The 72,089-nt window shown below is 36.8% G+C and overlaps 3 protein-coding genes, 1 long non-coding RNA gene and 1 other non-coding gene across 5 annotated transcripts; all 5 read right to left on the bottom strand.

Annotated features, from left to right (window-relative positions):
- Positions 1-8,806: 8,806 nt before the first annotated feature.
- On the bottom strand, positions 8,807-9,826 carry LOC103965781 (actin cytoskeleton-regulatory complex protein PAN1-like). Its single transcript, XM_009378857.2, has one exon. It carries the CDS (start codon positions 9,682-9,684, stop codon positions 8,809-8,811), a length of 876 nt encoding a protein of 291 aa, XP_009377132.1. The 5' UTR covers positions 9,685-9,826; the 3' UTR covers positions 8,807-8,808.
- A 23,707-nt stretch (positions 9,827-33,533) lies between these two features.
- On the bottom strand, positions 33,534-35,235 carry LOC103965766. The gene is made up of 2 exons (XR_007253745.1): positions 34,659-35,235; positions 33,534-33,855 (listed from the first exon to the last, which is right to left on the bottom strand). It is a non-coding gene; the product is annotated as an uncharacterized LOC103965766 (long non-coding RNA).
- Positions 35,236-50,477: 15,242 nt separating this feature from the next.
- LOC103965767 (protein SODIUM POTASSIUM ROOT DEFECTIVE 1) lies at positions 50,478-52,741 on the bottom strand. The gene is given in 4 exon segments (XM_009378841.3): positions 50,478-50,930; positions 50,932-50,981; positions 51,320-51,395; positions 51,585-52,741. Coding segments are annotated over 4 exon segments (939 nt in total). The 5' UTR covers positions 52,257-52,741; the 3' UTR covers positions 50,478-50,789.
- Positions 52,742-56,706: 3,965 nt separating this feature from the next.
- LOC103965769 (UDP-glucuronic acid decarboxylase 1) lies at positions 56,707-60,324 on the bottom strand. Its single transcript, XM_009378842.3, has 7 exons — positions 59,361-60,324; positions 59,082-59,229; positions 58,904-58,983; positions 58,043-58,126; positions 57,845-57,919; positions 57,449-57,541; positions 56,707-57,212 (listed from the first exon to the last, which is right to left on the bottom strand). Exons 1-7 carry the CDS (start codon positions 59,970-59,972, stop codon positions 57,003-57,005), a joined length of 1,302 nt encoding a protein of 433 aa, XP_009377117.1. The 5' UTR covers positions 59,973-60,324; the 3' UTR covers positions 56,707-57,002.
- Positions 60,325-67,005: 6,681 nt separating this feature from the next.
- TRNAR-UCG lies at positions 67,006-67,079 on the bottom strand. Its single transcript has one exon. It is a non-coding gene; the product is annotated as a tRNA-Arg (tRNA).
- Positions 67,080-72,089: the final 5,010 nt, after the last annotated feature.

The following is a 72,089-nucleotide window of genomic DNA, read 5'->3' as shown; positions in this document are numbered from 1 at the left end:
AAACCAAAAGCAAAAAAGCAAAGCTTATAGTTTATAAAGATTGTTGGCCTCTTTGGCCCCTTCGTCCCCTTGATCTTGTTGATGCTTGTGGTTGCTCCCTTCTTGTTGGTACTTGTACTCTTCCCCTTGATGTTGATGGTTAAGCCTTTCCCCTTACAATGGGTGGTCATGGAGGTAGTGATTGATTTTGACGTTAAACTTCAACTTGAGGTGGTCGAGGAGGTGGAGGTGGCATTTCATTTTCTTGTGTTGTATTCTCCTCACCTCCCAAATTAGCCGTGCTTAAAACAATAAACCACAAATCATTTACATTGAATTATAGTCTAATTGATAATAAATACTAAGAAAATAAAAGAGGAAATTAAATTGTTTACTTACTTCTTTCTAAGCATTCAAGCTCCTTGTAGAAATGGAATTCATCAAGTGTAGGCTCCTTGTAGAAACAAAATTCCTTTCCTCTAAGCCAATCACTAGTACACACTAAAGCCTCAACCGTTTTAGGTGTTAAGGAAGTTAAGGCATTCTCACTAGCAATGATGCTACTAGGAAGGGCCAATACATCCTTATCAACTTTACTAAGAGTTGGATATTGAGCACAATTTCATTTCCACCAATCCAAAAGATCGAAACCCTCATATGTTAGGCTTTGATGTGGATCATTGAAGTACATATCGACTTCATTGGCTATCTCATTTTGTTGTGCCTCAGCTTTCTTTTGTTGGATCTTCTTTGTCATCCTTAAAGCAACATCAATATCTACGATCACACCCCCCACATCATCTAGTACAACACTTGATCTTAGCTCCACATTTGAGGTAGCACTATTACTAGTACTACTACTACTAAGGACCACTCCCTCCTTATATGCATTATACAACTCGGTTACATAGCCTTTAACCTTACTTTCTCCTCCCTTATTTCGTCCCATCCATAGCCGAGCTCTTCTAGATTTGTCTCCAACATATCAAATTTGTACCTAGGGTCAAGTGCTTGGGCTACAAAGAGAATATGATTCACTTTTTCAATGTGACCCCAATATTTGTCAAACTTGAGCTTCATTGAGGTAGCCACACTTTGCAAAGTGGCATTAGAGGCGTTTAAAGTTTGTTCTTGTATCTCCACTTGAAAGGCAATCACCGTGCTAAGTATTAAGTGTGATGTTGGAGTAAGGGTTGCACTCAATGTCAAGGTGGCATGATAAAACTTTTTAAGAAAGTGAGCAAAACTCATCGACCTTTCCCAATCATCCACCTTCGGAGGACCCATCTGCTTGGCCTTTGGCCTTTGTTGTCACCCTATCAACCTCTTTCGAGACCTCCTCTTTAAAGTAAGCAATAAAAGAGTCACACTCAAAGGCCATCTTAGAGAACACTTCTTTAAACTTGAAAGCACTATTAAGCATTTCATACGTGGCATTCCACCTTGTGACAACATCAAAAGGGATACTTGACATCCTATCAAATCTCAACAAGACACAATATTCCCTAAAAGACTCTAACCTTGCCGGGGATAAGTGTATAAACTTCACACAATTTCTTATGGCATCAATCTCACAACTAAGCTCCGTCATTCTGTCCTGAACCATCAAATTGAAGATGTGACAAGAGCACCTCATGTGCAAGTGAGCCCCGTCAAGTAAAAGAGTACCATTTGACTTGAGTCCTTTTTTCATGTATGCAATAGCGGTGTCATTTGCACTAACATTGTCAACGGTAATGCTAAACACCTTGTCTATGCCCCAATCATTCAAGCAAACCTCTAGACATCTTCTAATATCATCACCCTTATGAGAAGTAACTTGGACAAAGTTTAGGACCCTCTTATGTAACCTCCAATTAGTGTCCAAAAAATGGACCGTGATGACCATGTAGTTTATCATTTGAATCGAGGTCTAAGTGTCGGTTGTAATATTCACTCTCAACCCCTTGATCACACTTTTTATTTTAGCCTTCTCTTTAACATACAACTCCAAAACCGCTGCCGCCACCTTATGCCTATTAGGAAGTTTGTACTTTAGATTCAAGTCACGAATAAAATCTCGAAGGTCCTCTTGATCAACCACCCTAAAAGGCATCTCCGCTATTATAATCCACCTCACACATCTCCTATCAAGTCTTTTTTGATTGAAAGTGTGAGTGACAACCGGACCTCCCATCCTCTCTTGTGTCAATGTAGGTTGCTTCGGATCCACATTCTCAAAGAGACTAGAACCCAGGCATTTCCTCAAATGCTTAAGAATTCCCATCGTCCCATGAATTATAGGGTGTGCCAGTACTAAGAGTTTGCAATGCTTGCATTCAGCCATGAAAGATTTCTCCCCAGTTATTATCGATGATCATTACCCTCTTAGCATCATTCCACGCCGAACTTGGACCCTTTCTCCTATTGCCCTTTTTCCGAGGAGGACCCTCCCATTGTCTCACTACTTCTTCTACTTCCTCTTCGCCCTCTTCCCTATCTTTTTCTATTTGTTCTAATACAATATCCTCCTCCATATCTGGATCATCATCCCAACAATCTTCATAATAATCATTATGCAAATAATCTTGAGGTGAGGAGTGCTTAGTTGAAGGGTACCACTAGGTTGGGTTTGTTTTCGTTTTCCTAATACCGAGACCATAGGTGTACTAGATTGGCTACTAGACTCGTCCATCCTAACAAATAAAATAACAATGCACATTAATATATCACAACCACAGTTTAGCACATATCCAAATTCCAATCAATAAATAAAATAAATGGTTCAAAAATTTGAGCATTCAACATAGAAAATATATGGTTGTAAGAAAAATAACTCAAAATATATAACAGAAATCAAAATCGAAAATACTATTTCCAATTGCTGTCTAGTCCTACTTAGTTTATGGCATGGTCTCCGGCATAAAATATTAAAATGTGATACTTCAACACGCGATAAATTTAGAATTGTAATCAGCCATAAACAGAGATCAACTTCAACCAGATCAAAGCAAATTCAACATAGAATCAATATAAACATCAGCCCAGCATCATTACCAAACAATGAAACAGATATTCGGAAAACTTGCAATAAAAAATTAAACAATTTAAACACATAAGCAGAATATAACAGCTAATCAAAATTAAACAATTCTAAAAAATTTAGAATTGTAATCATCTACATAGTATGTATAATCGAGCAAACAAGTGAAAGTTGTTACCTCAATCCTCAAATCAATAACCCGGTATCGACCCGCCAACAGAACAACCAAAAGAAAGCAACAGTTACCTCAATCCTCAAATCAACAACCTGGTAAACCATGGTGTAATCAAGGCTGACCAAATAAAAAAAAATGATTAGATACTAGCATCAAACCAAAACATAAATGAATTTATGAACAAAATTTATAATCGAGCAAACAAGTGCAAGTTTCTCTAAGTGTAATTGTGTGGTTATGGAAGGAGCAAGTTAGCAACCGCGTCCAAGGCAGCAGGAAAAAACAAGCCTTGAGTTGACATTATTTAGAAAAATGAAAAAAAAAGGCAAGAGTGAGTGAGTGAGGGTGGGTCACTGATCTTTTCTAAGCACCGACATTCACGGATTATGGAGGCATGTTAAGTTATCAGTCCAAATTAATTACCTAATTTGGGATCGAGAGTTCTGCGACTTCTGTCTGTGAGAGAAATCATTCGAGAGAGATAGATTGAGAGAGAAAGCGGTGGTGTGGCAGTGGCTGTGTGGTGAAGGAAGGCTGGAGAGTCAGAGTCAGAGAGGCACGGTGAGGGAGGCTCAGAGACAAGGGCTGGAGAGGCACGGATTATGAAGGCTGGAGAGGCACGGTGAGGGAGGTGCGGGGGGTGTGGCGGTGGCTGCATGGTGTGGTGGTGGGCCAGTGGCTGACCGGAATTCGACACAGAGAGGCACGGTGAAGGAGGCTCAGGGACAAGGGCTGCGCTTCTTCGATTCGAGTTCGATGGAATGGATTATGGAAGAAGTGAAATGGGAGATCAGACCTAAAAACAAATGAACGGCATTGATTAAATCCAAAACAATGAACGGTTGAAATAATTTTCTTATAATTAAAAAACAATATATATATAATATTTATTTTCGGTTCGGTATGGGAATACCGAAAAAAATGGAGATGAAAAACCGAATCCCATACTGAAACTTTCGGGAATTTTGGTTTAGGATCGGGATTTTTTTGATTTGGTTTAGGATTTTTGGGATTTTTTCCAGCCCTAAGTTTAGGTGTCAAAACGTGGCTGCTCAGATTTTAGGCGAATTTTATCATTTGATTTAGGGTTATGTTTCCTATTTTATTTTAGTTATTTAGTTTCCTAGTTCGATTGGAAGACCTTTTATTAGGAGGATTGAATTTCTGCTAGGTTAAATAAGCTTGGCCGGCTTTATTCTTGGAACTTCTTCTCCGTGTGTTCTTGAAGAGAGAAAATTGGCCAAGTGTAGAGATTTTCAGACTTTTTTCATCCTAGGTGTTTCGATCTTTTATTATTTCAATAAAGAACTTTAGGATTTTTATTATGAATATGCGTAACTAATTCTCTTTTTCCTAGGGTGAGGCCACAAGCCTTAACAAGAATATGTAGTTTCTCTTCAATTTGCTTAGGATTATATGCATGCAGGTTTTCAAGAGTTATTAATCATTGGTTTAAACTATCTAATTGTCTTAATGCTTGATTACTACTATTAGGATGTTTAGAAAAGTAATTTGATGCAATTTTGGTCTGAGGTCGGTCCCTGAAATTGACGAAGGCTTCTTGTGATTAATATGTGCAGGTTCACTTAAGATGAATACCACGTCTTCAGGGTTGCATGGTTTTTCAAAATGTTTCACAGAACTTAATAAGCCATGCATGTTTAGATTTGATCTGAATACCACAGATGGATCACATGTTTGATATACGCTTTATGTTGGGGTTCCAAGTAGGCATATATTAGGAAAACCTAACTTCGAAATATGCATGTATAAGTCATAAGTAATTGAGAGAACTATATAGGATTGTTAAGGTAACGGTGGATCTCTAGTGCTTTCTTTAATTTGATTTCTACAAAACTGTTTCCTTTTTGTTAATTTTTAATATTGCATATTAGTTTACTTTTATTAATTAAATTCATTTTAATTTAAGTAGGTTATAAAATCAATCATCTCAATTTCTACTTTACAATAATTAATTGGAATTTGGTTTGCTTCGAATTATTTAATAATCCCTAGTGAAAACGAACTTGTGAGAACTATTTATACTACAATAATCTTGTCATTCTTGCAAGTAATATAGGAGTTTTTAAACCTTTTGCATGTGTGGTAAAATCCCTATCAATATTCAAACTCGCTATCATGATTAATAATATTGTGATGAGAAGTATCATCACTCGTACTTTGGAGTGTATGTATACGCGATATGAAGTGCAACGTCGTTTATGTTTGGTAGTAGTGTTGTTGACATATAACGTTGGTGCTTTTCCTAATTTTTGGCTTTGCCTCTTGCTCTTCAAATCCCACTAAACTTACTGCATTTGCTGCATATTCCCATATGCTATCAACAAGCAGTCCAACGGGCAATCTTCTTGAATATTCATCAAGAAATGAAACCTGATTGGTATTTCAGCAGAAGGTACTCCAACTCCACCGATAGTCCTGGGAAAGGTAGTGAGAATTCAAGAAAATGGTACTTTGGTATGTTGCCAACGTACGCTACAGTTACACCATCTAGTCCTGCAAAGGAGGCGATCTTCCACCATCAAGAACAAAATTTAGATTTTGCCGTGGCACCCGAATAATGCATGATGCTGTTGTGCAAGGGCATTGTTTTATTTATTTTGGTCGATTCTGGTTAGCTTTTGTGCAATATCATTTTTATTTGGTTTCTGCTGCAAATGAGATTGTGTTGTACATTCCTATTTGAATGCAAAAGGAATAGTATTCCATCCGCTTCATAAAACTATGAACAGTAGATATATAATACGTGTGAAAGAACTATATATCTATGTATGCAATATCCCTCTAATACACAATTGCGGTTTGGAATATGAATATCTTAGAAGTTTGGTCATGGACTCAACAACTTCTGCAGTGGAGCTACACAGACAGAGCAGTGATGCCACCATCATCATGTTCTAGAGTTGTTGGCGAAGTTTGATGACTTCGCTAAGATTGACCATGCATGTTTCGCAAGACACATAAACCTGACCAAATAAGAAATCAGTTAGTTTCCTGTATTTTTGAAATCCTTAAAATCTAAGAATTGGCATGCGTCGCAAGTAATCATACTCCTAAGAGGATGCAATAGATACTCCTATATATCCTTGAATTCTCCCAATTTAATACGGATTTCATGTCTTAAAAGTACTCTATATCGACTGGTATAAATACACTACTAGGGTTTATCTATGGTAATGCAATTATCACACACTTATTTTCCTGGCTAGTGCTTGAGTCTCATATATTTTATCACTAACTTGACTGTCAGAGAGCTTTGGTCGACACCCCCAGTCCTTGGTTAAGATTGTTTACTATGTTGTAGGTTAAATGAGTTTGTACATTTCCTCCACAGACAAAGATGGTGCGCGAAGCTAACGAGAAGCTAACGAAGTAGTAGACAGGTTGGCGCGCTTCGGAGTCTACTAGTGCACAACCAGTCTCTTGGTTTGAAGAATATTCCGATGTAATAGTTGATTTGTTTATCAAGGATAGTATTGATTGAGCCTTTTAGTGTGGTGTTAATATAATAAGCCAAAAGAAAAAAAATATATATATATATATATATATATCCATTGATTCATTGATATCACTTGAATTTATTGGTAAGTGTCAATTATGGACATCTTATAAGGAAACATGTCATAGGACACATCATTTGAAGTAGTAATTGTTGTTTCTGGTGTCGTTGCTACGAAATGCTCACAAATAACTGATCTTTTAAGAGCGCCAAGCAGGAGGAGGAGGTGCACAAAAATTGTTATTCTCATTACAAGATGTTCTGCGGCTAGGACCACTTGGTGGAATCAGTGTACCCTTTGGCAGAGTACCAAAATTGATTTTCCTTTCCAACAGAAGACCAGGAGGAGGAGGTTCACAAAAATTGTTATCCTCATTACAAGATGTTCTGTCGCTAGGACCACTTGGTGGAATTAGTGTGCCCTTTGGCAGAATACGAAAATCGATTTCTCTTGTTGGATAGTGACCTTCCTCTAACTTTCTAAAATTCAAGGGTTTGTAGGTAAATGTGGAACATGAGGTAAACCCCAGAAGGAGCAAAACCACAAAGGCTGCCAGTGAAAACTTTTGATATGCCATTGCCCCACTATTCATGCTTCTCTTCCTTTTCGGTTATGAATGAAAGACCAAGCCCTGCTATATGATATTTATATAAGGACTAGATGATGTTTCCTTAGGAAATTATTTAGAATCCGATTTTTTTCATTGATGTTTCCTAGAGCTACAGATTATTTAGAATCCAATCCGTGCCACCTTTTTGTTTTTGTTCAAATCCAATGTAACTTACCTTCTGATCAACGATTCCTTTCCGCCTATAGTTTATATTGATTTTGTATCCATATATAGTTGATTATAATTGTATAATTTGTAACATAAATCAGTCAGTAATGAAGGAAAATCATTCTTTACACAGCGAAACTACTTGAAACGTATAAATGTTGGTCGATTCTTGTTAGCTTTTCTGCAAAGTCATTTGTATCTGGTTTATATTCATGTAGAGCAAATAAGATAGTGTTCTGTATTCCTATTTGAATACAAAAGAAGTATTCTGGCCATCTGATAAAGTTATAAAATAGAATATTATACTATGTGAAATAAATATATGTTCCAAGTTTGTAACATAGACTAAATATGACAGAGACAATATTTACTAGGCTAGACGAGAGAACCTACGGCCGTCCTTGGAGCATAAATAGTTCATTTCATCATTTAAAACAATAGGAGTACAGCCACTTAGTACTACGGTCTAATAGTATACCTCTTCACTTATAAGTGAGAGGTCTTAGATTCGATTCTCACCAAAGACGAATTTGAACCACATTATTGCCAGTTCGTTGTGAGGCTAAGCCCCCTAGTGTAGATAATATCGTTTGTTCAATAAAAAAAAAAAAAAAAAGAAAAGGAGTACAAAGTATAGTGTATATACTCTCCCTATTTTTCTTTCATCTCTATGTTCAAGTGTAGCCCTCTTGCTCTCACATAGAGAAACTCATTTGTAATTGGTGTGTATAAATCGTTATAACATGTCATCTATTATTACAGTCTAATTTTCACTTGTAAATAAAAGATGTTAAGTTCGAATTCTGTAGATGTCGAGTTTAAAACTAATTTATTTCTCCACCCTATGGCAAATTTATTTTTGTATATACATATATGGACACACTACGTGGTAATATTGTGCTGAGAAATAAAGACCACTGTGTGCACATATGTGGAGTAATAATACTTGGATTTGCAACTTTCACAGCCTTCATCTTTCAGTGTTTGGGCTTCCACATGTATATCATAACACTCTTCGTTAGATGTCTACATATCTCATTGCAATTTTGTCGTGAGAAACCCAATTAATTGACAATATAGAAGTATTGCAATTATTTCCTATTCATGCTTCTCCTTTTTGACTTATGAATGAAAGGCTAGTTGAAACATAAAATCGAGCACGTTGTGAACACAAATAAGAGGTAAAAGTTAAAAACCAATACTTGAAGATATCAAACAAAAGCTTACAAGTCAAGCAACCCAAATCCCACCAATAACAGAGTTGCATAATCTTAAAAATTAAATAAAAACCATAAACTCAATTAAAAAGCTAATTAATTGCTGCCCACAAATCTTAAATCTCAAAGGGTCCATTGGGATCCAGCTGTTTGCAAAGTCCCAAATAAGTGAGATACAAGACTCGATCTTTAGCGCCGGTCCTGTGATTCTTCGTGTGCTTACAGAAATACTTCAACTCAGAAAGCTTGCAGCACCCAAGCATTTGCCCCAGCAGCAAAAACAACCAATTGATCGAACGCTTCTTCGAAATCACTGGCTTCATACAGTTGTTCTGATCACAAAACTTGCAATTGGGCAAGGTGGGATTCATCCAATCAGCTGGTGCCCTGTCATGCATGTTGCATTTGTTTTTCGATACGTAGCCCGCAATCTCCATGAATTTTTGGCGCAAATTGTAATGGATTTCGTAGCTTTGGTCGCATTTCTTGCATTGCATGTGGCCGTTGATCGTGTTCATGCCGTTGGAGAGGAGATAATCGAGGTTGTGGACTGTGGCACGTTTCGTTGTGGCCCAAGGGAATGGAGCTGGAATGTCTTCTGACTTGCCTTGCTTGAGGGTTTGGACAGGGGATCTTCTGGCACGGGTAGGGCGGGATGGGCCGGAGGTTTCGTGGTGGGGGGCGGAAGGAGGGTTGTGTGGGAGATGTGAGAGATGATATTGGATAAGTGGCGGCGGTGGCACTTGTGGGACAGCTTGTGCAAAGAGAGACAAGGGTTGTGATGGTGTTGTTACCAAGAGAGGAGGCTGGTAGAAGTTTGTAGGTGGAGGAGGCTGGTGGGGGTTTGTAGGCGTTGGTGGATTGTGGCCTGTTGAGAGTGAAAGTTTTAGGAAATCGTCGTGTTCTTCATCAACTTTAGGGGGTTTTGTGGGGGTTTTCTCTGAGGATTTCACTGTTTCTTTCGCAGCTGTTTTTGTCGGGGTTTTTGCCATGGCGGTTTATTCTGCAATTTTTGGTGGAGACAAAGAAGAAGTGTGGCGAAGAAACGTGGAGAGAATGCAATGCGGAGGAAAATTGAGGAAGACAAGAGAAGAAGGAAAACAAGGGTTTTGTTTTTTTAAACCTCTTTCTCAAGGAATATAACAGACTCAGAGATAGTAGGAAGTAGTGCTGAATGGTTTAGGAATAAAAATATTTCAAATTTTGAGAAGAGATAATTGTGTAAGATATTGTTGTAGAAATCTAGATTCTAACAACTTTGGATTAGTGAAACTCGGATTTGGGAACTAAGATGAGATTAGTTACTCAAAATCGAATTTTGCAAAATACTAAATTTATAGATAATTACTCCGGTACATATTTGTATCATCACTTTCTGTACATATTTGTTTCAAGTTTATCTTTATTTTCATTTTAACGTATTACATATCAAAAGGCACTTGTACCATGTAAAAATTGCAACTCTCATTAATATGATGGTAGTGTAAGGGTTTAGGGTTTTCTTGTGAAAAGGGTTACGGCTGCACGACGGTGCAGGGGTGTGCTAGGGTTTCAGAGGGGTTTGGCATGGGAAAGAGTGGTGATCCGCATAGTTTTCTGCACTGTTTTGACCAAAAGTAGTGGTATCGTGTGGGGAATTACGGTTGTGGCGCTACTGGAGTCACGTATCAGGTAGGCAGTTCGGGATTGGTGTGTTGCTGTGGGAATCACGGTGGGATATTGCTAGAGGGATCCACTGATACTAGGGAGCAATGGAGCCGGGAGCGGGATAGAATATGGAGTTGTTTGCAGGAAAGTTTCGGTACAGTTTATCATTGTCAGAGAAGGAGAGGGGTGGAATCAAAATTGAGAAGAAGGACACTGAGGGTGCTTTGCTGGGCTTCCATCACAATGTAGTGGCAGAGGTGCTCTCGACTAAGGCTGTCAATGAGAATGGTTTTATTGATCAATTTACTAGTCTATGGAGAGGGAAGGATGAAGTCTTGATTAGGGCTTTGGGTGGGGCTCTGCTTATGACTCACTTCGTTGGACGTCGGGATATGAGTAGGGTTCTAGAGGCGGATAAACCATGGTTATTTCGAGATGACTTGGTATTGGTTGTAGATGGTGCTCGCCATGCTAGGTGGGCGGAGCCTCTTGTCCTTGCAACAATGTAGGTGCAACTACATAATGTGCCTCCTTTGAATATGATGGAGGCTATAGCATCTGCAATTGGCGGTTTGATTGGTACAGTTATCAAGGTGGACAAAGATGATGGTCAAGACTACAGTGGAAGATTTCTACGGGTGAAGATTTCATTTGATGTTCAAGAGCCTCTTATGTGGGGAGCGAATTTGGAGTTCCCAGATGATGGAGAGATATGGATTGATTTCTGTTATGAGGGGCTGCCTAATTATTGTCTTATTTATGGTAAAATGGGGCATGTTACTCGGTGGTGTAAAAAGGAAACTCTTGGAGAGAGGGCATCAGTGGAGGATGTAAAGGCTATGTAAACGTTTAAGGGACTTGATGCGGAGTTTGATTTGTGAGGAGATTGGCCAGTAGGAAGAGGTCAGCACATGAAGTCGAGGTTGGGTAAGATGTATAGTAGTGCAAGAATGAGGAATGGGTCAGCTTCTTCCTTATCTTGGAGGCGACAGTTTGACGGTGCTGGAGTAGTTCAATGAGAACTTCGAGCTCGAGAGGCAGAGGAAAGGGAGCGCCAAAGGTTGACGCGTGAAAGGGCATTTGATGCTGGGCTTATTGGACTGGGGGGTGTCATAGCGCCTAAGGCAGGGCCGATAATGTTGGAGGATCATCCAGATGAGGGTGTGGTTAAGGGAGGAAGGAATAAGGTTGTTCAGCCTAGCCATGTCATACATTTGAACATTCTCATGGTGATGGAGCAAGAGGGTCGATCAGTTACATTGGCAGAGATGGATGTGGTGGGTACGAGTATAGGGGCAGGTATAAGGATGGATTGTTGTCTCAGGACTCTGACCCTTTTAACCTGTTACCCATAATTGAGGCCGTCACGAGAGGCAGAGCTACGAGGAGGATGATGAGCATGTGGTGATTGTTGAGGAAGGTTTGTCTTGTGTGAAGAATACTCCAAGGTTTGGGAAGGATTAACAGAGGCCACCTACGAGGGGTCTCTGCGATCGCAATGAATATCCTATGTTGGAACTGTCAAGGTATCGAGGCGGGGGACCTGACAGTTGACGATCTCCTGGAGCAAAATCGGCTCCACTCCCCCGAGGTAGTGGCTGTAATGGAAACTAAGAATCAAAGTAGAAGATACCATTACTTAAGGTGTAGGCTCAGAATGGCATGTAGGCATGCTATTGAGCCTAGGGGAATTGCAGGTGGTATGTATGTATTTTGGAAAGATGCACAAGATGTGGTGTTGGTTAAATATGGAGATTTTTTATATTGAAGATATGATTCGCCATTATAAGGTGGCAGCTTGTAGTTGTTTATGTAAGTACGGATGACAAAAAAAGGGCCCAACAATTGGTTGTATTATCTAAACGTTTAGCTAATTATCCATAACCATGTTTCTTGATAGGTGATTTTAATGATGTTTTATTGAATTCTGAAAAGGAAGGTGGTAACATGAGGACGGCTACAAGCATGAGGTCTTTTTGGAATTTTGTTACTAATTCACGTTTGTTGGATTTAGGTTTCGAAGGTTACCCATACATATGGCGAAACAGACATGATGAGGGTTTTATTCAGGAGAGAATTAACCAGGCACTAGCTACAAATGAATGGCTGAATTGTTATCTGAATGCTGGTGTAAAGCATGTGGCTCTAGAAGGTCTGACCATGTGATGCTAATTCTTTCGATGGAGGTGGTACAACCTAAGAGGAAAAGACAATTTATGTATGATCTGCGATGAAACCAGGATAAGCAGTGTGGTGAAATGGTGCAACAAAGGTGGGGGAGTGTTCATGGTGGGTCTCCTGCCCATATGCTGGTGACTAATTTGAGAAAGGTTAAACATGGTTTACTAATGTGGCGTAAAAAGTTTGGGCGAAATGAACAAAATGAAATTTGTCGTTTGAAGGAGGAACTTTGAATTGCTTATTAGCAACCCTTTTTTGATGGTCTACAAATTTGAGAGATGGAAGCAGAGCTTACAAAGGCAATTAAAAACGAAGAAACCTATTGGCAGACGAAGTCTAGAGTGCAATGGTTGAAGGAAGATGATAAAAGTACGAGATTTTTCATGCTCAGATTATGAAACAGAGGCAACGAAATACTATATAAGGGTTAGAGGAAGAGGAAGAAAATTGGTATACGGATCAGATGGGTAGTCAAGGTATTGCAGTTCAATACTTTCAATCTTTGTTCACTACAGATAGGGCATTTAATTTTATGGAAATTATACCATGTGTGCCAAGTAGAGTGGGAGGGTTGGAAAATAATCTATTGATTGCTCCGGTGATCGATGCGGAGATTAAGCATGCTATCTATCAAATGCACCCGACTAAATCACCAAGTCCTGATGGGTTTAATATTGGTTTTTCATCATCATTGGGAAATGGTAGTTGGTGTGGTGCTAGGCATGACTAAAAATTTCTTTCAAACTAGCCGAATGCTAAAGGAGTTAAATCATACAAATATTGTGCTTATTCCAAAGGTGGACAATCCAAGGAAAATGTCCCAATTTTGGCCAATATCCTTATGTAATGTGGTGTATAAGATTATTTCAAAAATGCTGAAGAATCGATTAAAGAAAGAGATCCCTAAGGTAATTAGCCTGAATAAGTCGGCATTTGTGGTCGGGAGACAAATTTCAGATAATATACTGGTGGTTCATGAATTGCTTCACTCTATGAAGTAAGGGAATGAGGACTGGATCAATTTCATGGCGTTGAAATTGGATATGGCTAAGCATTATGATCAGTGTTGAATAGCCGTTTTTGAATGCTATGTTGCATAAATTAGGATTTGATGGGATTTTTTGTCAGTGGGTGATGGAGTGTGTACAAACTGTTTCTTATAGTCTGGCTGTAAATGGGGAAGCTTCGGGGAATATCACACCATGTAGAGGACTTCGCTAAGGGGATCTTTTATCGTCGTTTTTGTTTTTAATTTGTGCCTAAGGTCTTTCTGTTCACCATGTTGCTGAGCCTCTTTCTCATGTATTCTTTGCGGATGACTCGATGCTATTTTGTCAAGCCACGGAAACGGAGGCGTTAAATGTTAATAGTGTACTCCAAAAATATGTTGAAGGGTCGGGCTAATTTGTGAATTTGGAGAAAAGCTCAGCATACTTTAGTTCTAGTTGTTCACAAGCATTAAGGATCTGGCTATCAGAGGTGTTGAGGATTAAATATCAAGAGAACTTCGGCAAGTATTTGGGTATCTAAGCGGATTTTGGGGTCACGAAAAAGAAGGTATTTGAAGATATACGGAATAGGCTGGAGGAGAGAATTAACGGATGGGCGAAACAGTTTATATCGGTTGCCATGGAAAGAGGTACTTCTTAAAAGTGTTACGACTCTTTGCCTAATTATGCTATGTCCTGCTTTCAATTACCCATTCAATTGGCAAAGGAAATTGAACAAGTAATTGCCTGTTTTTGGTGGAAGGACCAAAAAATACATAAGGGGGTTCATTGGTTGGCTTAGGAGTAAAGTGGCAAAAGGTAAGACATTTGGAAGGCTTGGGTTCAAGGAAATTATTTCTTTTAACTTAGCCATGCTAGCGAAGGTTGGGTGGCGTATTATTTGTAATCCAGACTCTTTGTTGGCAAAGGTTCTTCGAGGGAAATATTACCTTTCCTCTTCTTTTTTGGATGTACCAGTGGGAAGAGGAACTTCTTGGGGTTGGAAGGGTATTTTGCAAGGATGAAGAATTTTGAAAGGAGGCATACAATGGTGGGTTAGAGATAGCCGGAGTATTCGGATTTTGAAGGACCCCTGGTTACTTATTTCACGTACTTTTATTCCTATTTCAAGGTCTAAGGAGATGCCGCAAATGGTTGAGCAGCTAGTGGCACCTGATGGTAAATGGAAGATAGATGTGATTGAATGATGTTTCAATAATGAGGAAGCCTGCATTATCTTAAGTTAGCCGCTTAGTGCATTTGGATGTTCGGATCGAATTATTTGGCACTATACACGAAATAGGATGTACTCGATCAAATCGGGATATAAGGTGGCTTAGGAGATGGGGTGCAATGGTGAGCTGGGCTAAAAGGGTACAGGTCAGTAAAGTGAGGATCATATTAAAGATCCTATTTGGTTGGCTGTGTGGCAGTTGGCGGTTCCTCCGAAGCTCATACTCTTTATTTGGAAGGGTTACAAAAATATCCTTGCGGTTCGAACTAACCTACAACGCTGAGGTGTTCGTTTGGAGACTTATTGTCCACATTGTGGAGAGGAAATGTAGACACAGGTACTTCTTTTTTTCAAATGTTCGTTTGCTAGAATTTTTTGGTTTGGCTCATCATTACAACTGGATGTTGTATTGGTAAAGGGTGGGGATTTTTTTGAATGTTGGAAATGGTTGAGTAGGAAATGTAGTGACTAGGTGGAAGCGGACAAACTTATGCATGGGTGGTGTGTGGTTTGTGGCGTATTTGGAAATGTAGAAATAGTGTGGTATTTAAGAAGAGCATAGTGGAGCCTCGAGCTGCTTTGGAACTTCTACAACACCAATGGAGTAAGCTCGAGGAATGTGAAAGAAGCAAGTGCAGTTAAGTGGACAGCAGCATGGGAGATGGGGGACGGTACATGAGAGATGGGTGAAACCTCCATTTTGAACAATTAAGGTTAATTGTAATAGAGCTTGGTACACTCAAATGAGGAAGGGTTGATTTGGGTGGGTTGCTAGAGATTTTGCAAGGATTTTTCAAGGAGTTGGAGGTCTGGGAATGTTTTCTGTGTGTCTAGCTTGGTGGTAGAAGCGGAAGTGGTGATGAGGGCTTTGTTGGCTTGTATGGAGAGAGGTTATGGGATCGTTCAGATTGAAACTGATTTGAAGGTGCTCGTGGATATGTTCAATGGTCTTTTATTACCGGATGCTAGCATTGAAGTTATGTTATGGGACATTGGTCATCTCAGACAGCAATTGAGTTCTATTGAATTTCTCTTTATTCCTCGTGCTTTGTAATGGGGTTGCACATTTGGTGGCGAATTATGTCACGCGTATAGGGGGTTCTCACTTGTTGGATTGCTTTGAACCGAAGTGGTTGTTTAATGCTTTGGCTATTGATGTAAACATTTATATTGTATCTAATAATATTCTTCTCTTTGACAAAAAAAAAATGGTACTGTAAGAATAAGTTTACAATATATAGGACCAAATCAGATTAAGTTTAGTAAGTTTACACTTAGGGCTGTAAATCAGCTCGAACTAGTTTGAACTCGCACTAAATTTGGCTCGTCAAATCTCAACTAGTGAGAAAACCAAGCAAAGCCTAGTTTGGCTCAATTAAAAAAGAAGCATTGGTATGTTTGGCTCGTAAAGCTCCTTGAAACTTTTATAAGATAGGCTTGAACTCGGTTCGGTAATTCAAGCTTGACAAATAATAAAGTTTATAACATATATATATATATATATTTTAAACATGAAAATTCCGTAACGAATGAACACGTTACAAAGTAGATTTGTATTGATGAATTTATATAGTTATAGTCTCTGTTTACAATTTTCCTCTGATTCAGTCTTCAAATTTGATGTAAATTCGTAGCTTGTTGATCCAAGGGTCGTGATGACTTGATCTCAAACGAACGATTGAACGATTGCTTAAAGTTTTGAGCTTGAAACAACGCTTGGATGATCTTTACCTCAGGTTTAGGGCTGCGGCAAAGGTGATGTTGATGTAGGATTTCGTTGATTTAAGGGTCTTGGAGACTTGATCTTGAAACAAATGTCGTTACAAGTTTTGAGCTTGCAACAAAGTCTTGAAGGAATCAGCATGAGTGCTTGTTGATTCTTCAAGGGAATGCTTCGACTTTGGTTGAAAAAAAGCTTCGGCTTTGGTTGTACGCTCTTCAAATAGAGCTTTGGCAGCATATTAGTCTTCAAAGATTTGGCAAAGGTTCTCATTTTGTGAGAATTTCGGTCTTTTAAAGTAGAAATTGTTGACCTTTATACTTGTCTGAGGACCTTGTATTTATAGACTTCTCAAAGCTTGCATTTGGATAGATTTGGCTTTTATTTGTGTCTTGATTCATCCATAGGAGAATTTAGGCATGTTTTGTGTCTTAATTTCAGCCATTTTCCTTTGCTTGGTCGAAATCTATAGGGTTTTCTTGTCTATTTTGTGAGCAATCTTCAATTCTTGCTTGTTTTGTGAAGATGCTTTAGTTTTCTTTCCGGTTTTGGGAGTAATTTGGGTCCTTTTCGATTTTAAGGAGATTTCTTCCCATTTGCCACATTTTAGGAATGCTTTTGAGCTTTCTTTGCTTGATTTGTGCCACATGTCATTGATGACTCGTCCATTTGTGATGAGTCATATGCCAGTCTTAAAGGAGTCGGCACAAGTGCTTATTGATTCTTCAAGGGGAGTGTTTTGGCTTTTGTCGAAAGAAAGCTTCGGCTTTGGTTGTACATTCTTCGAAGAGAGTTTTGGCAGCGTATTAGTCTTCAAAGATTTGTGCAGAGCTTCTTCTCAATGTGTAATTTTTGACCCCTTTGTGTGTCTTGGATCCTTGTATATATAGACTTCCAAATCCATGCCTTTGGATTGATTTGGCCTTAATTTGTGTCTTGATTCGTCTATGGGAGAATTAGGCATATTTTGTGTCTTAATTTCAACCACCTTCCTCATATTAGCCGAAATTTATAGGCCTTATTGCCTATTTGTGAGCAATCTTCAATTCTTGCTTATTTTGTGAAGATGTTTTAGCTTTCTTTCCGGTTTTGAGATATTTTAGGCCCTTTGGAGATTTTAAGGGAGATTTTCTCATTTCTGCCAAATTTTGGGAATGTTTTAGACTTTCGTTGCTTGATTTGTGCCATATGTAGTTAATGACTTGTCCATTTGTGATGAGTCATATGCCATGTGGAGTTTTGTGATGCATCATTTGTATGCAATGAATTTTACATGTCTACATGGGCTTTTGAGTACAGCACGAAGTCATGTGAACTCCCTTCGTACTGCGCCTTTATAGTGCTTGTGATCATCTCTTGCAGTTGTTGGATAGAGAGAGATCCCATGAGCGTGGTAGCTCGATCCACCTCCAAATTCTATTCGGCTTTCTCCACCAGAGGCTCCTCCTTGTCGTCAGTTTCCTCCTTTGGTGGATCAACCTTCGGGTCAGCTTTCTCATTGTGCTGCGCCTCCAGACGGTTGACAAGTGTAAGAATTTGCAAGTCATTTTCCTCCACGGTCCTTGTCAACCTTGCGATTGCTTCGCTCATTTATGCCAGCTGCTCTTCGATTGAAGTCACACCAGTAATCATGACTTGCATGCCTACAAGATATAAGTTGCTGCTTGAGTCGGCATCGGAAGTCAATGACTCGGAGTACCTCATCGGGCTTTCTTCCCTTGGTACCCTTAGCGAGGCCAAGGTGATCACGGGCTTGTGCCTCAGGTGCTCTTGCTTCTTTGGCAAAGTTGATGTAAGGGTGGAAGTCATGGCAGAGAGAGCTTTTGCCTTGCTTCGAGTTGTGACACCCAAAGTGCCACCACTTGCGGCAATGATGTTTTTGTTATTTGCGTTGGTTGCGGGAATAGCTTGATCCTTTCTTGATGACATGTGTGTTTCTTGTGGATTTGAAGACATAGATGAAAGGCAGAGAGGTCCCACTAGGCATGCCAAATTTGCAAACATGAAAATTTTGTAACGAATGAAACGAGAACATATGCACAAAGTAGATTTGTATTGATGAATTTGTAGCGTTACAATCTCTGTTTACAATTTTCCTCTGATTCAGTCTTCCAATTTGATGTAGATGCGTAGGTTGTTGATCCAAGGGTTGCAATGACTTGATCTCGGATGAACGATTGCTTCAAGTTTTTAAGCTTGAAACAACGCTTGGATGATCTTTACCTCGGGTTTAGGGCTACAACAAAGGTGATGTTGATGTAGGATTTCGTTGATTCAAGGGTCTTGGCGACTTAATCTTGAAACAAACGTCATTACAAGTTTTGAGCTTGCAACAAAGTGTTGAAGGAATCGGCATGAGTGCTTGTTGATTCTTCAAGGGAATGCTTCGGCTTTGGTCGAAAGAAGCTTCGACTTTGGTCGTACTTTGAAGAGAGCTTTGGCAGCATATTAGTCTTCAAAGATTTGGCAGAGTTTCTCCTTTTATGAGAATTTCGGCCTTTTAATGTAGAAATTGTCGATCTTTATGCTTGTTTGAGGACCTTGTATTTATAGACTTCTCAAAGCTTGCCTTTGGATGGATTTGACTTTTATTTGCATCTTTCTTCATCATGGGAGAATTTAGGCATGTTTTGTGTCTTAATTTTAGCCACTTTCCCTTGCTTGGCCGAAATCTATAGGGCTTTCTTACCTATTTTGCGAGCAATCTTCAATTCTTGCTTGTTTTGTGAAGATTTTTCAGCCTTCTTTCTAGTTTTGGGAGCAATTTGGGCCCCTTGCTGATTTTAAGGAGATTTCTTCCCCTTTGCCGCATTTTAGGAATGTTTTTGAGCTTCCCTTGCTTGATTTGTGCCACATGTCATTGATGACTTGACCATTTGTGATGAGTCATATGCCACATGGAGCTTTGTGATGTATCATTTGGATGCAATGAAATTTACATGTCTATATATATATATATAGACACACACACACACATACTCAACTCAAATTGAATTTGAATATATTGGAAGAAAAATAATGGTATTTTTGTTTGTTTAGGCCTAAATCCAACTAAATCAATTAATAAAAACTAAAAACGATAGTGAATTTTTTTTTTTTAATAGTTTTATCTAGTTTCTTCTATGTGATGGAGTGGAAATAGGCCTTCAAGTTGCCACTCAAAGAACTCTAGCTAAACCTGGCAACAAAATATGCAAAACTATAGTCTAATTATCAAAATTTTCATCGTTCCCACTGCTGTTATGTACCCAAAACATTTTAGAATTTAAGATATTGCTATAAATAATAAATTTTAATGATCTTATTTGTATAGTAGTGTATACTAGACAATATATCATTATTACACACTCTATCGTGATATACTTTTTTTCTTTTCACTATATGATGATTAGTAATTACTAGGGAGCTTTAGATATACAGACAAAAAATTTCACTATATTTCAAAGAACTCCACTAGTTTTAAAACGTGTCAAGGAGAGACAAAAATATAAAAAACAACTAAAGCTCAGACAAAAAACATGGAAACAATGTTTAAAATACCAGCTATACCCCTAAGGCTTTAAGGTTGTTAATAGAACCCAACCCTCACAACTCCAACAAAATTAATGTGTCATAAGCTCTACCTAACCCTTATTTGACCATTTTTGCATAACCAGTTCAACCAATCCTCGATCATTTTTGCAGAATCAGTTCAATCAGTCATCGACCATTTTTACAAAATCAGTTCAACCCGTCATTAACCATTTTTGCAGAATCAATTCAACCCTTCTTTGAGCATTTTTGAATAAGCAGTTTAACCCGTCATCGACTATTTTTGCATAATCAGTTCAACCTGTCCCCAACCAATTTTGCAAAATCAGTTCAATCATTTCTCGACCATTTTTACAGAATCAGTTCAATCAGGCATCAACCATTTTTGCAGAATCAGTTCAAATATATGCAAAAGCAATTTTGGTATTCTTTTTAGTACGACCAATTTGTAAATGCATATACTTACATTTAGTTGCCTATTACTGTAATTGATTACTTCAATTATCCTGACAAACTAAGTGTGCAGTCATAGGCCGCATGCTCAAATATTGCATGATCATCTCATTCTACGTAAGTACAAGTCTACTATGCCCAAGCATGAACCTACGATCCAAAACTGGAGTGGGTTGAACCTTGAAGCCAAATTTCAATAGTGAAACAATTTTATTAAAAAAAAAAAATTCACAATTAACAACCAACAACTAACAACTTTCAGAATTGCGACATGCCAATCAACTACTTGGGCCAAAAAAAGAGAAACAAGTGAGTAGAGGTGGCCACCAAGAATTGCCCATATTGGTTCATTAAGCTATTTCACTGATTAATGATTAAACAAAATTATTCATAATATCATACCCAAAATTGCCCAGATTGGCTCATCAAGGCACAAATGATTAATGTTATATTAAGACAAAAAGCAAGAAAGACTCGAAAGAAAAATGGAGATGAAGAGGGTTAGAGAAGAGCTGCTGCACCAGCAAGCCAAACAAAGGGAGACTCAAGCATGACCGACTCATATTTATCTTCTTGTACCTTTGTATTTCGTTATTTCTTCTACTTTTGATTTTGTCTGAGCATTGCTCTCTTGAACACAATCACAATCTTGGGATAATTTAACTTGGCATTCACAGAATAGCTTAGTTATGTCTTATTGATGACTTCATATAAGCTTTTAAAAATCACATGTCATGTTTTTCAATGATAAAAAATAAAAATAAATAAAAAGCAACACTTTGAAATGTTGAGTACTATATGCCAAGACACTGTCAGGGAATGCATTATCTAAAGATTGTTCATATAAAAAAATAATCAAAAGGACCCTTCCTTTTTATGTATCCATTACTTAATTTCAAAAATCCCCAAATCTCGTAAACTCCAATCGCCTATGATGAATGTTTATGTACAGATGGAAAGGAGTATGGATGCGTGGGCATGATGTTTAATAAATGTTTATGTTATTTTGTGGGGTGTTGGCATTTAGGTTTAGGTAGAAAATGTAGGTTAGAATCTATATTGATTGTAATGTTAAAATCTATGTTAATAAAGGGTATTTTGTAACTTAAAAAAATAGCCAATGATGTCATATTTCACATGTTTTAATTTTTGTCTCTCCTTGAAATGTTTAACAAGTGTTGTCTTAATATACAATTAAGTATTAAAAGTGTACTTTATATATAATTTTTCCTAACTACTACAAAACACTGTATTAAAAAGATTTGATATGGTCACTTAGGCCTAAACCGTATCATGATATTGCAAAGTTTTTACATAATCAAACCAACTTATTATAAGAAATAGCTTGAAACAGTTTGAGCATGGTATTAGGCTTGATTTTTTTAAACACACTCGAGCTCGACTATAGCTGAGATTGAAAAATATTAAACAAGCCAAATTTGAGCACAATGATATTCCAATTCGGTTCGGCTTGTTTACAACCCTAGTAACACATATTACATATGAGACAATGTAATTCTCATAATTAAGTTTAAGTAAGAATTTTATACTAATTACATAATAAAAAATTCAAGGTCAAAAATGTAATATCAAGTTTGATGTTTGTCTCATATATTGAGATAAATCTTTCAGCTAGTCCACCTTGTGAAAAAAGATTTATTCCGCCTTTCGCGTTTTTTTATTGTTTGTTTAAACAAGTTTATGTTATGGCCTATATTTAACTGACAATGAGCGGGGGTCGGTGGCACAAAGAAAATATAGAGAGAGATGTGTTTGTAGAATTTTGTAGAGGATGTGTTAATCCCCCTACGCAATGCCTTTATTTATAGTAATAAGGGAGGGAAGAAATCCTTCTCCTCCAAGGAATACAAGTCTAAATAGGGAAGAATAACTAGAATCAAATCTAATCTAGGATTTACACATTCACACTTAAATAAGAAGTTTATAACACTCCCTCTTGAGTGTGTAAATACTCAAGTAGATTCGGCATCATGTAGAGTTGAGGAAGTCAACCTGTCGGCACTGATTATAGGAACACGCTAGTCTCAAATAAGGTAGGAACTTGCATAAGGAAGTAAGTCTCACATAAAACCCTTTGTCTATGGTAAAAACCTGAGTAGGGACAAAATTCATAATCTAAGGAAAAATGCGTGAGTAATGCAAAATCAAATGAAATGTGTATAGGACGTCATTAGGGATATGATCAACCCAAGTTGGGCGCCTCGTCAAAACCTTGTTAGGTAGCAAAAACCCATGGGGAAAATACTCCTAATCGTAGGGAAAAAAAGTACATTAAGGTCAAGCAAGTTTACGTCAGGATACTCCCCTTGAGTTTGACACAATTCCAAGAGAACTAACAATGTTACAACTCAAAAAGCTTACACATACCAATTCCTTGAACAAGCATTTGAAACATTGCCTTCGGTGTTGATTTGGTGAAGAGGTCGGCTAGATTGTCTTGTGAATGGATTTGCATGGCTTCAATCTTCTAATACTCTTGTTGTTTATGTGAGAAGAAGAACTTCAGCACAATGTGCTTGGTGTTGTCTCCTTTGGTGTCACCCTTCTTGAGCTATTCGATGCATGTTGTGTTGTCTTCATAGATCATTGTCGAGATGTCAACGATGGGGTAAAGATCGCTGGAGCTTCGAATATAGCCCATAACTGCTCTCAACCAAAAACATTGCCTAGTTGCTTCATGTAAGGTGAGAATTTCAGAATGGTTAGACGAAGTGGCAACTAAGGTCTGTTTAGTTTACCTCCAAGAGATTACGGTGCCTCCAATGGTAAAGACATAACTCGTTTGAAAATGCGCCTTGTGCAAATCAGATAAGTATCTTGTGTCGGCATAACCAATAAGGTGAGAATAGACTCGAGATAAGGGGGTGCGACATTACTCGAGATCCGTAACGATAAAGCAAGCCCAGATCCACTGGTACCCTTAAGGTAGCGGAAGATGTCTTTAACACCAATCCAGTGTCTGTGCGTTGGTACATTACTGTATCTTGCCAAAAGATTAATAGTGAAAGAGATGTCGGGTCTAGTGCATTGAGCTAAGTACAATAAAGTGCCTATTGCACTTAGATAAGGAACTTTAGGCTCCAAAATCTCTTCATCATCCATGTAGCGATTGAACAACCATAGGAATACTTGAAGGCTTCACTTTATCCTCATTAAAGCGATGCAACACCTTCTGGGTGTAGTTTGATTGATGTACTAAGACTTCATCCGAACGATGCTCTATCTCGAGAACGAGACAATAGCGAGTCTTTCCTAGATCTTTCATCTCAAATTCCGACTTTAGGTACATAGTAGTTCTTTGGAGCTCTTTAGGAGTTCCGATAAGACTCATGTCGTCGACATATACTGCAACAATCGCAAAACCGGAATGTGACTTCTTAATGAACATACAAGAGCATAGTTCGTTGTTCATATATCCTTGATTGGTCAAATACTCACTCAGACGGTTATACCACATTCTTTTGGATTGCTTCAAATCATAGAATGAATGCCTCAGTCGAATTGAGAGCATGTTTTGAGGTTTGGAAATATTTGATCCAGTCAATGTAAGTCATTCGGGAACTTTCATATAGATTTCCGTATCAAGATCCCCATAGACATACATAGTTACTACATCTATTAGCCGTATACCCAGTTTTTCGGAAACTACCAAACTAATAAGGTAGCAAAAAGTAATCACATCCATAACGGGTGAATAAGTTTCGTCACAGTTAATCTCGGTGCGTTATGAAAAGCCTTGGCAATAAAAGGAGCTTTGTAATGCACAATGCTTTTCTTCTCATTAAGCATTCGAACGAAAACCCATTTGGTAGCCAACGGGCTTCACATGTGGAGGAGTAGGAGCTATAGGTCCAAACACCTTACATTTCATAAACGAATCGAGTTCGAGTTGGATTGCTTGTTTCCAGTTTGATCAATCAGTTCTACGTCAACATTCATCAACGAAACAAGGTTCACTAACATCGCTCAACATGATCTCAGTAGCTACTGCATATACTAATGCATCATCAACGATCATCTCATTTATACACCAAACATCATCCAAGTTAACATAATGGATCGAAATCTCACGATTCTCGGGAGGTGGATTCGTCTCTTCAAGGACAATTTCGCAATCTAGAATTTCCTCATGAGTTGGATAGAATGAGTAGGTGACAGTCGGATTCATGGTAGGTTTTTTAAGGGCCTGTGCAATGGGTTTCCTCTTCTAAGGGTGTGAATCCTTTGAACCAAGTGGTCTACCACACTTATGTGTATGGGCAGATGATTGGCTAGCTGCTAATGTACATGAATCGGCCAAATTGACGTCTCAGGCCTCCAGGAGGGAAGTCTATCGTACATTTGGTACAACCATCTTTGCAGGCACATTCACAACTGGAATATGTGATCTTGTCACTAGATAGGTGAAAGCATCTGGCATGCTCTGAGCTATACTCTGAAGATCTAATATACACTGCACTTCAATTTTAGATTGAGCGGTGCAGGGATCTAAATGAGACAAAGTGGGAGTTGTCCATGATAATTCGCATCGTTCTTCAGGAACAGTGATGTTCTTATCTCCCCCCTAACGATGGGAAGAATATCTCATAGAAGTGACAATCCACGAAACGAGCGGTAAACAGATCACCTGTCAAAGGTTCTAAGTAACGAATGATCGAAAGAGAATCAAATCTGACATAGATTCTCATCCTTTGCTGAGGCCCTATTTTTGTATGTAAGGGCGGTGAAATCGGCACATAGACTGCACAACCAAAAACGCACAGATGCGATATGTTGGGTTTGTATCTGGTAACCAACTGAAGGGTGTTATATGGTTGGGTCTCAACAAGCCTCAGGTGAACCAATGTGGCTACGTGCAATATTGCCTGGCCCCAAGCAGCAATCAGGAGCTTGGTACTTATGACCAACGATTGAGCAATCATTTGTAAGCCCTTAATGAATGCCTCTGCTAGGTCGTTCTGAGTGTGAACATGGGGTACTGGATGTTCAACTTCAACCCCAACCGACATGCAATAGTCATAAAAAATTTTAGATGTAAATTCTCTAACATTATCTAATCGAATAAATATGATCGGATAATCAGGATGGTGAGCCCTGAGCTTGATAACTTGAGCCAACAGTTTGGAGAATGTAACTTTCCTTGTGGACAACAAGCACATATGTGACCAATGTGTGAAAGCGTCAACCAAAATTATAAAATATCTAACTGGTCCGCAGGGAGGGTGAATTGATCCACAAATGTCCATCTAAATCCTTTGTAGAAAAATAGGAGGATTCGAGCTAATCTTGTCATAAGAAGGCTTAATAATAAGATTTCCCATTGAGCAGGTTTGACGTGTGATTCCTTGAATTGAACCTAAACGTCGGGTTAGTGGATGCCCGTGTGATGATTTGAGGATAAGGCGCATTGCTATTCGTTTAGGGCGTTCCAAATGATCATGCCAAAGTGTAATTTCATGCACAGTCCTAGAGGTAGGGCCGGCCACATAGTGGCTTTCAATAGGGTGCATGGTCGTAATATATAAACCACTCAGGATACGCTCGAATACATTTCTGGCCATATTCGTAGAAAGTTATGCATAGAAATTTAACTCCGTTTTCTACATAGATTTGAGTGTGTTAATTATTATCTCTAATGTCTTTGAAACTCAACAACGTTCTTTCGGAACGTGGAGAAAAGAGTGCCTCATCAATGGTCAAGATTGTACCATTGGACAACATTATATGTGCCTTACTGTATCTTTTGATCAGCTTGGACGGTCCTGAGAGGGTTGTCAGAGGTGCATTCTTAGGTATGAAGTTAGTGAAATAGATGCATTTACGCAAAATGGTGTGTGTGGTTGCACTATCTGCCAGACAACTGACTTTCCCACTAGCCATTCTTAGAAATAAAAATTAATTTGAATTAGTCACATGCATAAAAGTTCTAAAAACAAATATCAATTCAAAATAATTTAAGTATTCAAGGATGGTAATGAAATAAAACTTAATATAAAAAAAACAAATCACCAACAAATAATCCAAGCATAAAGGAAAATTGTGCAAACTAAACCAAAAAACAAAGGGGGGTTCAACCACATAGAGGGAATTTGGCCCCATTGTTCTAATTTCAACTAAAAAATAGTTTAGTTTATGTCTAAGATTCTAATCTTCCATAGGTGTGGCATCCTCCTGAAAGTCAGAAACCTCCATCTTGGTACTCTCCGGTTCATTCACTTGCACAAAGTTTGATTCAAATTTCTTACAACGAGAATGATATTCAGCTACAACCTTCTGGGGAGCACGGCAAACACGGGACCAATGGTCCTTGGAACCATAGCGATAACACATGTCCGCATCCATGGTTTCTGGTGCTTTGCCCTCATTCTTGAAGTTTAGTGAGGTTTGGGCGATTTTGGGCTCGGTTTCCTCCCTTAGGTGGGCCTTGTCTCTATTGACCTTAACGAGGTGGCTTTTGGACACCCCTACCATGCCTATGTTGCCGTTTTGGGCATTGGTTCGGGATATAGTGTGCTTCAGGCACAATAGTCGTCCCAATAGGTCTAGCTTGGTGATTCTTCATCAACAGCTGATTTTACTTTTCAGCAAAAAGTAAAACAAAGATCAAATCCGAAAACTTAGTGAACTTTTGAGCCCTATATTGTTGTATGACATTATTGGTAGCAAATAAGGTCGAATAGGTCTTCCCCAGGAGATCCTCTTTGGTCAAGTTCTTGTTACAGAACTTGAGAAATGATCGGATTCGACAAACTTCATAATTATATTCATTCACAGACTTAAGTCTTGGAAGCGTAGATGTTGCCAGTCATGTCTTGCTTTAAGCAAGAAGATGTCCTTTCGGTTATCAAAATGATCAGCCAAAGCAACCTAAAGTGCTCGTGGATCTTCCTCAGCAAGGTACTTGGTTTGTCGTGTGTCATGAATATGTCTTCGGATGAAGATCATGACAGTGACTTTCTCAGCTTCGCCAACCGAGTTGTCTGTCTCATTTTCAATGGCGGGACTCAAATTCTTTGCAGTGAAGTGGAGCTTCACATCTTAGACCCACTTGATGTAGTTCCTTCCAAAGACCTCTAAAGTGGTGAAGTCGAGTTTGTTCAAATTCGACATGTCCCTGTCACAAAATAAATGGACAAGATGTGATTAGTGTGATGGAGAGAAAAAAAAAAATTAATCCATTCACTTAGGAGTAGAACATTCAGGTTCTAATAGACATGTACTGGTTTAAATTTACATGAAAAAACTTCAGGTTTTCAAACAAGGCATATTTCTAGAAACTTCAGGTTTCGAAATAATTATGAACTTCAGTTCATATGTTCCTACAGACAAACACAAATATATATACATAAATATGTAGCAAGAGAATATGCAAATAGAACTTTAGGTCTAAAATTATAATTGAATTAATTATTTGGACTTCGGGCCAAAAATTAAACTGTGGGTGAAAAATTATAAAACCCTTAGGGCCTAAAAAAAAGACATTTAAACTTAGGGCCCAAAATAATAAGTCAAAGCCAACGGGTGGGCTGAGTAATTCGAAACGTGTAGCCCAGGCCCAAAAATTGGGCTAGGTTGGGCTCGGCTGGGCTGCAGGCCCAAACATGAAGGCACGAATCTGCTATTTCGCAGCGAGTGCGTTACCAGGAGGGCACGATCGAGTGCGTCACAGTCCAAGTGCAACAAATCACCAGCTACGGGCTAGGATCTGGTGTGGTTAGGTGTAAGGAACTCGGAGAACCCTTCAGGGGCTTGGTTTTACTGCGGTGATGACACAAGGACACCAAAGCCCAATTGGGCAGGTGTTGCGAGTGGGTTTATGGTGAACAACAACTAGGCTTGGTTCGCAGGCCCAGAATATTTTTTTTTTTAATTATGCTGATAGGCTGAGAAAGGTCTAGGCCCAAAGGGCCGTGGGTCAAACTAAACACAGATCGCAGCTGTGCTGGGTGTGCGCATCTGAGAAGATGCCCGGCGCCACCACTTCAAGCAGCCGTGTCTGGGTTAGTAGGATTTAGGGTGAGTCACAGTGGTCGTTGACGACCTCGGTGGTGAACAAAGATGGTTTAATCTCAACGTTTCAACAACCAAACCCTAGAAAATTCAAATCGAATTTTCAAAAAAAAAAAAAAATCAATGAGATTCAAGTGAATCTCAGTCCAATTTCTGTCAAGGACGACTTCTGGTAAGCGGTGACAATGACCAAAGGCTCATGGCGGTGGCTGCAAGCCATGCCCATGGTGGTCGTCGACAAGGATGCCATTAATGGCATCGAGGCTTTTCTAGGTTGCAAAGCCTAAAGCTTCTAGCTTTGTGGCTTGTTTTTCTCGGCTCGAAGCAGGAAGCCCAGCGACTTGGCTTCCAGTCGTCGCCCTTAGGGTTCCCCACAAAACCCTAATTTTTTTTTAATTCAATTACAGAATATAAATTTAATTTCAATTGCATGCATATTCAACATATAATTCAATGCATGAGAAAATATTTGATGCAATTCATGGCAATATCAATTCACATAATTCAACAATTATGGATATAATGCATACACAATTTATGAAGAATCTACAATACGAAAAATGTAAAGTTGGGGTCATGCATTATGGTGAATATTCAAGCTATCAGGGCTACAAAAATATCGAGATAAAAATCATTGTTTTGAAAGAACATGATTGCGTGACGATATTGATGAATTGGTTTGATGCAAAAAACTTCCATGTCAGATTCCTAAGCGAAGTGATATGAGCGTGCTGATAATGTGTTATGGCCTATATTTAACTGACAAGGGAGAGAGAGGGCATGGCAAAGAGAAAGAGTGGAGAAAGATGTGTTTGTAGAATTGTGTAAAGGATGTGTTATTCCCCTTACGCAGTGCCTTTATTTATAGTAATAAGGGAGGCAAGAAATCCTTCTCGTCCAAGGGATACAAGTCATAATAGGGAAAAATAACTACAACTAAATCTAATTTAGGATTTACACGATCACACTTAAATAAGAAGTCTATAACAGGTTAGCAATTATTGTACAATTTAGTTGCCACCTCACAAGCATTCATTAATATATTCTTTCAAAGATGTACCCAAAGAAAATTTCTTTATATTTTAGACATAATAAATAGACATCACAACCAACATAAAGTTGTCAAACAGAATTTCAACTATGAGTTACACTTACTTTAGAATTTATCATAATTAATTTCAAGCTTGATTGCTACCAAATTTATACTGATCAAAATAGACACACTAATCTTCATAAAACAAAAAGATAGAGCTGTTTTGGGTCAAAATAATAGTCTAAAGTCACGTCTCAAAAAGACCAACACAATCTGCCAGTAAAACTGTCTATACGAGTACTTGTTACTAGTAAATTCACCATAATTAAAATAAATGGAAGAAAATTACGAAAATTTGCAGACACATAGTAGACATCTATATGTTGAACATGTCCAAAATTCAGGTCATTTGGTGACCATTAGACGTGTCATTCACCCGATTTAAATCAAAACACGCAATCTACCAGAAACAATTATATGCATCTATCATGAATTTATGCATCCATAACAAATTCAATTTCATATCATTTCAATTTCAATGTCCAAAGGAAACTCAAGTAGTCAAATTTCATCCTCTAAACCGACATCATAGTTTAATTTGAAAAGATTTACAAGCATAAGACTTAAACAATGTGTACCTTAGCAATCCTTGATTAACCTTCATGGGTCCAATACTTTGCATCAACAAGTCTCATGAAGAGACAAAATACGTCATGATGCAACCGATTTCCATGCCTTAAAACTACAACCTATTATGGGCTCATAGTGGAAATATTTTAACTGATGGCATGGAACTTTATCCCCAATAAACTTCATGAAACTAAATTCATTTACACCTGTAGGCAAGAAAATTAACTAGTTTCTAGTACTAGATTCTATGTCACAAAAGTACCTTCATGAAAAACTTCAACACCTGTAGGCAAGATGAAGATTTTCACAACTTTTGTGAAATAAAACCCATACTATGCCATCTTAATTAAACTAACAGAAGTAATCCACACCTGTAGGCAAGAAGATTATCCTTTTTATTCTAATCAAGATGCAAAGTTGACCGAAGTAACTCAAAAATACAGTCTCATCATCAACTAAGCCGTTGCAGCTTGCTTTAGTTGAAAAGACATTTATCAACTCCACCCTGAAACAATACAAAAGTCACATGGATTAATTAACCATAAGTGACAAAATTACGATAACCTGATTCAAGCTTCGAGTCTTGCTAACAAATGGCACTAATTCCTTCATGACTCCCTTTGACATTAAATTAATCTCAAGAAACCTGACAACATACTTGAAAAAGATTAATCACATATAGAACACATTTTATTCCACCACAAGAATGTCAATACTTATCATCATGGAGTCAATTACTTAATAGAAATACTTTATGTAATGAGAAAGAACAATACATTCCTTTAATTTAAAAGCTAAATCGCTCAAATATATATCAAACAGGTCCCTTTCCTTTTATATATTTTTTTCTGTAGTACAAAACTACTAAACATAGTATTAAAATCATGCATTAGCATTGTAAATACCAAATTAAATAAAAGGAACAAACAAAATTATTTTCTTCCATAGAAAACATCTCCAATATATGCCCTACATTAGCTTTGAAAAGTTTCTTTTCTTCTCCCCTTATGGCACATAAAAATTTACTAATCAAAATACTGTTTAAATTCTTTAGGCATAGGAATAACCACAAACAATAATACATGTTTGAAATTCATGCTTATCAATTAAGTTGCATACTTTGAATGGATTACATACCCCATACCTTCATATGTTCACCACTTCTTTGTAAACATATATATAATCACATGACCACCATAATTCTCATATAAGAATAAATGAGAATTGTCACATAATTACTACAAACCTAATTCATTTAGTATTCTTGTCCTTGTCACTGGATACTTTCTGTCATTCTCAGTCAATCCACAAGTTATGGAGTTATCAATTTCATAGTTAACTAGTCATGTACAATTAAATGACTATACTGAGATAGGAAAGCAAAATTGTAGACAAAACTAATTTGATTAGTCATGCAAATTCCTTATGGAGTTATCATTATAAAGCTTACTTGAATTAATCCCAATCATACTTAAGTACTAGTATACTGCATTACTAATCTACACGTGTGTCTTTACATGAGATCATCGCAAGCTTAAAGCAATATAGGACAACCCAATCCCTTTAATAAAACACACCATATGTCAATTTTGCTCCATGTTTGCATACTTAAAATTGAATCCATATTAGATATTTCCTACAGCAACCAACGACATGGCTATTTGATTCAGTCTATATATACTTCCTACACATAATCATGTAATGCAAAAGGAAAACAGAACCTGCAACAATCTGTGAGGCATTTGAAGGGTGGTTAGTGTCCCCTTGTCGCCTGTCCACCCAGGACGCACCTCACACAGGTGTTCTCGCGTGTGGTAGTAAAAAAAACCCTCTAAACCTGCGGCTGGAGCTTTTGATTCCAGCAAGCTCGCTCTCATGTGGCACTAACAAAATTAGCCGCGAACAAACAAGATAGATTTGACATTTACATACTTCTTGGCATGTCTGCATATGCCATTTGCCGACACTAATGCAATTATTTCTTGTTAAATTGGAGTATCACCTCAAGCCATTTTGTAGAGAACAAATCAGTGAATGTGTAATAGAAGTTTATGGCAACCAAATTATATCTTAACGGTACCTTTACTGAAGTAATAATTCAAATAAATTCCAAAACCTTAAATTTATCATTGCTCTTCCTGATCGAAATGAAGTATATTAACATATACCAGATTAAAAATTGATAATCTCAATTCTTAGTCAAACACATAAATCGTGTGCCTATTTTTATACAGTTGCCAAACATAAAACAATTTGATCCATATTCATGGCATACTTAACTGAAACATGGTATTCAATGTATGTACATGCTCTACAATAATTAGCATATCGCTCATGCAAGTATATCTTTATCTTATTACCAATTTAAGCTTTCAGGGATCAACCCAAATTATATATCAACCAAAATACCCTAAACCATCATGAAAATCAGAGTCAATGAAACAAATTATTTTGCTTCGGTAGATGACTTCGTTCTGCTTGCTAATTGGAGGGGACTCTTCAGTAAGGTCAGAACAAATATAGCACGCTTACAAAAATTGAGATCATCAGTGGCACATGGTAAATCATTCCAACCAAAACATTAGCATGAAAATTGAAATAGAACGAAACTGCTATTCTTCTCAGTGCCTTGTTCGTGGTTTTATACTTGTGACTTCATGTGTCCCTAACGCAAGTTATTTTTAATGGCTTAATATGGCTGGTCAAAAGGAATCACTTTGAACTATATTTGAAATAGAAAAACCTCCCATGATTTCCATTGTAAAATAGTTATGATACCATGATTTATATACAAGGATTGATGCCACGATTTGCTGCTATATCCGTGATTAATTTTGTTTTTGGATTCGTGCCATAAAATTATTAAAAATTCTTTACTAAAACCGAATGGTTATATAACCTTTTTACAATCATCAATTGCACTGATTGATACAACATGGTGGTGTTGCCAAGTATATGCAATTATATGCGGAAACGTACTGATCCTGTTTCAAAGGAGGTCCGGCATGGTGGTGTTGCCAAGCATATGCAATCACAACTTGGATTAAACACATGTAGTTGATGAGAATATTATCACTACAACAAAAATGGTCACTGTGTACAATAAATTATATGTGCCCTTTGAGGCCGAAGAGCACCAACATATGTGCCCATGGACCAATAGCAACAGTGCAGCAACTATATTTGTATTTGTGCCCTCTATGGGCGTCACCTTTGGTAAAAGGGCACAATAGACTGTTTGGTGCTCAAAGAGGTCGGCAAAATGGACCACTATTTGTGCCTTGTTTCTGACAACTTGTCAGATAACCTTTTCCAAACAAGTTGGCACTTCATATTGTAATTGTGCCAAATGAATTAAATATTAAAAAAAAAATCAAAATTTGAAACTAAAATTGAGGAAATGAAATTTTTTAATTTTCTTAAAATGAAAAGACCTACAACACATTCCCAATCTCACATACATAATGTAATGTTCCATATTTTATCTCTAATACAATAAAACTTGAAAGCACATATTTTTGGACAGATGCCTTTTCCGCAGCAACCCTTGCACCTCATCAGGAGCCATAACAAATATAGTCGAATTCAAAACAAAATCAGTCCAAAATTACACCTAAAATGGAGTTAAGTTGAAATCAATACGTAAAAGTTTCAGATCTGCCATATCAAAGATTCACCTCTTTTTCCAACTTGGTGGATAGTGCAATCATCTTCCTGAAATCCCAATGAAAGTGAAAATGAAATAAAAAAAATGAAAGGACCTATTTCCAATCATGTTCAAGGACCAAAACTTTCAATCAGCATTAAGAACTCCATAGCAGTGATGCATTGCTACACTTTGTTATACCAAATTACAGCGAACAAAATATGCAACTAAACTGAGCAGCTAAACCATCATCACTAGCAAACAAGATGTACAAAACAATAAAAGTTTGGACAATCATTGTTATGACATTAATTTCTAAGAAAGATAGAAACTGCTAAGAACCTTATAGGTTCTGCAACGCACAAGCTAATAAATAAGTATTTTGAAATCTAATTTTCAGCTTTAGTGAAGTCTTTCATGTTTCCATACAGAAAGATAAGATTCATGGAGCTGTTTAGTTTCTTAAGACTGCAGGTTTCCTCATTGTTCAGCCTCTCCTAAGAGCAACCTAAACACTTAACTACAGCTAAAAACTTGCAACAAAGCCCTCAAGTGGGTACTTGTAGGCTGTACCAATGTAATATATAGTCCATCCCTCTAAAATCCTTCCCCACTATTAGTTGTGTATAAATAGCTAAGAAGCTACAACATAACAATAGCATATGTTCATTTCTAACAATAAAATCATCCAGTAAGAAACATACTCCTTATTAGACATCGTAGTGTTTTAAGGAGTGAAAACTCAAATCCGATCTTCACACTTCTGCATGCACTTTTATTATCAACATAACATGATCATCAAGAAGTTAAATGAAGATAACAAATTAAATTTATGTTGATTTGCTAATAATGAAACAAGTAACCAACATACTTCATAAGTGATGTTTATTTGCCCCAATTGTCAAAACCACAGCTCTCCTGCAAGGCATCAAAGAAGAAACCTCTTTTCCCTGAAAGCAAAAACAGTTGGGATTAAAAAGAAAAAATTGACGGGCCTGGTAACAGTACAAAAAATCAATCCAATGCAATGAGACAAATCTGACAAAATTCACACCGAATGCCACATGAATTTTAGTTATTGAAATTTTGAGAAAGACTGAAAATTCATCATAATGAAAATCTGCTTATCAATGAGAGTGCACAACATTGTAACATTAGATTCAGAAAATGGTTTTGATTGGTTTTGATAGGAAGCTTTGTAAGTTAATCCCAAACATTTAATTCATGCTTCCAAAATTAACAAATTCTACAACTGCAAGAGAAACCCTACTTAAATATCTTAAATGCCAAAACCAAAAACTGCCCTTATCTGCTGGAAGATAAGATCCTACCATCTTCTCTGTATTCTCCACCACAGTCACATTCCCGTATCTGCATTGCCAAACACATAAAAACAAGGCAATCAAATCTCCATCCAAGAAAACAATTCAACATTGTTATGACATTATCTTTCTGTTTGATCCACAAACGAACTAATGATATATGTAGCATTTGGACCTCTCATTGCCAAAGTCATGAGTAGTATAAAAAATTAAAACCATCGATTTAATTCATTAAATTTGATCAACAAAAAAACACACAAAAAACAAGCCAAGCTATTAGAAATCGAAAGAGGGCTACATTTACGGTTAGGGTTTCTCAGGTTCTTACCTAAATCCAAGAGTTTGAACAACTTTCATACAGTTCAACTTAAATTCAATCTCCCAAACAAAACCACCAACCAAATCTTCAACATGCCAAGTTAAAACCGAATTAGTCCTAAATCTCAAGAATTTTTCAAATCTAAAAGTTAAAATTGAAGAAACCTACTTACATAGATAGGAAGCTCACCATGAGAGGATCACTTTTCTCTATTGGGTCGAAATCTAGTTTTGGCCGAAACTTGGCCGGTGAGTCCGGTTTGGTCATTTTAGAGGGAACAGAGAGGGAAGAAAGAACTAAAAATAAGGAAATATGAAAGAGATAAATATGAAGGATATGTGTGGGTTAAGGGTAGACCTGGCAATTTCTTACACGACCCGTTAACACGACACGTAAATGACACGAAAATAACGGGTTTCGGGTCAACACGATAACTAATCGGGTCATTATCGGGTTACACGATAATAACCCGTTAATAACGGGTCCTTAACAGGTTTACACGAGAGTGACACGCGGGTAACCTGTTTCGACACGATAAGAAAAATGCTATTTTGATGATTTTAATTTTTTAAACTACTAAAAAAAACTTACTATAAAATGCAATAGATATAATGAATATGTATATATTGTTTATTAATTATTATTCTATATAAACTTTAAATTTTAAGTTTTATTTATTTATTTATTTTTATAGTATATTATAGGCAAAGATTGAGAGTAAAAATCATAAAACACATTAAAAATAAAAATATCAAGTAATATAAAAATACCAAACACATAAAAAAATTATAATAATTAATTTCCCGCCTAATATTTCAAGAGTTTCATCCATTTCCCGCCTAATGTTTGAGAAATTTTGCAGCCTATATCCATCCATTTCCCACCTAATATTTAACCCAAAGAAACTCTAAGTGTTAGTTAATGTATCGTTTTGATGGGATACGCATCCTATGAAACAAATTTCAATGATCCAACCGTCAAACTTGTTTATATATGCTTCGAGATCGCATACGCCAAAATTTGCAAAAAAAAAAAAATATTCAGAGATCAAAAAACGAGACAAAACTTTTCAACGGTTATAAACGAAAAATCACGATTTAACGGTTGTTTTAACTCTGATTTTGATGATTTTTTACAGCTATACTCTTTGACCCTATATGAATATAATGAATGAATTCGATCTTCAATTTAAAATATTTACATTGGTGGATACCACAAAATCTTATGTTATACTTGATAAAAGTATAAATAAACTCTCAAGTGTTAGTGAATTTATCATTTTGATGGGATACGCATCTTACAAAACTAATTTCAACGATCCAACCGTCAAACTTGTTTATATATGCTTCGATATCGCATACACCAAAAATTGCAAAAAACAAACATTCAGAGATCAAGTAACGAGACAAAAAATTTTGACGGTTATAAACGAAAAATCACGATTTAACGGTTACTTTAACTCCGATTTTGATGATTTTTTACAGCTACACTCCTTGACCCTGTATGAATACAATGAATGAATTCGATCTTCAATTTAAAATATTTATACTAGTGGACACCACAAAATCTTATGTTATACTTAATTAAAGTATAAATAAACTCCTAAGTGTTATTGAATCTATCGTTTTGATGGGATACGCAACCTACGAAACTAATTTCAACGATCTAACCGTCAAACTTGTTTATATATGCTTCGAGATCGCATACGCCAAAAATTGCAAAAAACAAACATTTAGAGATCAAGTAACGAGACAAAACTTTTCAACGGTTATAAACGAAAAATCATGATTTAACGGTTATTTTAACTCTAATTTTAATGATTTTTTACAGCTACACTCCTTGACCCTATATGAATACAATGAATGAATTCGATCTTCAATTTAAAATATTTACACTAGTGGATACCACAAAATCTTATGTTATACTTGATGAAAATATAAATAAACTCTCAAGTGTTAGTGAATCTATCGTTTTGATGGGATACGCTTCCTACGAAACTAATATCAACGATCCAACCGTCAAACTTGTTTATATATGCTTCAAGATCGCATACACCAAAATTTGAAAAAAACAAACATTCAGAGATCAAGTAATGAGACAAAACTTTTCGAAAGTTATAAATGAAAAATCACGATTTAACGGTTATTTTAACTCCGATTTTGATGATTTTTTTATAGCTACACTCCTTGACCCTATATGAATACAATGAATGAATTCGATCTTCAATTTAAAATATTTACACTAGTGGATACCACAAAATCTTATGTTATACTTGATGAAAGTATAAATAAACTCTTAAGTGTTAGTGAATCTATTGTTTTGATGGGATACGCATCCTACGAAACTAATTTCAACGATCCAACCGTCAAACTTGTTTATATATGCTTCGAGATCGCATACGCCAAAAATTGCAAAAAACAAACATTCAGAGATCAAGTAAAGAGACAAAACTTTTCAACGGTTATAAACGAAAAATCACGATTTAACGGTTATTTTAACTTCGATTTTGATGATTTTTTACAGCTACACTTCTTGACCCTATATGAATACAATGAATGAATTCGATCTTCAATTTGAAATATTTACACTAGTGGATACCACAAAATCTTATGTTATACTTGATGAAAGTATAAAGGGTAAAGTACAAAAAACTACCCCAACTATTGCGGTCATGACAGTTTCATACCTCATCTTTTAAAAATGACAATGTCATACCGCATCTTACGAATTTGTGACAATGTCATACCTCCGTCAATTTTTCTGTTAGTTTTTCTGTTAAATGCTGACGTGGCAATAGACGGCGACCACTTTCTATTAAAAAATTAATAAAATATTATTAAAAACTAAAAAAAATATTTAATATTTTTTAAATATTAAAATAATAAATAAAAGTAAAATTATAAAAAAAAAAGGGTAAAGTACAAAAAACTACATCAACTATTGGGGTCACAACAGTTTCATACCTCATCTTTTAAAATTGACAATGTTATACCGCATCTTACAAATTTGTGACAATGTCATACCTCCGTCAATTTTTCTGTTAAGTTTTGACGTGGCTTGATTCGGGACATACTTTCTATTAAAAAATTATTAAAAACTAAAAAACAATTATTTAATATTTTTTAAATATTAAAATAATAATAAAAGCAGAGAAAAAAAAAACCATCAGTTTGTCCCTCCCCTCCCCCTCCCCCCTCCTGTCACATCCCAGCCCAGGGCGGATCACTTCCCAGGCCTGCTTCACCACCGTAGCACGATATTGTCCGCTTTGGGCTTACCATTCCCTCACAGTTTTGTTTTTGGGAACTCACGAGCAACTTCCCAGCGGGTCACCCATCATGGGATTGCTCTAGCCCCCTTCTCGCTTAACTTCGGAGTTCCTACGGAACTCGAAGCCAGTGAGCTCCCAAAAGGCCTCGTGCTAGGTAGGGATGGGAATATACATATAAGGATCACTCCCATGGGCGATGTGGGATGTCACAATCCACCCCCCTTAGGGGCCCGACGTCCTCGTCGGCACACACGCGATCAGGGTTAGGCTCTGATACCAAATTGTCACATCCCCGCCCGGGGCGGATCACTTCCTGGACCCGCTCCACCACCGTAGCACGATACCACGCCCTCACGGTTTTGTTTCTGGGAACTCACATGAGAACTTCCCGATGGGTCACCCATCCTGGGAGTGCTCTCGTGCGCTACTCGCTTAACTTCGGAGTTCCTACGGAACCCGAAACCAGTGAGCTCCCAAAAAGCCTCGTGCTAGGTAGAGATGAGAATATACATATAAGGATCACTCCCCTGGGCGATGTGGGATGTCACACCTCCTCTCTCTTCTCCCCATCTTCATTTTCTTCCCCCCATTTGCAAACCCAAAAAAATAAAAAAAAATAAAAAATTTTGAAAACCCAACAACCTCCTGTTGAAGAACAAGAAGGAGAAGGAGAAGGAGGAGGAGGAGGAGGAGGAAGAAGAAGAAGAAGAAGAGGACAAAAAAGAAGGAAGGAAAAAAAAAATTCCCCCTATCGGTGCGGAAGAAGAAGAAGGGAAAAGGAGAAGGAGGCAGAAGAAGAAGAGGAAGAAAAGGAGGAGGAAGAAGAAGAAGAGGAAGAAAAAATAAAAAACAAATTTGAAAACCCATCAACACCCCCTGCGGAAGAAGGAGAAGGAGAAGGAGAAGGAGGAGGAAGAAGAAGAAGAGGAAAAAAAGGAGGAAGGAAATTTTTTTTTTTTTTTTTTAAAAAAACCATCAACTCCCCTGCGGAAGAAGAAGGAAGAAGAAGAAGGAAAAAAAAATTATTTTTTTGAAAACCCATCAAACCCCAAATCCACCATTTTCATCCATTCTCCACATCCTCTTCCGCACCCATCCTCCACCTTCTTTGTGCACCCATCTTCCCACCGACGAGATCCCGTTTTTTTTTTTTTTTTTGGGTTGCAGGAGGGAGAAGAGTGTGGGTGTGGGTATGGGTGTAGGTGTGGGGAAATTGAGTGCGAGTGTGGGGGGAAGACAAATTGGATTTTTTTTTTTTTTTTTTCGGTTGGGATTTGCAGGTGGGGGAAGAAGATGAAGATGGGGAGAGGAGAGAGGAGAGAGGAGGGAGGAGGGGGGAGGGGAGGGACGAAATGAGGGTTTTTTTTTTTTTTTTTTTTTCGGCCTTTTACTATTATTTTAATATTTAAAAAATATTAAATAATCATTTTTTAGTTTTTAATAATTTATTAATAGAAAGTAGGTCACAAATCAAGTCATGTCAGCACTTAACAGAAAAACTAACAGAAAAATTGACGGAGGTATGACATTGTCACAAATTCGTAAGATGCGGTATGACATTGTCAATTTTAAAAGATGAGGTATGAAACTGTCGTGATCCGAATAGTTAAGGTAGTTTTTTGTACTTTACACTTTTTTTTAATTTTTATTTTTATTTTTTATTTTAATATTTAAAAAATATTAAATATTTTTTTTTTAGTTTTTAATAGTATTTTAATAATTTTTTAATAGAAAGTGGTCCCCGTCTATTGCCACATCAGCATTTAACAGAAAAACTAACAGAAAAATTGACGGAGGTATGACATTGTCACAAATTCGTAAGATGCAGTATGACATTGTCAATTTTAAAAGATAAGGTATGAAACTGTCATGACCGCAATAGTTAAGGTAGTTTTTTGTACTTTACCCAAGTATAAATAAACTCTTAAATGTTAGTGAATTTATCGTTTTGATGGGATACGCATCCTACAAAACTAATTTCAATGATCCAACCGTCAAATTTATTTATATATGCTTCAAGATCGCATACGCCAAAAATTGCAAAAAAAAAACATTCAGATATCAAGTAATGAAACAAAACTTTTCGACGGTTATAAATGAAAAATCACGATTTAACGGTTATTTTAACTCCGATTTTGATGATTTTTTATAGCTACACTCCTTGACCCTATATGAATACAATGAATGAATTCGATCTTCAATTTAAAATATTTACATTAGTGGATACCACAAAATCTTATGTTATACTTAATGAAAATATAAATAAACTCTAAGTGTTAGTTAATGTATCGTTTTGATGGGATACGCATCATATGAAACTAATTTCAATGATCCAACCATCAAACGTGTTTATATATGCTTCGAGATCGCATACGCCAGAAATTGAAAAAAACAAACATTCAGAGATCAAGTAACGAGACAAAATGTTTCGACGGTTATAAACGAAAAATCACGATTTAACGGTTATTTTAACTCTGATTTTGATGATTTTTTACAGCTACACTCCTTGATCCTATATGAATACAATGAACTAATTTGATCGTCAATTTAAAATATTTACAGAAGTGGATATATACCACAAAATCTTATGTCATGATGATCTATGAAAATTGAGGATTTTGTAAAAGGAATAACATGTAAGCTTTGAGTTCCATTGGCAAGGTTACATGGTTGTTTAGATTTTTAAAACCCTCCAAATCTCATGAACAATGTTATTTATTTTAGTGAAAAATTAATAATAATTATTGTAGAAGTGTGAAAAATGTAATCACTCGTAATAAAAAGCTTTACAACTTTCATTAAGGGGTCAACTCCGAAATTTAGTATGCATATACTAATTTAGTATTATGTTTTACATTTTTTTGGGTCAAATTATGTTTTTCATTTTCATTTTTATTGATTTAAAATATATTTTTCTTAACGGGTAACGGGTCGGGTCATATTACCTGAAAATATTAACGGGTTGATTTCGGGTCGGGTCATATTACCCGTTTACTTTAACGGGTATTACACGACACGACCCGTTAAGCTATCGGGTATGACACGAAAACGACACGAACACGAGAAACACGACACGAATGCCAGGTCTAGTTAAGGGGGGAGAGAGAGAGAGAGTTGGATGGATGTGGGTGGGTTGAGGGAAGAGATAGTGGGGTTAAACATAAAGGGTGTAGTGAATGGATGTAGGTGGGCGGGGAGAGAGAGTGGGGATAAATATGACGGGTGTCAGACCTCGTTTGGCAGCTCAAACAGTATTGACTATTTCAGTTGGATAGGATAAATAGTCATCGGATAGTACTGACTAAATTAGTCAGACGTTTGGTGCAATATTGAACTAATAACCGTATTATGTATACTGTGTTCTCGATAATGTGCTGGATTATAGAACTTGAAACTACAATTGATGATTAATGGAAACGCTGCTAAACATCACAAGTTAAAAAATTAACAAAATTAAAACTGTTAATATAGATTTTTTTTTCTCTCAATTATCAAATGCAAATTTCAATCCAACCCAACGAAACTCAATTGCGAGAGAATTGTTAAGGAAGTACACCAAGCCAGTGAGAACAGCAAACATGGATCGCAATTCCAGAAGTTCAGCTCCACTCCTAGGTCCCCCACTCGATTACAGTTGTCTAAATGTTGCAGAGGGAATTGGATTGGACAAATAGATAGGAATAAAGAAGTAAAATTTTAATATCATTCAACGAAATTATTCATAATTTTCGTCATCCAGCCAAAACCAAAATTGGGGAAAACGAAAAGGGGTTGGGTTTGGGCGGTGCAGATAGAGAAGAAGAAGAAATTTGCAGGTGGGGTTGGATGGCAAAATTGGGGAAAACGAAAAAGATTGGGTTTGGGCGGAACAGATAGAGAAGAAGAAGAAATTTGCAGGTGGGATTGGATAGCAAAATTGGGGAAAACCAAAGCTCTTGGGTTTGGGCGGAACAAAGAGAGAATAAGAAATTTGCAGGGGGGTTGGATAGAGAAATTGGGGAAAACGAAGATGGGTTGGTTTTGGCAGGAGCAGGGAATGGATGAGAAAGAGGAGAAGAAGACACAGGGCGCAATGTGAGACGGGAAGGAGAGAGCGGAGGAAGCGAAACTACCCAACTAATAAATACAAAGGATTTTGGGAGGATAATTTAGCGGGCGTACACCGTATAAAACGTGCGGGGCCAATTTAATTAATCCGGGTACTATTTAGTACAAAATTGCACCAAACACCTTCATTCGTACTATTTATCTTATCTGGTGTGTTATACGGGTTGCCAAACGAGGTTTTAGTGGGTTAAGGGGGGAGAGAGAAAGTTGGATAGAAGTAGGTGGGTTAAGCAGAAAAGAGAGTGTTGGATGGATGTGGGCCACAAGTTTTTGAAAATAATAATAAAGAACAAAGAATTGTGTCTTTAGAAGTAAACTATGGGCACAAATAATATATTAGAGTCCATTCTTTCAATAAAGCTATCAGATAATGTATTTGTGCCTATTTTTTCTTACAATGGGCACAATCCATGGTGCCCTCTATGGAATGGGAACTATTTCAGCCTTTTGGTGATTAAACAGACATAAAATTCTTAATTGTGTCCTTTGTTTTGTACTCAAAGCTCATTTTTGTTGTAGTGTATGTAATCCAACATTAAACCTAATAGGTTTTAATTATATAACTAGTGACTCTAATACCAACTATTAGCCTTATAAGGTTATACAATTAAAACACAAACGAATGAGTGACAAACCTGATTCCAATTGTAATCATGGTACTTGAGCAAGGAAGGAGAAGGGGCACGGCAACACCAATCTCTTCTATAAACTCCTAGCCGAATACAACCACTCTATGGGAAGTATTATGTTGCATGTTCTAGGGCTTATACGGACTAGTGTTTTATATAGGCTAAAAGTTAGGGTTTCCATCCATAAAGGAAACCTAAACTTTACTTTCTTAGCCTCCAAGTCAAGTATCATAATCATATGTTTATCACAATCAACATTTTTCTCCAATATTACATTCCTATTACATGTAGTAGACCACTTAAAGGTTAATTTATATTGGATAAATCTAACATATGTTTATCACCATCTATCATCCACCCATGACATGATATGGCTATAGCTCCTACCATTCACAAGTGAGCATTATGGATTTTTTTTTTTTTTCCTCTTTTTCTCTCTTTCCTCTTAATTTCTACCAATCACAAGCGGGGGCAACGCCACTAAAATTGTGCATTGAAACACCAGAATTATCTGCCCTTCAACACCATTGTTGAAAGGAGTGATTTTCACAATTTTCTTTTCTTACATTCCTCCTTTTTGTTCCTTATTCATTTACATAAATACGGATGTATCAAGGAAGGAAAAAAAAACAATAGAGTGAAAAAAGGAGAAAAATAAAGCGTGTAAATGACTACATTGTTGCAAACTAAAGCTTTTGAGTTCCCTCTAAAAAACTCAAATTATTTTCCAGCATTCTAATGTTTGACATGAATAACCAAAACATGTAAAGCAAAGTGTTCTGTGAGAGAAATTTTTATGCGTAACACGACATAACATTACAAAGATTGCATAGCCTAATTATTGTGGTGTGCAACATATAGTTTGTGGCCATCTGATTTTAAGTTACTGAGAGCCTTTGGAAATCACTTTTAACCCAACTTACAACAATACTGCGCCCTTACTGTTGTTGTGTTGTTATATGATTTGGTGCACGGACCATGTATTTGATTGGACATATCAAGCCATAAATATCTGTTAGCAGTAAAGTTCATATGAGCTGCCAAGTAAATATATCGATACTAGCCAAGTAATATACACCAAGTAGAAGTAACAGTTTTCCCGTGTCCGTCTCTTTCTCTATTCACTCCATCCAGTTCTCTAAGTTCTCATTTTTTCACCTTTACTTGGATCATTTGACTGAAAACTATGTTAAAGTTCCACATCAGTGGTGGGAAAGAAAACCAATGGTTTTAAATACGATTACCCCACTCTAACTAATATACTGAGGTTTTTTGTGGTAAAACCTCACACCTGACGAATTGGGCAGGTGGTAAAGTTGGGGACAGTATCGGTGTCGTTAGAGTAGGGCCCCCGGGTCTGACGATCTAAAAATATTTCAACATGGTATCAGAGCCCCCGATTACTTGCATATGCAAGCTGTGACGGCCTGTCTCGAATAAATACATATTTTATCCTCGAATGTGTGAAAATGACGATTATGCTCTCGTTGGCTGGGTGATGTGGATGTACGTATATAGTTTTAAATTATTTTTCCTGCTGACATGATTAAATTGTACTCAACGGCACAAGAGCTTTGACCCGAGCTAGGCTCAAATCGGAGTTATAATGAGGAAGTTATGAATATTTAGGTGCGTAAACAAGTAAATTTTGGACTAATTATATGGGCTCGTATTCTTTTGGGCTCAATCAGATCATATTATTTTCTTCTGTTGCCCAATCCCATAACACACACATGTACAACCTCACCCTCTCCTTCCTTCTCGAATTTTCTCTCGTCCGTACAACCAAGAGACCATCACCTATAACATTAACCAAATGTCACGGATCAAATTGTTGAAGTCCACTATCGTATTCCTTATAGCCTCACGAGTTGAGTGATACCTTTAGGCCGTGGTATGGGTCACAAGAACCTAAGAACTCTCGAACTTCGGCAAGGTGGTTGTTGCTCTGTCGTGATGAAGGCCTTTTTCCAAGGTTTTAAGGCTCGAGGAAGCTCTTAAACAACTTTATAGGAACCTTAGAAGGGATTTAGGACAAAGTTGACGTCAGAGTAGGTGTTTTCGAGAAGTTTCAGTTTAGTTAGATTTTCAAGAGTTTTTCCAACCGTTTTCTGTCGGTTCTAGGACTTAAAATAGGTAAGATGATGTTCTCCTTGTTGAGAGCTTCAAATCCATATAAAATTCGTGAATTTTGGTTGAGAAATGAAGTAGTTAAAAGCCTTAGAATATTTTCAAAATTCAGCGTTGCAGGTGGCGGCTGGCGGCGGTTTCCGATGAGTCACATGAGAAGACAAGGAATATTCCGTCAACCTTGACGGAATATATTGACTGGCATCAAGTAACTCTGTTAGTTTTTAAACAGAATATTCCCTAACACAGTTAGGGATTCCGTCAGCATGCCAGGCACGTGCCTGGGCGTGGCCGGCGCGTGGGACATTAGAAATTTTTTTTAAAATATGGGGATGCTCGTGGTGTTGAGTAGGTCACGATGGTATATTCAAACACCTCAATTGAGCAACGTATGAGAAGTTATTACACGGTTTGGTTATGTGCTTAAACTTAACGTTAAATTAGTTGTTTCACATATAGGTGAGACGTTTCCGGACGATAAGCGTAGCCAGGTGAGGCTTGGGGGTTACGACCCTGCTACATACCAGTGACTGGGCTTTTGGTTTTCTATATATACCTATATATGCTTTACATTTTCCAAAAACTGTTTTAAACAAGTGTATTCTTCTAAATGCCATGTCATGTTTGCACTCCATTTTATTATATGCATTAGCATGTGTATGCATAACATTGTATGACGATGCGGAGGCCAGGTAAGTTTTAGGTGAGTACTATGTGATGATATTGGTTGCATTGTTTATGATTATGCGTAGATGCATTTAGAGATCATTATCCTGCACCCTGGCGTTAGTGCTCCCGCCGGCCAGAGCACAGTCCTTCACATGATGTTCACCTCCCGCACCACATGCTCACCTTGGATCCAAGTTTGGTGCACAGCCCTATCGTACATACCACATTAGGCGGTTCCGACTCTAGGTGACCTGCGATTCATCGCACAGCCTTCTCATGATCATAGCTCTTGAGCATACTTATTTACACCCAGCTCTGTCGTACATACCATAATAGATGGTTCCAACTCGTGTGCAGGAATTGGTTTATGAACTATAGGTTCAGCCGTACAGGTCACGTTAGGTGACTCCAGCTAGCATATCATTTTATATTGATTCACATCACCTGGCTTACATATTTGTTACTAAGATACTTGGCATGGCATATACTTTGGTTTTCATTGCGCTCAAGCATGATTTTTATATACGTATGTATTATTATTTTATGGGAAATTATACGGGTTTTACTGGTGGGAAGAGAAATGGTTTTAAAAGCTTTGTTTTTACCTACTCACGTTTTCTGTTTTGTGCCCCGCCAGGTTCTAGTTAGAAGTTCGTTTTGGTGGCTTACGAGAACCCTACGGCGATTCTGACAAACTTCAACTAATGTAGGAATTTCGCTCTTGTCTTGTATAATTAATATTTAGCCTACTGGACTACATTTAGGTTACCTACGCTCTGAGTACTTGTATTACTACTTTAAGTATCTCTGCATCCTTTTATGGTTATCTTAGTGTAAATTAGTTAGTTTTGGTTTTTAATTACTCACATTTTCATATCGCTTGTCACTTCCGCACTGCGCTCATGCTACGTCACCCGCTCGTGACAGCTAGCATGCCTCGATTTCGGTCGGGGTGTGTCACAAGCCATAGGCTTCTCATAGGAAGTGTGGGCTTGGAAACAAGCTTGGACTCTTAACATAGGGTCGCCCTCTGAGTTCGAAGAGTCACTTCCTGAAAAAGATTGAAAACAAGTTTGGACTCCATTGGAGCCAACCTCTAAGTTTCAATTGTTGATGTGTGGATTTCCATATGTGAACCACTAAATAGGGTTACATGTGAGGGGGAGTGTTAAAGTCCCACATCAGGGGTGGGAAAGAAAACCAATGGGTTTAAATATAATTACCCCACTTTAACTAATACTGATGTCTTTTGTAGTAAAACCTTACACCTAACAGATTGGGCAGATGGTAAAGTTGGGAACAGTATCTATGTCGTTAGAGTGGGGCACCCCAAGCCCGTTGATCTAAAAATATTTCAACACATAATATGATTTTGAAATGGTAAGTTGGTACTGAATGATAAGTTGCCCTCTTGGACATGTATTTTCTGTCATGTCCATGTGCATCTGCAACCTCTTTTATGAGTCAACTCAAGATCAATTAATTGGCGCCACAAGTGAGAAATTCTCATGTCCGGCAGCCTATATTGAGCACCGCCCTCACAAGAATTCTTCCATATAAGAGCGGCCGGACACACCTATAGTATCTTTCCTCTCTAGAGGGGGCTTCTAGTTTTTCCTGACCATAAAGTATCAATACCTCTTTCCAGCCTAATGATGAGTGCGCTTCAAAACTATTTTTGACGTAGGAGTTGTGTAATACAAATTAAGACCCATTTAGATCCGTTGTTTACTTCTTTTCAAATACAAAAAGTAATTTGGTAACATGGTTCAATGAAAAATCGGGTGTCTTATGTTGGTGTAAAATTGATAATTCCTTACAAAGTGTCTGAGTTTATAATGTCTTAGACTAACTCATATTTTCAGTTGTAATTATTTAATTCCAAGTTTGTCTCTCGTGCTCTCAATCTCAAAAATAACAAGCGTTTCAAAGATATCTACTCATGTAAATTTGTCATGCATAATGCACTCATACAGTACAGGTTTTGGTTGGTTCAGACACAATTAGTTTGGGCTGCATGGTTTTAGGTTTACGAACTGGATGATTAGGTTAAGTTTGGACTTAACTATTGTTTTTGGACTTGGTGAAAGATTAATGGATCAGACCAATTCTGTTCTTTTGCTGTTGTTGTACGAGATGTATCGAGAGCAAAAATTCTGATCAGCAGCCCGTGAGCATAGGGAGGAAATTTCCAGAGTATTTGGAGCGAAGAAAACCAGTTTTATAGCCGTGTGCTTTTAGAGAGAGATTTGGTTTTTAATCACTGAAATCAATCAAAAAAATGGCCCATGTGCTTTTCTCGGTTGGTCTACTACAGTCGATATTAGATCATTTATTTCATACGTTCTGCAAGATTGCCTTAATTAGTATTCAGCAAATTCGAGATGAAGGCGATGGCCGCATGAGTATCTTGCCTCTTCAACTCGAAGGTTAAAGAGAGGTAGCAATGAGCGGAGATAAAACTACCTACTAGTATGTGTGTCTAGTTTATGAGTTTAAAGTCTTTGTGCACTTATTTCTCTTAGTGTTTGTCCTAACTTGGAAGCACGAAGATTTTTCTAATGATAGATTTTGCCTTGTTAAATCCTACACCTTGTGTTCAAATTTTTAGTTATGCTTGTTATTTTTGTGGAGAATATTTTCGTATGTGATTGGATGTGAAACTTAATTTAAGAATTGAAATTGAAATTGAATTTTTGAGTTGGAACCTATTCACCCCATCTAAGTTAACTAGTATCCATCCTAAAACCTAGGGTGACTCTAAGATTTCAGGGACCGTGTGCGAAAATTAAATTGAGGCCCTTTCATGTACATGACCTTTTTTTTTTGGGTATTTAAAAAAATTTTTTCCTCTATGGTACATGTATGAGTACAAGATATAATATGAAAGTCAACTTTGTAATACAATATCGTCTGCTGAACAACAAATATAGACGAATTTTAAGAAAAGTATATGTCAAAGAAATGAAATTTTTAACCAAGAAATAAGATGGTATATAAAAAAATGCAGTATTCTCCGAAACATAAAATAACTTAGGAAATTTTCAAATTTGTACTTAATTAGTTATATGCATATATATATATATATATATTTTGAATATATGGAACTGAAATATATATAATTAAAAGTTGGGGTCCCCTTGTAGATGGAGGCTCTGTGCAGATGCTCCGACACTCTTCCAAACCCTCCACTACCTAAAACTTTCATCTTATTTATTATTTTTACCAGATTACTGATCTTTACAGCTTCCAAATAACATTCTAAAAAGAGACGAGTAGTTGGTGTTACTGGCTGCGGATGTCACATTCTAACCCGAAACACCAAGAACCCAAAAATATGGCCCTTGAGCCAGCAACCCAACACTCAGGATTTTACAGTTTCCCAAGCACCGTTTAACTTAGCATAAACTAAGGTAAAAAAGAAGACGAAATAAAATAGCTTTTACGAAGCACAAATTAAACAAAAACATGGGGACTTGTAAAATAAAATAGAATGGGGGCCATAGATAGCTAAGAGCATCTCCTATCAAAGAAAAATATCAAATGTTAATTTGATGACTGATGTAGCAATATTAAATTTTTTCTTTTTTCAACCAATGTGTTTTCTTGTTATAAATAATATTTGTAGATCCATTTTTAAAAGAAATTAATTAAAATAAATTTCAAGATTTTTAATTAGTGTATTAATGGGATCCACACAATAAAATAATTAAAAATTATTTGACATCATCTTTGCTTATATGTTAAAATTGACATATGAAAACTTATATGTCAATCCACATAGGATTGACATATCGGTTAGAACTTACTCGTACCTTTAAATTTGATTATATGACATTCCACTTAGGATTTGATATCTCCTTTGGAGATGATCTAAGCAAGCTTTTAATTTCTTGGGTACTCTTAAAGAGAACAAGAGAAATTTACCTACAATGAGAATGCTGTTATATTTGTATCTCAAATTAATCACGTATTTTTATGCATTTTAAATTTCGCATGACAATACATGATTGCTAATTGATTTGCATATGATTTTAATAGCATTCTAGTTGTAAGGAGAAATTTTTCATTATGACCGGAACACGGGTGGTACACCATGTATTTTAATATAAGTGGTGAGAAAATTTATTTTTTAAGCTATTAACTTTTTAATACACATATCCTACCATTTATACAATAACATATAGTGTACCACTCCGTATTTTAGTCACATTGAAAAATCTTTCTATTTTTAAGAAAGTTCTCCTCCAAAAGGCACCACCTTTTCTTATAAGAGTAGAGAAAGCAAAGGTCCCAAACTAAAAGCAACGCATCGGATAAGATGAGTTCTATTCTTGATTCTTCTACTACTCGCTCAACTTCTTCCTAGCTAGTTCCTGCCAAGCAATACAGAATCTGGTTCCTCCACTCACTCATGCTAACAGTGCATTTACACTAAGATTAAATTTTAACTAATAATTAATATAAATTCACATCCAAACCATACATCTAAAGAAACTTCCCAGTTTTTGGTTTTTTTTTTTTTCCTCCTCTCTCCTGCTTTCTCTCTCTTCAGTTACCTGTTAAATTCTTTCTTGGCCTCTAGTTTGGTAGGACAAGGTGGAGAGGCAGGTGATGCTGATGACACAGTAGGCCAAAACTGAGCGTTCTTCACCTTTGAGACACTGGCAAGGACACTCAATGGGGTTACATCTCCTAGTGACTGTCACCTTCTTTGCTGCAAAGTCTATGTTGAATGATGTCACCCCTGCCAACATAATTCCCAACAATTAACTTTGAGTTTATATATTCATTGGTAAAACTAAAATTGCCATAAGTGGATGTTAAATTTACTGAATGAGCTCTTATTACAGTTGAGAAATGGAATTGATTTCCGCACAACCTTTTCTCCTTTCTGCACACCTTTATTTATTGTTGTCTCTTAATTTTCTTATAGTTTATTCAATTTAAACGCAAAAATAAACATGAATGTGCATGAGAAAAAAAGAATTGGTGGAAATCACTTCTTTGAATGATACAATCTAGTAAAAAAGTTTTCAGCTTTAAGGATTTAAACAAATTACAAAATGGTAAAAAAGCAATTACCTTCCATTCTGGATAGATGTTTTCTCAGTTTTCCTACACACCCTTTGCAGTGGAGAGACACCATCAATACAACAACCTGCAAAAGAAAATCATTATCACAAGTAATCATTAAAATAATTACTCAAGGCTTTGATTATTCCTTGACCTGGGATTCACACTCTCGACAATTTAAACCAAATTTGGAACCATCAACATTGTTTAGTGTTACTTCTGTGCATATAAACTAGCAATTTGAGCAAGAAAAAACAGAATAATTTGGACATACCTGGTTGGAAGGGGGCGCCGGCAGCGGCGGTGGTTGTGAGTCTTTTGTCAGAGATGAGGAAGAGCTAATTGGAGAAGTAGTAGATTCATTTTCTTCGAGTATTTTTACTGCATTTTGGCTCTTTTTCTGCCCAACTGGAACCAATGCCGAAACCGGATCGTAATCGGATAACCCATCAAAGATCACAGTATCACTCAAAAGGTATCTGGTGGAGCCAGGAGGAGTGATGAGATCAGTAGGGTTTGCAGAGCTCTTCCTCACAACAACACTCTCACTTAGAACAGAAGAAAACTTCTTCACATTTTCATCCAACTTTCCTTGTAAAAGATTACTACTCTTCCTCTTCTGGTCTTTTTCTTTTGTGGAACTCTTTTTCTTGTTTTGATGATCAGTGCTTGGTCTTGGTGATGAGGAGTTTTTTTTCTTGCTCTTTGAGAGTTGGTGGTAGGCTTTGGGGTTGATGGGAGATTGGGAAGAGCATGGAGCAATGGGAAGGGTTCTGGAGCTTGTGCTTCTTCTTGCATCTTGGATGATGGGGTTGTGGCGGTCGAGGGCTCGGCCACCGAGTTGAATGACGGAGGAGGAAGAGGAGGATGCTTGATTCTCCATGCTCATGCATATGGTTGTTGAAGCTTGGGATGCACAGAAGATGTCTATGCCTTTCATCTTCATATTTGATATTGATAACACAGAGTGGGAGCTAGTGGTTTAGAGAATCTGCATAAAAGGAGGAGCGAGAGAGAGAGAGAGTGAGAGAGAGGAGGTTTAGAAAGATGGCCGGTAGTTTAATTTCTGCTTTTGAGCTTGAAGCTTCCTCTTGGAGATAAAGGAGATATTGAAGAAACATAATGTGGTTGTAGATTCCAAGCAAGTTATAAAAAAAAATGATTTTTTAGTAAGAAAACTGATTTAATTGTATGATACACTGGAAAGATAATGTTGAAAGTTTTTCACAAAGTGATTTTCGCACTTTCGGTAGTTTTTCCTTCGCACTACTCGTCTCTTTGCTTTTGTCTATTTTAATCTATTCAAATTTATTACTGTTAGAATAAGAATTAGAGTTGGAAGAAAAATGAAAAAGAGTGCAAAAATCACTTCCATATAGTGCCAATATTAAATTAGACTATTCCAATACCAAAAAATGAAAGTAAACTCCCACATATCATGGGGCAGTACAAGTAGGACTTGGTGCTGAGACTCTGGTTAAAAAGTAAAAAAAAATTGAGGGGAATTGAAGAAGGAAAGTAAAAAAGTAGTAGAAGCATCCTTTATGATATACAGCTAACTTATCTGCGGATTCAATGGATGAAAATGATGTGTAGTAAGTGCCTAGTTTTATTTCCTTTCCATGCATGTGTTACCATTTACCAATTGTATTACAAGTCATAATTTCTGCATTGTCTCATTATTATTTTTAGAGGAAGACACATGCAATTTCGACCTAAAAGTGAGTCATATATCCTTAAAACTTTCAAGACAAAAGTATCCACTCAATTTTCACAAATCCACCTCAAACTCAATTTTGGTTTTCTCCAATGGGATATCTACAGAATACAGCAACACTTTCTCACTACAATGTGTCAGTTGTAATTAAATATTAAAGACACTAAAATGTCTAAAAGTGGATCGAACTTGAGATCTCTTCCCTTGGTAACAATCGTTGCGAGATAAAAAGCAAGCTAATTGATGAACCTATAGTTACGGTACAGATGTTTATCTATTTTTTATTTTTTCTGAAGTAGAGTATGACGTTCATTAATGGAGGTAAAAATGAATAGGAACAAAGAGAGTGAGTGTCCGCACCAAAATACAAACAAATTTACATCCTCTAATAACAAGTCGACGATCAACAGGCAGTTCTTTAAACTAAATGGTCTCTTGTTCTTCTCCGACTCCATTTCGAGTTCGTCTCTCTGCAATTAGATGAAGTAATTTATGAGTGTCGGTGTGCCATTACATAGGTAGTTGTATAACTCGTATTTTGAAATACTGTTATCTTTTTGGTATTCCTTCATTTGGTATCATGTTTTTCTTTCAAGTAATTAAGGAATTGCATCAGGAGAGCATCAGATATTGCAGATGGTGCACTAAGACCAATATAAATACATAATTAATTAGGGCATTTGATGGTGTACTTACAGAGCTAAATATCCTAATTTTGGCTTGGATAAGAGTGGAGGACCCGTGACAGTTTCCTTTGGATGCTTTAACCTTAAGATTTATATAACAATGGAAAGTGAAAGAAATTGTACCCTGCAAATACTAATTTATTGTATAGTCGGATAAACTGTTGGCCTGGGGCTTACATGCCCAACAAATTTATATTCACTACTTCTTCACACGCTTGGCAGCAACTTGTCCCCATGAGATTAGTCTTTGAAATGAAACAAACAAAAAATCAGAAGAAACAGACCAACGGCTTCCTCAGTTTCAGCGTGACTCTTAATTTTATGTTATAAATTCACTTAAGTTATAAAACATGCATATCTTCTTATTAAGACTGTATTTCAAATCCGTGATATATCAATCATGTTGCACTTCATGTTATAACACATGGCGAGGCAGTCACACTCATAGCAACTTAGTACATGTTGTGAGTTCAAATTATATTGAACTTTTTAGTCAAAATGGTCTCTGAGATTTGCATAACACATAACTTTGGTCCTTGATATTTAAAATCAATAGAAGTGGTCTCTGAGATTGTCCACTATCCATTATTTTGATCATTCCGTTAAAAACTCCGTTAAGTTGAGGTTATAACACATAACTTTGGTCCTTGAGATTTGCATAACACATAATTTTGGTCCCTGAGATTTGCCTAACACATAACTTTGGTCTCTAAGATTGTCCACCATCTATCATTTTGGTCCTTCCATTAAAAAGCTCAGGGACCACTTAACGGAGTTTTTTAATGGAATGATCAAAATAATGGATGGTGAACAATTTCAGGAACCACTTCTATTGATTTTAAATCTCAGGGGTCAAAGTTATGTGTTATGAAAATCTCAGGGACCATTTTGACTAAAAAACCTTTTGAAATTGCAAGATTTTGTAGCTCACTTAACTAAAACCATTTCCCTTTGCAAATGAGGTTACAAGTAAAATTGAGATTACGGGTTTAATTCCACTTCTCTCGTATCGCTTGTCTTAAACAATCATATTATAATTAAAATTGAAAAGAAAAATATAAGGGTTTGAAGAATTAAAGAACAAGAAGAAGGTCCTACAAAAACGTTCTTAAGAAGCCAAGCATACCAGCAATGGAACAAAGATATGAAAGGAAAGCTTTCCAGATGATATTTATCATGCAATTATTTAGATTCCTATGGAATAAATGTTGCCAGCATATAAATGGAATAAAAGAAGGGAAAACCATTTGGAATTTTGCTTTCTTTTCTATGGATGGATGAGACACAAAGTTCTCACTGTGAGAGATATTTCTACTCGTCAAGGGTTGTGGAATCAGATGCTTATATAAATGGCTACCATCACTCATTAACTCCTTTCCTTTTCTTCCTTTATATTCCCTGCCTACCCTCCACTTTCACCAATTCAGACTCCCAATTCCAAACGTTTCCATCCTTTTTTTTAAATATATTTATTTATTTTTCCCGCTCTCTGATATTCTTGATTAAGAGTCTCTCCTTCTCTCCAATCACTTTGTCAAACGTAACTTAAATAAATTGGTTAAGACAATGTGTCTGCTCTTATGCAATCAAGTTCAGTCTCTTTTGTTGTAAGCCGTAGTTTAAGAGAGCAACTTACGTCAAATGAGTTCATAGTTATCGTGGCACTCGGTCTAATAATCAATATACATGTCAATGTGTTACTGGATGAAGACATCACGTAGCGGTGAATCCTTTCCATGCAAGTCCAAATAAAATAGATAGACATTTCTCTTCATCTCAGGTCGTGACGGATCTTCTCAATTCAAAGATTTCTCGTAAGTCGTAGTTTAGAAGAGTAGCTTACATAAAACGAGTTTATCAGCGATGTCCCGGTTCAATAATGCATTACACACATGTTAATGAAAAGCAATGAACTTGGTAATCCCTGGTCTTTTGTTTTTTGACTTAGTCTAGAACTTCAATTGGACTTGCATGGAGGTGGAAAATGGTGGGGTTGTTTAGAAGGTAAGCTTTCTTCTTTTTTGCTTTAAAGTTTGGTCAAAACTTTATTAGAAAATTATAAATGCGTTCTGTAAGTGAGAGGGCAGCTTTTTCGTGCCTTAGATGAGATGGTCCCAGGAAGGGACTCTGTGCAAACCATGCATGGCAATATGACATGGAATTTGATCCCAAGTTCCAAACTTTTACCTACCAAGATTTCGAAAGGAAGAAAAAGGCCAAAAAAACAAAAAACAAAACTTTATTGGATTTTAGTCAGCAGAACATAGGGTTTGGGATTAAAATTTAAAGGGATTTTCTTGTATATAAAAATTATCTGAAGTTTGATGGATTTTTGTCATTCTTGCTAAGCAAGTAAAATAGTTATCATTCTTTCCCTTCATACCAAATGTTATCTCACCAAAAGCACTTGTAACTTGGAGAAATTTGAGTCACTGGATGAATACTTCTCTATGCCTATACATCTCGTTATGTGATCAGAAAGACAAATAGAACAGCTCTACAGATCCAGTGACACAACAGAACCTCTTGTTAGTGCGGCACAAACCGAAGCCAATGCCAGACATCAGTGGCGAGCATGGACTTGATATGTTGGTCGATTTGCTGCCCAAGGTGACAGTACAATATGACTTGGAGTGATTTATAGGCACTCTAATGTTATGATATTCCTTCTACACACCCACAACATTTGACAAATATACTAAAAGCAAACCTTAAATGGAAAAATCGAGGGAGGACCGAGGAGCCAGCAAGTCTCCGTCTTCCCCACTCCGATGACCCATTTTCCTCAATTCCGGTCAACCCCTCCCTATCATCTTTAAAGCTTCGACCAAGTTGAGAGGAACAGAGGAAGGGGTTCGCGGTGATGACAAGAGAGGGGGAAGCACGTACCTAGAAAGGGCGGTCGAGGCGAAGCCGTTTCATTTTCTTCGTTCTAGTTTAGTTTTAAAAATGTCAAAAAGAATTCAGACTACCACCTCTTATCAGTATTAGAATTTTCTGCAAGGAGAATCAACTTTCGTTTCAAGATACCTAAAAAAATGTCAAAAAGAATAAAAGAAGATACATCCTTCCACCAACACAATGTGTGCCAGAAAATGTTGTAAAAAAATTCATCAAAATCTAGTGACTGTAGACTCTCTGCTGATCAAGCACGGCCGTTAAACAGATACATTTCCTACAGTGGCATTTTGCTTGAATTGCCAGGTAATGTGAACTGAGGATGACAATAATAAACGAATCGATTTGATACAGTCATGCTTCACACTATACATACCGGTTCTCCTCATTCTTAGTTAATCCCTTTTCCTTCATCTTCATTTAGAATGCGATTCTGGAAATCACTCACCATTAGGGGCAGTCCTTCCCTCAGTGAGACTTTCGGCTCCCAGTTCAATAACTCCTTGGCTTTGCTAATATCGGGCTTCCTCTTGTGTGGATCATCAGCAGTGTTTGGTCTGAATTCTATGGTCGCACTAGAATCAATTGTTTCTTTGACAACCTGTTCATCAGGAAAAACAGAAAATTGAGAATGCCATCGTACAATCACTCTGTTGCGAGCATAAAAATTACTTGAGAATACCAAATATTGTAACAAACAAACATAAAAGAAAGCAAAATGCTAAAAATGTTTTATAAGAATTACCTCCCAAGCATCTTTAATATCATATGGCATTTCTATGTCTAAATGGAGTGTCTAAAATACATTAAAACTACGGAAACACGATTAAGACAAACCTCGGCAAGCTCTAGCATAGTGAACTCCCCTGGGTTACCCAGGTTGAAAGGTCCGACATGTTCTCCATCCATCAATGCCATCAGTCCATTGACCTGTCATTGTAAGAAGTGTTTTATAAGACCCATCCATCACATCATTTCAGTAATTTATTCACTGCCCTTAGGATTCAAAGTCAGACAAAATGAATATTAAAGATTTGCAAGCCTTCAGAATTCAGATCATGTCCTAAACTTTAACTGCTTCTAGAATTGCCTGGTGATCATGAGATCTATTGTTTCAGCCATACAATGTACATGTTTCTGAGTACAAAAACATGAAGAATATGCGTAAGTAACGCAGCATGCGCAAAAGTTGCAAGGAAAGAACTATATAACGATACAAAAAGTCTGGCATACCAAATCAGAGACATATTGGAAGCTTCGTGTTTGTTTACCATCACCGTACACAGTCAATGGTTGTTTGCGGATAGCCTGCACAGACAGCCAAGGTAGTTAATAAAACAATGAGAATCACATTGCAAAACATTTAGTCTTCATGAGTTATTTCATTGAACAAATTTCAAAATCACTTTAAAAGAAAAGGGTTGTATTAACCTGAGCAACAAAATTGCTAACCACACGCCCATCATCTAAACACATACGCGGCCCATAAGTGTTGAAAATTCGAGCAATACGCACCTGAAAACAGAAATCTTTATATGAGTTTGACAAGTCAATTGTGGAAAATAAGTCGATGAATATCCTACCTTACTTTTAGCCACATTAGTTAAAACTTCTGCATGATAGAAAAGGATTTCAAAAGGATTTGGATGAGAGAAAAGGTTTAGAAATGGAAGATGACTTGTATGCTTCACTCAAGGATAAATTAAAATTGAAACTGGAGCAGGGTGAAAATTTGCATCAAACAACCCATACATGGAAAAAAACCCATATAAAAAATTTACTTGGCTAGGGTTCAAGTTGGCATTATCATATAGTTCAAGATACCGTAAAAGGAAAGCCCAAGCAACACTTGACTACTTGCAACCTGCAACCCTTAATTTTACAAAATCGTAATGCGTAAGTCCACCGAATCAACATTTATAATGACAATTAAAGTATAGAACAGAATAGTTTTCAAAGGGAAAGAATATGCATAAAGTAGAATATGTGGAATGAATTAAAAGAACAAACAAGGTCACCCAAAGTCGAATTTCACTATAAAAGCTCCCAATGCAAGGAGGGAAATGGCGGGCGGGTACCACTAAAGTGAAAAGGCATGCAGTTTCTCAAGAATAAATTGGTTATGGAATACCAGATCGGAGATATCAATACAAAATTCCAACATAATCCTACTCAAATGTAAAAGAATGACATTAACATTCTACATCTGCATGCCTAACAATCCAGGCACCAAATGATGGATTTCAAAACAGCTCATTTACAGGTTAACATCAGAACCATAATTTCAGTTACCTCAACATCTGCACCTCGATGATAATCCATTGCCAATGTCTCTGCTGTCCTCTTTCCTTCATCGTAACAGCTCCTCTCACCTACTCTTTCCAACCACACATGTGCATAAACATATTAAGCAACAGAAATGCATTGTGGACGCAAACATCTAACATACAAAAAGAAACTAACAACACACCTATAGGATTCACATTTCCCCAGTAAGTCTCCTTCTGAGGATGCTCCAGCGGGTCGCCATAAACCTCACTGGTACTAGTAAGCAAAAACCGTGCCCCAATTCGCTTGGCAAGTCCCAGCATGTTAAGGGTACCCATCACATTGGTCTTGTAATCACAGTCAAGGACCTCAAAACCCGAAATTTCAGAATTCAACACAAAAAATCAAGCAAACAACAACAACCCAAATGCCAAAATTCAATAAAAACTACGATAAAAGCATAACTAGTTGAAAAGGATATAATTGTCTTGACTGGGTTATACTTGTAATGAACAGGGGAGGCAGGGCAAGCCAAATGGTAGATCTGATCCACCTCCAACAGAACCGGCTCGACGACGTCGTGCCGAATGAGCTCGAACCTCGGGTTCCCGAAATGATGCACCAGATTGTTCTTCCTCCCAGTGAAGAAATTATCAATCACAATCACATCATTACCTCTGTCAAGGAGCTTGTCAACGAGGTGGGACCCGACGAACCCAGCTCCGCCGGTGACGACGATGCGGAGCCTCCGCTTGCCGAGGGCAACAGGGACGCGACCGACCTTGGCATGAGTGGGCTTGGAGACGAGGTCGTGGGCGGTGGAGAAGGATCTGGAGACGGTGTTGATGGCGGAGTTGGGATCGGAGGGGCCGAGGCGGGAGAGGGTGGGCTGGAGGATGAAGAAGGTGGAACCGATGAGAATGCCGACGAGGATGAAGAGGAGGCGCTGCTCCTTGAAGAGGTAGTTGATGGATCTGGGGAGTGATCGGGGGTGCTTGAGAGCTTTGGGGGAGTAGGGAGAGCTTAGGGTCGATGGGGTCTCTTCGTCCCGCCGGTGGTTCACGCTCGATTGCTTGTGCAGTTGCTTCATCATTACAATTTAGGGAATTGGGGATTGAGATTTTTTTTTTCTCTGTCTCTTCTGGTTTTCTGGGTTTGGGGAGAAAGACAGAGACTTTCTGGTCCAGGTGAAAAGGATTAGTTGGGGACTGCGTGTGTGTGTGTGTGTTTTGGTATTTGGGCCAGGAAGGTGAAAGGTCTGTTTCTGAGAGGTGGTTATGGTTATGGTGATGGCGATGGCGATGGAATACGATCGAATGTTGGGGGTTGCTTTGAGTAATTAGGAAGGGATTTGCATTTTGATTGGACCCAGATTTGATGATGAAGCACGCGGGTGGCAGTTGGTGTGTGGGAAATTATGCTACGATCAAGGGCATGAGTTAGCTTATAGCTTAGCTATGTTTTGAAAAATGAGCAGTGAAGTAATACACTTAGGGGGCGTTTGTTTGCCCTCACTAAGTTGGACTGGATTGGACTGGACTAGCTATTAGTCCAATACTGTGTTTGTTCCATGCTGGGACTAACATTAATGAGACTAAAGGGGACTAGCATGGACAAAACCCTTCACTAAGAGGTCTTAGCGAGACCCCCCAATAACCATGGGACTAGCTAAGGCTATCCTCTCTTTCTCGTCCTCGTCATGCTCAACGACCACTCCCGACAGACTTCTCATCATCTCCGGTCACCTAGATCAATCATTAACTTTCCGACTCTCTTTCAGATCCATTTCACAATCAACTTTCATATAAAATATACCAAATTGAAGCTGGGAGTGACAAGATTACGATTTTACCTGAATCGAGGCTAAAATGTGGTCGAATGTGGCCGAAAAATGGCCTGGAAGTCTTGGCCTGTTTGGGCTTCTTCAAATCCATGACAGATTCGAGCATTCAAAGCTAGGATCTCGGTCTAGGGATGGTGATGAATTTTTTGGCAGTGCTAACTTCATCCAATTTAATGAGGGTTGGCCGGAAAACACATCGGGAAACCTGCAACTCGTCGGGAAAATTGAAGCCGTGAGGTTCTGTTCGAACAACGCATAGCTAGAGAGGGAGGGAGGACAGAGAAATAGAGACTTGAATCAATAAGGAGTTTGACAAGGAATGAGAAAGAGACATGAATTGAGAGGTCTAAGAGGAAAAAAAGAGGGAGAGGGTGGGACGATGAGAGAACAGGAAAAGAGTGGGAAGGAAATGGTAGGAAAAGATGGAGAAAAAGATAAGATCATAATAAAATATTAATAATTTATATATTAAATAATATAATATTAGAATTTGTTATTATCCAGCTTCTTAGTCCAATACTGCACCAAACGCTTTACTAAGTTAGTCCAGTTTAGTCTAGTCTAAGCCAGTCCAGCTTAGTCCTTGAAGCTAATCCAGTCCGAGATAGTCCGGCGCAACAAACGTCCCCTTAATATCTGTGGCATTATTTATATTATTTATTAGAGATAATACAAATAGGTAGTAAGAATAGTATTTTTTTATAACAAATACTATTTTGTGCAAGTATGAGCACGACTATAACATCACGTGAGTGTAAATTGTAAGAGGAAACTGTGATTTTTCACCTGAACTTTCACTTAATTTAAAATTTTCCCTTAAACTTTTCAATTGAAAAATTAAGGACTTAAACTAATTTGTTTGGCCAATTTCCCCTGCTAGTGCACAACATGTGAAGGTACTTCGGTCACTTTGTTCTTTAAAATAATTAAAAACCCTAAATTTCTAGAATGTCAACCTATGCAAATTTGTGTGATTCTATCATTTTATAGTTTTTGTGTCTGAATGTCTAGCGAAATGACACTTTTTTCCTCAAATGAGAGACATGTAGTGTGCATGTGATAAGAGTGAACGTTAATTTGAATGGAATATGGAAAACTAACGGTAAGGGGAAATTGGCCAGAAAAAATTAGTTTAAGTCCTTTCCAATTATAAGGATTAGAGGGAAAATAGAAAGTTAGGTGAAAGTTCAGAGAAGAGATCAGCAATTACTCTAAATTGTAATACTGTGCGAGTTAGTATTACCATGTTACCACAAATTAGTGAATTAATAATTATATTTTGATTTGACCAAAAAAAATTATTATATTTTGAAAATATTATTGTGTGGGTACAAGAGTGATGCAAATTATATAACGTAAGTAACTATATGGTTTTATTAATTTATTCAAATTATAATACGATGACACACAAATTATTAAACATGTTGTAATAATGTTGTTACGATCCATTTCAATAATTATTCTATTTTATTCTTATAGGCCTAAAATGACCGAAAATCCTCTAGAAGAGAAAGTGTTGACTATTGTATCGTAACATGTATGGTGAATTATTTTAACATATTTGTGTGGTATTCGTCATCATGAACGTGTGAACACAAGCTAAATGCATTTTTAGAATTCGAATGAGGAAATTATGAATTTTCAAGTTAGTTAAAGTTTGAGCAATTCGCCAATAAAATTACATAGACCCTTTGGGGCCACTTTTGGAATAGTTGGATAGAGTTCGATTACACAAACGCGTATGTGAAACCGTTTGCAAAACAGAGTTATAACAAAGGAGAAACAAGTGAGCAAAAGAAGAACAAATTGGTCTTTTGGACCTTCTATATATAGCAATCCCGGTAAGTTGAAGCAGCCTTTCCAAATTTGGAAAACCAACCCGAATAGCCGACCCAAATTCCCCCATTGACCCGCGAACTGACCCCAGTTCGTTCGACCATTTTCAAGCACGTTTTTTGATCAATTTCTAACGAAAATTGTCACCACCACACTATTAGAATTCTTTCGTTCCAACGAACAAAACCCACTTAAGAACCACCTCGTTGAACCACCGTACGTGGCGGTGCTGGCCACGAAGTTCAACGGGTACCAGGGGCTTTACCTTTTTTCTGCTAATCCAAAAAGCAATGACCTATGCGACCACCTGGGCTTTGTAGCCCATCACTCCAAAAGTAAAACTCAACCAGTTTCACTTTCGTTGGACCTTTGAAGGTGGTGTGATGAGCTTCAGAAGTTTTGGACACCCGCCGCCTTTATCGGCGAAATTGACTGTCTTCCATCTATTATTGGACTTCCTCATATATATGAAAGTTGTTCCTTATTTAAGATCTACCTTCCTGCAAAATTTGGTAGAAAGTGGAGTTAGTCGGAAAACTGAGTTTCCATTCGCTAGAAACTGCCACGTGCAGCAGCACGTGATCAATGACCTAACCGTGTAAGTTTGACACTCTGAATTCATTTTAGATATTCTTTTCATGTAATTCCATTGTTTAAGCCTAGTTTCGTAAACGGCCTCCATTTGACCTTTATGGTAGGAAAAGATCCGGCCGTTGGATCAATAAAAAAATGTAGTATGCTATTGTGTAAGTAATATAAAACTAGTGGATCAGCAATTTGATGTGCAAATCTTTTAGATTGGAATAGTTATGGGTGTTCACTTTAACGGGAATCACCCTAACCAAAGTTTGAGGCTTAGCTAACATGTTCTAAATTTTGAATATTAAATGGGGTGTGATATCCACACATCCCGTTTTACTTCTTACACACCTTTTTAATTTTCGGCCGTTGGATCAGATGAATTGAAGAATATCAACAGATAGAAATTATCAAGGACACACCCCTATTAAATTTAGCATTACTAGAGACCCGATAAAACCTAGCGGGCCTAACTCAGTCAATGTGCCACCTTGGGTGAGGTGTAGCTTGATTTGCATACAAAAGGCACTGTACCTTGATTTTGTAGATTAAATGATTATATAATATGAAAGCCCTATTGAACTTGGCGCTATATACTAGTATGTGTTAGATATAAATGTAGTGATAATGTGTGATTTTTAGTATGTTAGACGAGTCAGGGACTCTATTAGAATTTCAATAAAACTAGTATATAAGAGCATTCCACGTACTATGCTTGGTATAACAAGATACTTGGTTGATATGTAGAATCGACATGTAATGCTTATAAGTGTGATGTTTTGGTGTATGATGCATGATGTGTAATAATTAGCATGCACCATATAGCAGTGTGGTAGATGAATGGCTCTGCCCAATCAATAAACATTGGGGGACTATACGCATTCTAGGGTTTGGGTTTCGTTGAGTTGGTCCTGAACCTTACATTATTAGGATTTTCTTAAATTGGTCTGGATTCCTGGTTGTTAGATTGATTCGTCTCGCAATTTTGGAACTCGATACTTTCATGCTAGATAATTTCAGAAGAATTTTAAAAGCCATTGCAAATACAAGATTTGAGTTTAATACGTAGGCAGTCTAACTCGAAAGTTAGATGCAACCATAAGATTAAATATAATTTTAGTTACATTTATAGGAAAACGGACTTTAGGAGTTAATAACATATCGTATTATGTACGATTATATTTTAGGCTTACACGTGTGTGATTTGTGTTCAGTTTTTCCATACTGCGGCATGACATCTAGTTTGCATGTATATGATAAATATATTCAGCTTGTTCATACTACGGACATGACATTCAATGTATGATTTATATTCATACACGTGTAAGCTAGATGTCATGTTCATAGAATGGACAAGTTGAATATAAATCATACACGTGTAAGCTCGATGTCATGACATGATTATACACGTGTAAGCTGAATATAAATCATACACGTGTAAAGAAATAAAGAAGTCATTGCAATTGCCGAAAATACTAAGCCCACTAAAGGCACAAAAATGGAGGGGAGACTATTGAGAGTTATCATAGAATGGGTACCTCAATTTAATATTTGTACCTTTTATTTATTGTTTTATATTTTAACCTTATCCTTGTACTGTTATAAAGGTATCTTATAATTCATATATAATTGTTATATTATACTAAGTATACCTAAGTGAGTATATATATACTTAACAGGAATAGGGAGTCTATAAGTACATGTTTTAAGAAATAAGGGTGTGATATCTATACACCTTATTTTATTTCTCACACACTTTTTTAATTTTCGGCCGTCGAATCAGATGAATTGAAGAAGATCAATGGACAAAAATTATCAAGGGCTGTGTGAGAAGTAAAATGGGGTGTGTAGATAGCACAACCTAAGAAATATAATAATTCAACTCTTCTTTGTTTAGTAATAATTTAACTGTTCAATAAAATACTTCTTGTAAAAATATCAATAACCCGTTGGTTTCACATACGAAAAAAAATTCTATATTAATTAATGAATTATGACACAAATTACATATCTATTAATATGTATATGGGAAAGAATAAAAGTAACAAAGAATAAATAAAGTAAAGAATAAAAGTAACAAAGAATAAATAAAGTATATTTAGCTTGTCCATGCTACGAACATGACATCCAGCTTACAGATGTATGATACAAGTCAAATCCTAGATGTAGAAATATAAGAAGGCAGATCCCTTCTCCATCGAAAGAAATTGTGTGATATTATTGTGGATACACCACATAAAATAAAGAATTAACACGTGTAAGCTGAAGATAAATCATACACGTGTAATATATATTTTCAGCTTGTCCATACTACGAACATGATATCTAGCTTACACGTGTATGAATTTATATTTAGCTTGTCCATTCTACGAACATGACATCCAGCTTACAAGTGTATGATATACTATTAGCTCGTAAATACGTCGAGATTACTTAGTAATGACGTGGTTATACATATATACTTTCAACTTATCATTATGTTGAGATTACTTCATAATAATATGATTATATCATTATACAGATATACTCTCAGCTTGTCATTACGTTGAGATTACTTTGTAATGACATGATTATACATATATACTCTCAGCTTGTGGTTACGTCAAGATTATTACGCAATGACATGATTATACAGCCATGCTTTTAGCTTGTCATTACTCCACAATGATATGATTATACAGTTACTCAATTCGTCATTGCTTCAAGATTACATATTAATGACATGATTATACAGCGAAGCTGTTAGCTTGTCATTACTTCAAAACTACTTAGTAATAACATGATTATATTACTACCCAGCTTACAATAGCTACGGGTGGTGTATGATATTGTATGCTATGTCACCAGAATCAGTAGCAACAATAGTGAGCATTTTCAACGTTGAGGCATCCGCCCAAAGCTTTGACACATTATTACCAAGCAGGTTATCTACTCAGCTTTATTAGTAAACCTTGTATTTCCGAAAATATGCTTTGAACATTATTACGCATGTAATAGAGGATTGGAGACCTATTAGGTGTTTTAATTTGGGCTTATCCCTATTTTTGAGGAAGTAGTGTTGAATTTTCGATAGATTCTAATTGTTGGTAACTTTAGTTAAATTTTCATGCACATCGTGATGGCTTTGTCAACTAGTTTGGTGCCCACTAGACAATAAGGTCAAGGTGTGTCAAATATGGTATTATGTTAATTAGTGCATTAAGGGTGTACAACTCTACATTTTTAAAACATTATGTACGAGTATATGAACTTCGGAGGCGCAAGAATTTCGTCACAATGAAAACACACCTCATAATTACTAGCTTAATATAGCTTATAATCCTTAGCCTTCTCCTTTGAATTTGATTAAGTTTTATAAAGTGATTTCATCAAATCTTAGTGACTCAGAGTCAGGATTGATTGGTAAAAGAAAGATTAGTAAAAGATAAACATACATATTTGGGTCATTCAAAATCATGATCCACAGTTACGACTTTATCTCGGATATTGAGAATAAGTATTGTAACAACACGTAACATGTTGTCGAAGAAATTTAAGTGACTAGCTTATATTTCTTAGCAATGTGACAAACCAAAGACACACATTTATGATAACTAAAAGGAAATTTGAGATATTAATTGCATGTTAAGTCGTAGATATGATTTGAGAAGAGTGTGAGAGAGATGTATTTCAATTGTTCGTCCTAGAATATGATGTAAAAATTAGCCAGAGTTGCTCCAAACTGCTCCCAAATCATAAACCGGGCCAGCTTCGGGCCTACCTAGTAATGGACAAGATATATATCCTCATGGACGGCCCAATATAAAATGGACTGTAAATTAGATCCCGAAAGGATGAATAAAATGTTAAAATAAAAATGCAAACATTGCGACCACAGTGGGAGTCGAACCCACGACCTTTTGATCCGAAGTCAAACGCGCTAATCCACTGCGCTATGCGGTCAACTTGTTAATTTATTGCCCTTTTGTTTTAATAGACACAGAAATCTCTTGAATGAGTTTTGCTTCTTTGCATATGTATTGGTTTTCGTTTCTTGTATTAACATGTATATTGGGTACAAGAAATTATAAGTTTATCAGTAGTTCTTCTAAATGATTGAGCTCGGTGTAGTATTTGTTTTAATTCTTGTGAATGACAAATTCGGTATCAATATATTTCTTCACCCCTACGATAAATAATATCATTGTATTAAAATTATAATGGATCAGGTTCATTTTAAAATTTGATACATCAAATTTCTTGGCTTTATTAAATGTCAAAATCATGATTGTTTGAAACTCTAGGGTTTACCCATTTGCCAAGCAATTCAATTGTCAACTATGTGATGATGAGGAGCCATAAACATTATTTTCATATGACACGACTTTTCTGCTTTGAGAAGGAATCTCATAATTATAAGCTCCCAAAGGCCAACACCCTTAATTACAATATGAATGCATGGTTTTTGTCCAGCTTTAGATGTACAAAATTTCAAACTAAAAATGTCTGTGCTCTGTTGATATAATTACATCTGATTCTCATGTATACATATACATATATTTGTGTATATATCTTTATATAAAGTATTGGTTTAGAAAGTAGCTAGATTTTTTTAAAAAAAAAAAAAGATTATAAAGTATTGGTTTATAAAGTATTTGTGTGTATCTCTCTCTCTCTCTCTCTCTCTCTCTCTCTCTCTCTCTATATATATAAGTACGACATTTCATTCTTTAAATAAAAGGCGTTACAGATGCATATTTATCTCTAAAATTATCCATGCAAACTAAATTTAAAAAATTACAATAAAGCATGACCAATTGCAAAGAAATGTGTGGAGATCATGTGAGAACAAAAACTCGGTACTCATCAAGAATCTCAAAATTACAAGAATTAATAAAATCGCTATATTTTGTGTTATATAGAGATCACTTGAGAGCAAAAACTCTCAACTCATATTAGTATAAGGAGTACAATAATCATGGTCTAACCGAATCACCATGACCCCAGAAACCAAGTGAAGTAATTAAGTACGTACAACAAATCAAATAGCTTCATTCTTTCATACATAGATTTGAAACTAAAAGGACAAGATAGTGCCGCCCTTCACATTCTCCAGGTATCCTGAAGAGGGCCACACCGTGTACCATCTAAACCTATAGTGTCACGTCGGCTAAACCCGAACCCGTAGCAATTCGACAACTTCCACGCCTTGCAACCAAAATTGATGTGTACATGTGTGAAGACAAAATTAATGGAGCCAAAATTTTGTGCTACCAATGACTTGTAGTTATTACTCTCTTTTCTTATAGTGGGCACTGAAAGTCATTTTAGGTTGAATTTCCGTTGCAAGTGCACATCAAATATTTCAATCTCGCATCGCCATCAATTTGAAAAACTCATCACAAATTTGAGTACCATACACTTTTGATTTACGTGTACGGAGTCCAAAACGGTGTACCGTACACACCGTCGAAGAAGGGCTGAAGGGGAAAATTCTTTAGTTTTTAAAACAATTAATCAATTAGATATTAAAGAAAGTGAAACTGATTGAGTTGTTGAGCTAAATAAAGTTGATAGAGACTAGCCACCTAATAAAAATTGTTGTATTTTGTTTTAGGGTGAGCTCTTTAAAAATAGATCTTTACAAGTAATGTTTTTTTAAAACAAAAATTCACTTAATATTAGAAATGCGAGTTAACTCAAATATTAAATAAGCTGCCATGTGGATAAATAAGTGGCCTATTATCACAAAATATCCTAATCATGTAAATTATCATAATAACTCACTCCAATCGTGATGAGCAATGAACCCCACATGAAAAGTCATGTTATAAATATTAATAATATATATACACACGCACACACGCACGCACGCACCTACCAATAATATATATTCTCACATAAAGATTTTAAAAATACAAGTTAATTTACGTATATTTTGTAGATTCGTTTGTTTAATTTTTTTTAATCAAACAGCATTCCTATATTTTGTAGGTAAATTTATTTATTTTTCATGTATTTTATTATTATAATTATTATGTGCAAATAGTTTACCTATATTATTTTTAAAATGTAGGTAAATGAATTTTGATTCAATTAACATTTTTTTATCTGGTAGATAAATAAGTGACCTATTATCACAATATATTTACAATTTATATCACAACACCCCAATCATCTATAATACATATTAATAGAACTATCTTTGTCAACCAAAAAAGTATGAAAAAACTATTTAGTCTTCTATCACAACAAAAAAAAGGTAATGACAATAACATAATTTCACAAAACAAAATTTTGCTATTTTTTGTTTAAGAACTTACAAGTGATTTTAACATCTCTACTTTTTTTTAAAAAAAAAAACCTCTTTCCCTCTCTCCCCACTCTCACGTTCTTTCCCACACTCTTCCTCCCTCCTTCAATTTTGAAACAAAATAAAAAATTTAAAACACTCTTTGTGTGTGGGCATATACTAGTGTCAATTAACATAATAACTCACCTATGACAAGCAATAAACCCCACATGGAAACTTGTATTATAAATATGAATAATGCATACCTACTAATAATATATATAATAACAAAAAAAATTAAGAATATGTAATTAATTTACCTATACTTTGTAGATTTGTTAGTTTAGGTAAATTATTTTTCATTTATTATTATTATTATTATTATTATTATTATTATTATTATTATTATTATGTCTAAATACTTTGTATGTGTAAATATTTTTATTTATTTTTTAAATGAAAATGAGAGAGGCCGAGAAAGTGGGAGTGGGAAGGTAGGTTTTTTTTTGAAAAAAAATTAATATTTGATATATGCTAAAATGACATGTAGGTGAGACAAAATTTGGTTTTTGTTGTGGCCTATATTTAACTAACAAGGGAGAGAGAGGGCATGGCTAAGAGAGAGTCGAGAGGTATGTGTTTGTAGGGTTGTGTAGAGAATGTGTTATTTCCCCTACGCAGTGCCTTTATTTAGAGTAATAAGGGAGGGAAGAATCATTCTCCTCCAAGGAATACAAGTCCTAGTAGGGAAGAATAACTAGAATCAAATCTAATCTAGGATTTACACAATCATACTTAAATACAAAGTTTTTAACACTCCCCCTTGAGTGTGTCTTTACTCAAGTAGATTCTGCATCATGTAGAGTTTGAGGAAATCGACTCGTCGGCACTGATTATGGGATCACGCTAGCTTCAAATAAGATAGGAACTTGCATATGGAACTAAGTCTCACAAAAAACAAATGGTTATGGCAAAAACCTGAGTAGGGACAAAATCTATAGTCTAAAGAAAAATGCTTGAGAAATGCAAAATCAAATGAAACTTCTACGAGACGTTATCATGGATATGATTAACTCAAGGTGGGTGCCTCGTCAAAACCTCATGAAGTAACAAAAACCCAAAGGGAAAAATGCTCATAATCGTAGGGAAAAGAGTACATTAAAATCAAGTAAGTATACTTCATGATACTCCCCTTAGTTTGACATAAGTCCAAAGAGAACTAACAATGTTACAACTCGTAAAGTTTACGCATACCTATTCCTTGAACAAGCTTCTGAACCATCCTTCGATAGTGATTTTGTGAAGAGGTCGGTCAGATTGTCTTGTGAATAAATTTATGTGACTTCAATCTTCTGATGCTTTTGCTGTTGATGTGAGAAGAAGAACTTCGGCACAATGTGTTTGGTGTTGTCTCCTTTGATGTAACCCTTCTTAAGATGTTTGATGCATGTTGTGTTGTCTTCATAGATCGTTGTTAGGACGTCAACGGCGAGGTAAAGATCGTAGGAGCTTCAAATATGACCCACAACTGCTCTCAACCAGAAGCATTCTCGAGTTGCTTCGTGTAAGGCAAGAATTTCAGCATGGTTAGACGAAATGGCAACTAAGGTATGTTTAGTTGACCTTCAAGAGATTGCGGTGCCTCAAATGTTAAAGACATAACCTGTTTGTGAATGCATCTTGTACGAATTAGATAAGTATCATGCATTGGCATAATTAACAAGGGGAGAATCAACTCGAGAAAAAGGGGTGCGACATCACTTGAGGATCCGTAGGGATAGAAGAAACCTAGATCCGTCGTACCCTTAAGGTAATGAAAGATGTATTTAACACCAATCTAGTGTCTGCGTGTAGGTGCATTACTGTATCTTGCCAAAAGATTAACAGTGAAGGAGATGTCAGGTTTAGTGCATTGAGCTAAATATAATAAAGCGCCTATCGCACTTAGATAAGGAACTTCAGGCTCCAAAATCTCTTCATCATCCTACTTCAGACGGAATGGATCTCATTTTGCATTTAGCGATCGAACGACCATAGGAGTACTCAAAGGCTTCGCTTTATCCTCGTTAAAGTGGTAGAACACCTTCTGGGTGTAGTTCATTTGATGTACTAAGATTCTATCTGAACGATGCTCTATCTCAAGAACAGTATCAAGTCTTTCCTAGATCTTTCATCTCAAATTCTAACCTAAGGTGCGTGGCAATTCTCTTGAATACTTCAAGAGAGGTTCATGTCGTCGACATAAATTGCAACAATCACAAAATCACAATGTGACTTCTTAATGAACACGCAATGGCATAGTTTGTTGTTCACATATCCCTGACTAGTCAAATACTCACTTAGACAATTATACCACATTATTCCGAATTGCTTCAAACTGTAGAGTGAATGCCTTAGCCGAATTGAGAACGTGTTCCAGAATTTGTAAATACTTGATCCAGTTAATGTAAGTCTTTTGGGAACTTTCATATAAATTTCCGTATCAAGATCCCCATTGAGGTATGCAGTTACTACATCCATCAGCTACATACTCAGTTTTTCGGAAACTACCAAACTGATAAGGTAGCAAAAAGTAATCACGTCCATAACGGGTGAATAAGTTTCGTCATAGTTAATCCTGGGGTGTTGTGAGAAGCCTTGTGCAACAAGACGAGCTTTGTAACATACAATTTTGTTCTTCT

This window comes from the organism of the source record quoted next, unplaced genomic scaffold (assembly GCF_019419815.1).
Source record: "Pyrus x bretschneideri cultivar Hongxiangsu unplaced genomic scaffold, Pyrus_bretschneideri_v1 Contig11, whole genome shotgun sequence".
NCBI lineage: Eukaryota > Viridiplantae > Streptophyta > Magnoliopsida > Rosales > Rosaceae > Pyrus > Pyrus x bretschneideri.
This window is presented reverse-complemented; position numbering and strand designations above follow the sequence as displayed.

Coding starts and splice junctions, on each gene's coding strand:
- LOC103965781 (XM_009378857.2), bottom strand. CDS start 9,684: ATGGCAAAAACCCCGACAAAAACAGCTGCGAAAGAAACAGTGAAATCC.
- LOC103965769 (XM_009378842.3), bottom strand. CDS start 59,972: ATGATGAAGCAACTGCACAAGCAATCGAGCGTGAACCACCGGCGGGAC. Junction 57,920..58,042: donor TTAGCAATTTTGTTGCTCAG/GTTAATACAACC, acceptor CTGTCTGTGCAG/GCTATCCGCAAACAACCATT. Junction 57,542..57,844: donor TCCAATATGTCTCTGATTTG/GTATGCCAGACT, acceptor TTACAATGACAG/GTCAATGGACTGATGGCATT.